The sequence below is a fragment of the Bombina bombina genome, chromosome 2 (genome assembly GCF_027579735.1).
Source record: "Bombina bombina isolate aBomBom1 chromosome 2, aBomBom1.pri, whole genome shotgun sequence".
Lineage (NCBI taxonomy): Eukaryota > Metazoa > Chordata > Amphibia > Anura > Bombinatoridae > Bombina > Bombina bombina.
In genome coordinates, this window is record NC_069500.1 from 85,661,468 (window position 1) to 85,733,556 (window position 72,089).

A 72,089-nucleotide genomic window follows, 5' to 3' on the forward strand; every position below is an offset into this window, starting at 1 on the left:
ATAAAAAAGTGGCATTATCCCTATCAGCCAATGAGGATAAACACAACACTGTGTGCACAAACATGCATTTCCTGTAAGCTTACATTTTATCATTAACATTTTTGTGTAAAAATATCTTAGCATGTTTTATTACTGCTCTCTCACATGCCTGGTAAAATATTTTAGAGTAAAAATGTCCTTTAAAAATGTGCCCTGTTTTGATTTTGCAGCTCTAACCTTAAGACATGCAGCAAACAAATGGAAATCAGTCATTTTTATATATGCATAGTGTACATCATCACCTATGTAGCGCATTGCAAAAGATCTGTGTACAAAATAAATGTTCTAAAATCAGAAAACTCTTGTGAGCACAATCTGTATTGTTCTGCAGTTGCATTGAGTAGTAGTAGTCTTTGTCAATAAAGAATGCAATTCCTAATTATAAACACGCACTGAACAAGCAGTCACTGGGCACAAGGTTGAAGGATCAGGGTCCTAAACTCTTCAGGAACCATTATACCACTTCTGGGGCAATGAGGGAAAAAGTACACATTTTAGAGCTAGAGACATAAAATACTTTTATTATTGCACTGTTGACTGCATATACAGTAACTGTGTGTACAACCCCTGCATGTGTTAAAGTAAGCCCCAGAGCAGCAATACAGTGCTGGTACCTAGCTAAACACATCTGAGACAACTATTGGAGGCATTTGTGTGTAGCCACTAATCACCAGCTAGCTCACAGTAGTAAATTGCTGCTGCTGACCTACCTAGATATGCTTTTCAACAAAAGATACCAAGATAAGAAAGAACATTTTATAATAGAATGAAACTAAAAAAGGTGTTTAAAATGGCATACCTTGTAAAACACATGAAAGTTTAATTTTGCCTTTCATGTCCCTTTAATTACAGAAAATAGAGCACAATAAAGAATGAAATTACATTGTTATGCATAATACAACTTTCTGGGGTGGATTTAAGTTTTGAGTCTAGTAAGACTTAAACTACAGAGCACTTTCTCTCATTACCCCCCACCCTTCCCTATCCGGTAGATTAGCCAAACACAGTACCAAATAATAAAAGGACAATATAAAGATGTTTTACTACATGCAGTCAAACTGTTTAAGTTCAATGCCTCTTTAAGGGGAAAACGTTGCACCGTTTTAGAACAAACCAGATGTATTTTGTAATGAGAGGAGACTTACATAGCCCTAATAATGCAACCGATACTTGTGTTTCGGTCACACAAGGCTCTAATTAACTTTCTTAGTGCCAATTTGAACAAATAACCAAATACAAATTCACTCTGTAAATGGCATCTGAAGAGGAGATTTGACCAAGCTTATAAATACATTGGACAAAGATTTCCAATCATCCATCTTCTATTAATATGGAAGCGGATTAAGTAATTAAGGCACCATTCTGTTTTTTTTAAAAAAAGGTAAAATATGTAGGAACACAAAAATAAATAGCTATAGTTGAAATGCAACACAGAAAAATTAGATGAGAAAAAAAACAAAACGTAAATTTCATATTAGTTGACCAATGCGGGATCTATATAAATTCATGAGCATTTTGCCTCATTCCCATTAGTTTATACATTTTGTTAATAACTAGATGATTTCCTGCTTATAGCTAGACAGGAAGCGTTATACAGAAGACAGTGCAATTCTCTATTTACGCTAAAATGATTACCACATCCTCAGAGCTCTGGTTAAACTTTTTGAAACAAAAAAGTGTTACAAAACACTTTACAAAGTACAGTTACACTCATAATAACATCATCTAATACATTTTTTAAAATAAAATATTGAACACCAAAGTTATAAAGGCTTAAAGGGACAGTCTAGTATAAATTAAACTTTCATTATTCAGATAGGACTTTTAATTTTAATCAACTTTCCAATTTACTTTTATCATCAAATTTGCTTTTTTCTCTTGGTATTCTTAGTTTAAACTAAACCTAGGTAGGCTCATATGCTAATTCTAAGCCTTCGAGGGCTGCCTCTTATGACAGGCTTTTTAAATCTCTTTTCAACACAGAGAGACAGAAAGTACACGTGGGCCATATAGATAACACTGTGTTCAGGCACAGAGGGTTATTTAAAATTTAGCACAACACAATGCTAAATTTAAGACAATAGATAATAAACAGTCACAGTCATGTGATCAGGGGGCTGGAAGAAGGTTCTTAGATACAAGGTAATCACAGAGGTAAAAAGTATATTAATATAACTAACTGTGTTGGTTATGCAAAACTGGGGAATGGGTAATAAAGGGATTATCTATCTTTTAAAACAATAACAATTCTATGGTAGACTGTCCCTTTAAAGTAATGAGATCTCAGGTGTTAGAAAAAAAAAATGCAGGCAAAGGGCTTTAACATAGAGATACATATCTAAAGATATGTGTATGTATGTACGTACGTACCTATATATGTGTACATATGTATTTAAATGTGTATTTATGAATTTACAGACCTATATAGACACATATAAACATGAATACATATGTACACTTATATATACATATATATAAATGCATTGGAGCCCTTTGCAGTTAAGTAGATAAAAACAAGTAAAAACATATTTATGCAATATTATTGTTTTAATAAAGTGTTATACTGTGTATTTACTGTAAATATTTAAAGGGACACTGAACCCAATTTTTTTCTTTTGTAATTCAGAAAGAGCCTGCAATTTTAAGCAACTTTCAAATTTACTCCTATTATCATTTTTTCTTTGTTCTCTTGCTATCATTATTTGAAAAAGAAGGCATCTAAGCTTTTTTTGTTTCAGTACTCTGGACAGCACTTTTTTATTGGTGGATGAATTTATCCACCAATCAGCAAGGACAACCCAGGTTGTTCACCAAAAATGGGCCGGCATCTAAACTTACATTCTTGCATTTCAAATAAAGATACCAAGAGAATGAAGAAAATTTGATAATAGGAGTAAATTAGAAAGTTGCTTAAAATTTCGTGCTCTATCTGAATCACGAAAGAAAAATATTGGGTACAGTGTCCCTTTAACATTCCTATGTTCTGCACATATAAAACATATTCCTGTATGTGAAGAACATTGGAATGTGACATTCAGATTTTCATGTAGGGGTAGCACACATTAGAATATGCAATCGTGTTTGCGAGTTGTTATTCTAAGTTCGGCTTTTTGCGCGAGAGCGAAAATAGTTTACTTTCCACAGATAAACAATGAGCCAAACTTCTATCGCAGTTAATGCTCGAGTGGGAGTGTTAATTAGCGCTCCACTTCTGGGCCTTTATGGGAAATAGGTTTTGAGTTTAATGTTCCATTAAGGAAATTTTGTTGGGGAACATAAAATAGGTCAAGAACATAAAATGACAAATGGTTTAACAATAAACCAGACATTTCTACTACAAAATTCTGATAACCATGTATCTCACTGTATTGGAAATGCCTCTTCAAATGACTTGTGTAATGACAAGCTGACCCTATTAATTGACAAATATACAAAACAAAAAAGCTATAACCAACAGCCCAAATGACAGATAAATCAGCCTAAAGCAGGCTTACAACATAACCATAAAGGAGAGTGTGACAAGGTTTAGAATTAACACATTGTTTACTGCTAATGTTTTTCAAGAGCAACATACCACTTGCTTTAATTTGGAAGAATCAAAATAATGGAAAACAGCACACCAATTTTCCTCTTTCAGTGGGGCACGGAGTAACAGACTTGCCAAGTCTCACCAAAGTCCATAAATTTCAAGAAACTCCAGCCACCAATTTCTTTTAAAAGACCTTTATTCTTTTGTCATGTGTCCCATTGATATACAACGTTTCAAGCCAGCATTAGGCTCTTAGTCATGTACATGACTAAGAGCCTAATGTTGGCTTGAAACGTTGTATATCAATGGGACACATGACAAAAGAATAAAGGTCTTTTAAAAGAAATTGGTGGCTGGAGTTTCTTGAAATTTAATTTGGAAGAGCCAGTCTGGACCCGTTACCAGAATAGGAAACATTTAAATTGATTTTACCTTTTATTTTTATTTTTTAAACTTCCTTTGCGCAGTGTTCATTACTTCCTGTCACAGCCCTACAAGGAGCCTGTGATCTCTACAGGAAGCTTATCTAGCATGATGTCATAAAACATCTACAGCTGGTCTTAGTATTAAGTGAATAGACTAGATAATCAGGAAGTCAGATTTGCTCATGCTCAAAACTGCCAGAATGAAACCTTATCACACTGATTTTAGCTACAGTGCTAATTTTACAAAGAAAACAAGTAAGTTGCTTGCGTTTTTGTTTTTTTTACACAATCTGTTTCTTTTTAAATTTACTTTGATTTAACATATTTGTTTTTATCAAAGGAGCGCTGTGTAATGTCCCTTTAAAGCCATTCATGGACTGATATGTAACCTGAATAGGCTTGTCAAGTCTGCAGGTGCACTTCCAACTCTCAGACCTGGAAAACCCACACTGTTCATATCTAAATAACAGGAAAAAGTAAATAATGAAAGTATACTGTAACGTTTTTACACTATACATAATTAAACATTGTATATTACAATCTCAGTCATTTGTTTTTGGTTGCATCTATGAAAGAGCATTTTAACAATGTGTAACTTTTTTTTTTTTTAACCACGTGCTATTTTCATGCTGGTGGAAGCCTGCCCCTGTCCCCCAATAGAGCTGGGGGAGTTGTCCATATCAGCCACGCACAATACCAGTCTAAATAGTTATCTTAATTCGTAAAAAAAAAAAAATACTAGGTTTCATTTCTGCTCTTTTATACGCACAATATACTTTTTTAGCTTTGAGGTCTTTATAAGGGACATACAAGTGCAAAAAGAAAATGTTAGTTCATTTTATTATTGCACTATTGCTTGATTATAACTATTTGGGGTTAACATAAAAAGTCAGCTTCAGAGCAGCAATTAACTACTGGGAGCTAGCTGAACACATCTAGTGAGTCAATGACATGAGGCATATGCGTGTAGCCATCAATCACTAGCTAGCTCTAAATAGTGCATTGCAGCCCCTGATCCTACCTAGTTTTGCTTTTCAACAAAGGCTACCAAGAGAACAAAGTACATTTGATAAAAGAAATAAATTGAAAAAATGTCTCTTCAAATGTCATGCTCTATCGGAATCATGAAAGTGTGTCCCTTTAAGATACTATTTTAATGTGTTTTTTTTTTTTTTTTAAAAGGTAAGAACTGCACCCAGTTACTCGTCCAGGAAGCATTGTTGGAGACGCAAGTGTCAGCCAGAACTACAGACTTTCTGTGTTGTCAATTGAGTTTTACAAATGAAAAACCATACAGTGAAGTAATAAGCAAGCAAGTTAGAATTAAATAAGGCAAGGATTACGGCTTTATAAGTCACAAGGCTTGTGCGTATTTATGTCTTTGCACTACAGAATGGAAGAACTTGCTCTTCTGTTGCACAATCACAACTCTAGGTTCTTGAAGAAGGATTTTGTTTCTCCGCACACGGGATTCACACACATCGGACATCGTAGAGTTAACTGTTTTGAGCAGATCTCATTGGACTTGAGATGGGAAAGAACTAAATCTGCAAGTGCCTATATAAGCAGGGATACAAAAAAAGAGGAAAATAAAGAAAAAGATAAAAACAAGCAGAGAAAAACCTATATTTCTAAACACTGTCCCAATCGAAATGATAATGACGAAGATCAAACATCAAGCAAATAAATGCAAATCTGTAACTTTTTCACATTGATTATTTGATGTTGTTTCTTCATTTATCTGCTTTAAACCACCCACCAGGCACTATTTTTTATTTTTATTTTTACAATGGGAACCTTGTGACTTTAAAACCACAGGCTGCCCCTTGTAATTCTTCAAGGTGTATATATTATCTGTGCAAGCTCGGCATTGTTTATCCTGAGCTACGCTTTTCCCCACTTAAAAAGTATAGATTTTCACATTGTTGCAGTGTTTAGAAGTAAGAACCAATAATCACTGTGATGCAGTCAATAGCATTAAAGCAAGTTTAACAATACTGATACCTTAGAGAACAATGGATTTCCATTAAGAGACTCAGATCTTCTGATATTTTCAACTCCACACTAGAATAGGAAGAAAAAAAATAATAAAAAAGTTTACTCTTCTAATCGTTCTCGCACAGTATGATACAAATACTTATGTGAATAGATTTCTAATAAATATGAATTTAAGTTAAGATTTTATTTTCAAGCATTTTATTTTTACAATGGGTTTGCCAACACCAATTTAACCTGTAATTTTAGAGATTGAAAGAATTAAAGGACACTAAAGTCAAAATTAGAGACTTTCATTACGATAGAGCATGCCTTTTTTGTGCCTTTCCAATTCACTTACATTACCACAACATGCGCAATCTTTTTATATGCACACTTTGAGGCACCAGCTATTACCGAGCATGTGCAAGAGCTCACAGTGTTGGTGATTGGCTGACAGCTGTCACATGATATAGGTGGTTGACATATTGAAGAACATTTTTAAAGTTGTCAAAAAAAAAAAAAAATCCACTACTTATTTAACCCCTTTATCCAATTAGACCTATATATACACACCCACACACACGTCTTGCAGTACTTTGCCTATCGTACTGCAAGATGTATATATACACGTCTTAGCTTCAGGAAGCTCCAGCAGTCTCAGCTGTTAAATTATATAATAATTTAATAGCCGAGAGCTGGAGTTCCTGAAGCTCCAGGCATCTGCCGCATATGAAATTAAAGAGTGATCGGTGCTCCAGTTCCATATGAGGGCAGATGCCTGATCCTTACAGACGGTGGCACAATGGGCTCGAACAAGCTACGGTGGACAGGGGCACATATGTGTAAATTAAGGGGTTAAAAGCCAGAGTAAGTGCTATTGGAGTGTATTATGTATCTGTCGATTATGAAATTCTACTGTATTCACTGGTCCTTTAGACTGGATTGACCAGATTGCTTATGTAGGCATATTGAGATTGTGATTCAATTTCTAAAACATACTTTACTATACAGTTGATTTTACAAATAAAATTAAAAAATCTTAAGACAATTTCCATTTCATTCCACCCAAGACAAGTTGCCTTTAAAGATTCAGAATTTTTTTTTTTATTATTCCCAAATAAAAACTTTTAGTTCTTTGCAGCAACAGTTTTGTAAAATAATCTAAGTCTAGGAATGTATAAATGTTCAAACAGACTGACAGTTACCTTTGTGTTCAAGTTGGTTTTTAATTATAACACAAGTTACATAAGTATTATTATGCAGCTCTTGAGAAAGTCTTGAGAAAGGCCTGTGAGAGGCCGAAACGCGTCGACATACCACTGGTAAGCCTATTTCCAATACCCTAATAAGGTGTTTAAAACTTTATTGCACTATTGCATTTTTTGTTTTTCACAGGTTTCAGGAAGACACCTTTGGAACTTTACTATTAGGATACACCAGAAGTTTAGTTTAATTTCCTCCCAAAGCACACACTCTTTTTTATTTTCATTGGGATACCCTCCAAACAGTTTGGGAAATAACATACACTTTTCCACTATCACATTTTTTTCCACCCTTTTTTCGATACTTTTTACACATTTTTTCAGCTTTATTTTCACTTTTTAAGCCACTCTAAGTTTTTACATATCACTATTTTTATTGAAACTTTCTATTGGAATCTTTTATTGGAACTTTGAAATTTCCAATTTTTCACATTTATTTGAACACTCTGATTTGTCACTCCAACACACGGATTCAACACTACCAAGAAAGACTCTTTATCACCTGTAACACTATCAGTCCTCCTTTATCATATAGTGAGGATTTTTCTTTGAAGGCACTTTATAGGAACACCATCATACAAATACAAACACTTTATACAGTGTGTGTCAGCATCCATTTGTAACACATCTGTACATTTCCACAGAGTGTTTTATCCTGTGACTACCTCATTGTGAATACTATATTGTATTTTACTGTTTATATCTGTATCATGGATCCATTAAGTTTTTAACATATTGCGACTGATGTTAAATTGATGTTATAAATACATTTTAGTCTTTTACCACACCCACCTTAGCCTTCTTTTGTTGGCGTTCTCTTCCAGCACCCACATATCTGTTACTCACCAAGTCCACTATGGGACTTTTGGAAGAGAGCTTAAGGTGTACCCATTAGCGCTTGGCCTACCAAACCTTTAAATTTATATACTACAAAACTATACTTTAATGGACATGTAGTATGTAATTTTTAAGCTAATAGAATACTATAGGGAGAGGTACATAGACTGGTTACATGTATATATCTGAAAATCTATCAACACCATTATATATAGTAGAAGGCTATAGGTACCACAGACATCATAGTCTTTAGTTAAATGAGGCAAGTAATTACCGGTTCCATTACTAGGAGAGAAGTGTGTCTAATATTGTTACTATTGATCCAATAATGGGACAATTAGTTAGTAAAGGTATATTTGTGCCACAGCCCACATCTCTATAGTATAAGCAACTGTCAACTTAGCTACTCGGCTCCGGCCGCAAGCTGAGGCGCATATTATCTTTTAGCAAAGCCTGGCACTGGCAGCCTGCCTTTACCTTACATCCGCTCCCACAGTTTCTCACCTCACCACGCGCTATTCTGCCTGTTGCCGTGCCGCTTTTGATTCTAGTTACTGGCTGCGCAATGCGCAGTCAAAACTGTAGTCCTTCAATGCACAGCACCTGGGTTGTGTGGGTGGAGCCTGGAGATTACGGTAATATGTGGACAGGAGTCAACCACATTCGGTCCACATATTGCAGGAGCTGCTCTGTGTGCTACCTGCCAGGCCAGGACTTACCTCCGGCTCCTTCCACTGACTTAACTGACTTGTTTGCAGCATTAGCCGACAGAGTGCTCACACCCCCAGCCCTCCACCACACAAACGTAAGCACTCAAATCCCACCCACCCAAGAAAGTTGCAGCCGGCGCAGCCAATCCTAAAAATCCTTTTGAGAAGGTGCCGGTACTGCGTGCAGAGGTGCCGGTATGGCGTACCGTTGCGTACTGGCAGAAAAAAAGATAGAGATATATATATATATATATATATATATATATATATATATAAATAAATAAATAAATAAATAAATAAATAAAATAAATAAATCTCATATATAAACCACACCAAAGACCCCAAAAAAGGTTTAAATATTCAACTAAAATGTTACATAACCCATCATATGTCTGCCTGCAGGTTACTGCTCACATCTATTTTTGTTTAATAATTGTTTGCAAATGAATAATCTTTATTTTCTGGATAAAAATAAATATTGTGTAGTATGGAGATTCTTTATCATCCCTGACAGACTTGATGAAAACAGTGAACTTTACCTCATTTGCTAAGACTTGTGCATATTCTATGTCCAACTCATAGAGCGTTTCAATGTGATCACTAGTAAAAGCTATGGGCACCAATAAGATGTTCTTCTTTCCTCTCTCAGCAAGTCCTTTAATAGCGTCACTTGTTTGTGGACCCAACCAAGCCATTGGCCCAACCTGCAAAATATAACATTTTATCATATGAGAGAACAGCATTAAAGTGTACAGATATTTTTCGGAAATAAAAAGTTTAAATTACATTTGTACAATTTATACAATTGACCCCAGGGGACAGGTTGATACCTGGCTCTTAAAAATACAACTGCCACAATCCTATTGGTGGATAGCAATACGCCACAAGCATAAACACAAAGGGCCGGATTACGAGTGAAGCGCTAACAGCAAGCGAAAAGGGGCTTATTGCATGCGTCCGGTTGACCACTCGTATTACAAGTTAAAAGTAAACACGAATGCTCAAGAACAATCACAAATTTACACTAGAATGATTACCATATGCTCTGGTTAACTGTTTACAATAAAAAACAAAAATCACAAAAACCATCAAAAATACATTCAAAATTACTGTTACACTCATAATATCTAATAAAAATTATTTAAAAAAAAGACAAAAAAAGTTATAAGGGCTCAAAGATATGAGGTCTCAGGTGCTAAAGGAACAGTTCACACTAAAATTGTTATTGTTTAAAAAGATAGATAACGCCTAAACTACCCATTCCCCAGCTTTGCACAACCAACATTGTTATATTAATATATTTAATAACATCTAAACCTCTAAATTTCTGCCTGTTTCTGAGCCACTACAGACAGCCTCTTAATCACATGGGCCAGATAGATAACATTGTGTATACACCCGAGGAGTTAAAGGGCCAGTATAGTTACCTGACAAATTTCGAGACAGATAGTTAAAGCATGAAATATGCAAATAAAACATATACCAATGTTTTTAAAAACGTAACTTTGTAAAAATGTACCTTTACATTTGACGCTCCAGTGTATTTTTACAACAGGTAATGGTTATTTTTCTTTAGTTAAATAAAACTATTTCAATTATTATTATTATTATGAGAATTTTTTTTCTCGTTCCAGTAAAATACAGCTGAACAGTTGATCAAATATAAATGATTAACCTATTAAACTGGAGTTAACCACCCGAAAATTGTATTAATTCATTTAAATTATCTATCTATGCCACTGGTTTTCAAACCTGTCCTTAGGCCTCCCCATCAGGCTACATTTTGTGGATATCTGAATTAGAACACAGGTGAAATAATTAGCTGATTAGTAAACGTGGTTATTTCACCTGCTCTGGCCTGTTGGGGAGTCCGGAGGACAGGTTTGATAACCAGTGATCTATGTATATCTAATGATATATAACCGAATCAGTATTGGTCATCTACAAATGAAAACCATGATTTAAATTGATTTAAAATCGGTCTTAATGACTAGTGGTTTAAATCAATGCCACCCTGATAAGTATAAAATAACTTAAAAGCACAATAATGGGCTTTATTATTTATAAATTATGTGGTTCAGGAGAGCAGCAGTATAATACTCAGTAATAATTTGTCCTGTTAATATTACTGAAATATCCGTATAGTGTATTTATGCCCCATATGACCATACATACTGTAGTGCTGTAATATTACATATAGTGTTCAGCACTCTATTATCTCTTGCCTCATATGACCAGAAATACTGTAGTTCTGTAATATTACATATAGTGTTCAGCACTCTATTATCTATTGCCTCATATGACCATACATACTGTAGTTCTGTAATATTACATATAGTGTTCAGCACTCTATGATCTATTGCCTCATATGACCATACATACTGTAGTTCTGTAATATTACAGATAGTGTTCAGCACTCTATTGTTCAGCACTCTATTATCTATTGCCTCATATGACCATACATACTGTAGTTCTGTAATATTACAGATAGTGTTCAGCACTCTATTGTTCAGCACTCTATTATCTATTGCCTCATATGACCATACATACTGTAGTTCTGTAATATTACATATAGTGTTCAGCACTCTATGATCTATTGCCTCATATGACCATACATACTGTAGTGCTGTAATATTACATATAGTGTCCAGCACTCTATTGTTCAGCACTCTATTATCTATTGCCTCATATGACCATACATACTGTAGTTCTGTAATATTACATATAGTGTTCAGCACTCTATTGTTCAGCACTCTATTATCTATTGCCTCATATGACCATACATACTGTAGTGCTGTAATATTACATATAGTGTTCAGAACTCTATTATCTCTTGCCTCATATGACCATACATACTGTAGTGCTGTAATATTACAGATAGTGTTCAGCACTCTATTGTTCAGCACTCTATTATCTATTGCCTCATATGACCATACATACTGTAGTGCTGTAATATTACATATAGTGTTCAGAACTCTATTATCTCTTGCCTCATATGACCAGAAATACTGTTGTGGCTGCACATATATGCCTGTTAATGGCTTACAGATGTGTTCAGCTAACTCCAAGTAGTGTATTGCTGCTCCTTCAATAAAGCAATCCAAAAAAATGAAGCAAAATGGATAAAAAAAAAGAAGTAAAAAAAGAAGTATCTGAATCTAGAAACAAAAATGTGGGATTTCATATCCCTTTAAGATAGTTCCATTGTATTTCATCTTAACGTAGCTCCCTTGTATTTTTCACACACACAGTTATTTTCTGAACTTCTGCATCCCACGAAGCTTGAATTGACATTATGGGGACAAAAGGAGGTACAAGGCCACCAAGGATATGTACACATAGATAGCACTCAAAATCCCTTGCTGAGAACTAGATTTGGAAAGCCATTAGAGGTGGACGTTCCAAGGAAACAAATTAATTTAAAATGTAACCTTTATTTGGACATAGTTAAAAAATGGAAAACAAGACAATTAATTAAAACCACAGGAATTACTTCTAATTTAAATTAAGTTGGGATGGCGGAAATAAGGATATCAAAATAGGTTACATTGGATTAAGGTGCCAAGTTTACTTATAAGAGATGTGTATAAAATAGTAACCAATCTTCTGTAGAAGACCTAGGATGTGGATGTTAATCCATAGTCTTCAAGGAGACAATTTAGGTAATATTCTCTACAAAGTTAGAGGGATATACGTAATTAGATTATATCAAATTCAATCTAAGAGTGTGGATAAGGCATATATAGATATAGTGATTATGGTGCACTGTGATGTACCATATACATGCAAGATAAACCATGTATTGTTTGGATAGAATCCAGAAAATTGGAGATGCTTATAAAATATTCTGGCTAATCTCTATTTGTAGTCCACAATACTATAGAAGGTTCAGTAGTATATATACATATTTGTACCCAACAACAAAAAAATAATAATAATACAAAACGGAAAGGAATGATTTTAATCATGGATCCTGATGAATGTAATAAACCTAATGCATGTTGGTTTTCACTCTTTGCAGGAGAGAACTGGTTTTGATAATAAGATATCTGATAATTCTGAACGTAATTTCATCAATGTAAATAGTTGAATTCACTTATATTCTAGTTAAAACGTTCCAGTTAGATGATAGTGACTATTTATGAACCTCTTATATATGTTTAAATATAACCTGATTAGACCTAATACTAGTAAATTTGTTTATAAGTACAAAATTTAATCAATCCATATCTGTGCACTTTATGTTGCTGTCCAATAATGTCTGCAAGTTGTGAGTAAATTATATTATGCTTATAGAGTCACATTTATTAACTCTAATGCTATACTTATTATTAGTTTCGTTCCGATCAGATTACCAGCTTAAAGGGACAGTATACACTCATTTTCATATAACTGCATGTAATAGACACTACTATAAAGAATAAGATGCACAGATACTGATATAAAAATCCAGTATAAAATGGTTTAAAAATGTACTTAGAAGCTTTCAGTTTATCTCTGTTGAAAAAGCAGTTGGAAAGCCCACTGCAAGTGGGAAATAAGACACTCCCCCCTCCCCCTTCTTTTGCATATGAAAAGACCCTTTACACAAACAGGAGCGAGCTGGAGAAGGTAGCTGACGGTATTCAAATAAAACTTTGGGGCTTGGTTAGGAGTCTGAAAATCAGAGCAATGTTATTTAAGAATAAGCAAAACTATACATTTTTTACAAAAAACAAACTTTATGGGCTTTATAAATAGATCATCTACAAAAAATTTATGCAAAGAAAAAATGAGTGTATAATGGCCCTTTAAGCTTAATCTTGGTGTGGACAGATAACCTTTATCTTTAAAACGAATCGTAGCTAAACTTATTAGCAGAAGAATGAATCTAATGGATCATATGTACTTTATCTGTAATTTGATCACAATTAACTATTACCTTGTTCTATTTGGATATAAATCTACTGGTTTCTAAATATGTATATGAGCGTACTGTGTGCGGCTGCTATTGTTTGTAAAGGGTGGAATTACTAAATCGAGATTCAAGAGTCAGCGTCTTGATAAGTTGACCGCTATTAACTATTCAAGCATATCCCTGTATCTAAATATACATATATATGTTGTAAACTATTGATCTATTATGTCTTTACGAGACTAACTATCCCTTATGCACCATCCTGACTGAAGCTTACTGCATTAAGCTGATTTTAGGTACTATCCGCCATTACCTATATACAATGAATATGTTTATGTAATATCAGTTTCTAAAGCCTAGATATATAGTCCTCTATTATGTTTCGCCAAATCGGCTTTTTAAAAAAAAAAAAAAAAAAAAAAAAAAAAAAGCTGGTTCTCTCGGCGAAACATGTCAGGGGAGGTTTGGAGCTAAATGGGCTCTTACTTTGCGTTTTTTAATTGAGCAGGAATTTAGAAATAACAGTTTAATATTAACTAGTCAGCTAAAGCCTCTTTGATGATAATAGAGGACTATATATCTAGGCTTTAGAAACGGCGTCTTCTATCTTCCTCCATCCGTTGGACGTCTTGAAGATGGACCCGCTCCCCGCCGGATGGATGAAGATAGAAGATGCCGTCTGGATGAAGACTTCTGCCCGTTTGGAGGACCACTTCTGCCGGATTCATTGAGGACTTTCGGCCCGGTTGGGTGAAGACTTCTCCCGTAAGGTGATCTTCAAGGGGTTAGTGTTAGGTTTTTTTTTAAGGGGGTATTGGGTGGGTTTTAGAGTAGGGTTGGTTGTGTGGGTGCTGGGTTTTAATGTTGGGGGGGGATTTCTAATTTTTTTTACAGGTAAAAGTGCTGATTACTTTGGGGCAATGCCCCGCAAAAGGCCCTTTTAAGGGCTATTTGTAATTTAGTGTAGGGTAGGGCTTTTTTTATTTTGGGGGGATTTTTTATTTTGTTAGGGGGATTAGATTAGGTGTAATTAGTTTAAAAATCTTGTAATTTGTTTATTATTTTCTGTAATTTAGTGTTTTGGTTTTTTTGTACTTTTATTTAATTGTATTTAATTGTATTTAGTTTAGGGAATTAATTTAATTATAGTGTAGTGTTAGGTGTTATTGTAACTTGGGTTAGGTTTTATTTTACAGGTACTTTTGTATTTATTTTAGCTAGGTAGTTTATTAAATAGTTAATAACTATTTAGTAACTATTCTACCTAGTTAAAATAAATACAAACTTGCCTGTAAAATAAAAATAAACCCTAAACTAGATACAATGTAATTATTAGTTATATTGTAGCTAGCTTGGGGTTTATTTTATAGCTAAGTTTTTAGTTTTAAATAGGAATAATTTAGTTAATTATACTAATTTTATTTATTTAAATTATATTTAAGTTAGGGGGTGTTAGGGTTAGACTTAGGTTTAGGGGTTAATACATTTAGAATAGTGGCAGCGACGTGGGGGGGGCAGATTAGGAGTTAATAAATGTAGGTAGGTGGCGGCGATGTTAGGGACGGCATATTAGGGGTTAATAATCTTTAACTAATGTTTGCAATGCGGGAGTGCGGCAGTTTAGGGGTTAATATGTTTATTATAGTGGTGGCGACGTTGGGGGCGGCAGATTAGGGGTTAAGAAGTGTAGGTAGGTTGCGGCGACATTGGGGAAGGCAGATTAAGGGTTAATAAATATAATGTAGGTGTCGGCGATGTTAGGGGCATCAGATTAGGGGTTCATAAGTATAATGTAGGTGGCAGCGGTGTCTGGAGTGGCAGATTAGGGGTTAATAATATAATGTAGGTGTCGGCGATGTCGGGGGCGGCAGATAAGGGGCTAATAAGTGTAAGATTAGAGGTGTTTAGACTCAAGGGTTCATGTTAGGGTGTGGTGTAGACATAAAATGTATTTCCCCATAGGAATCAATGGGGCTGCGTTAAGGAGCTTTACGCTGCTTTTTGGCAGGCGTTAGACTTTTTTTTCAGCCGGCTCTCCCCGTTGATTCCTATGGGGAAATCGTGCACAAGCACGTTACATCAGCTCACCGCTAACGTAAGCAGCGCTGGTATTGGAGTGCGGTAAGGAGCAGAATTTTTCTCAATGCTCACTTCTTGTCTGGGTTGTAAAAACTCGTAATACCAGCGCTGTATGTAAGTGAGCGGTGAGAATAAACTGCTCGTTAGCACCGCACAGCTCAAAACGAAAAAAACTTATAACCTGATTAGACCTAATACTAGTAAATGTGTTTATATTTAAACATATATAAGAGGTTCATAAATAGTCACTATCATCTAACTGGAACGTTTTAACTAGAATATAAGTGAATTCAACTATTTACATTGATGAAATTACGTTCAGAATTATCAGATATCTTATTATCAAAACCAATTCTCTCCTGCAAAGAGTGAAAACCAACATGCATTAGGTTTATTACATTCATCAGGATCCATGATTAAAATCATTCCTTTCTGTTTTTTATTATTATTTTTGTTGTTGTTGGGTACAAATATGTATATATACTACTGAACCTTCTATAGTATTGTGGACTACAAATAGAGATTAGCCAGAATATTTTATAAGCATCTCCAATTTTATGGATTCTATCCAAACAATACACGGTTTATCTTGCACGTATATGGTACATCACAGTGCACCATAACCACTATATCTATATATGCCTTATCCACACTCTTAGATTGAATTTGATATAATCTAATTACCTAGATCCCTCTAACTTTGTAGAGATTACCTAAAAATTGTCTCCTTGAAGACTATGGATTAACATCCACATCCTAGGTCTTCTACAGAAGATTTGTTACTATTTTATACACATCTCTTATAAGTAAACTTAGCACCTTAATCCAATGTAACCTATTTGGATATCCTTATTTCTGCCATCCCAACTTAATTTAAATCAAAAGTAATTCCTGTGGTTTTAATTAATTGTCTTGTTTTCCATTTTTTTTTTTAACTATGCCCAAATAAAAGTTACATTTTAAAATAATTTGTTTCCTTGGAACGTCCACCTCTAATGGCTTTCCAAATCTAGTTCTCAGCAAGGGATTTTGAGTGCTATCTATGTGTACATATCCTTGGTGGCCTTGTTCCTCCTTTTGTCTCAATTGTTATTAGTACACAGCACCCACTGCATATTATTATAATTTTACCATGAATGGCAGGTAAACATTATACCCCCGTTCATATTATGACTATATATTGAGTCCCTTTTATTACTCAGTAGTGCCATTGGGCCTTCTTCTTTTCTTGAATTGACATTATGTAGCCATTAAATTGTATCACTCAACCTTTCATTGTTTTTTAGGGAGCAACACTAAAATTATTTATTAAAATCTTTGCCCTCACCCCTTCGCCAGTCTACTAATAAAAGAAATAATCGAAATGTGACAGTTCACATTTACTTATTCATCTTAAAGTCTGCCACACTTCTATAAATGTATATCCTAAATTTCTTATCTTACATGAAAGTTATTTGTCTGAAAAATGTCTGTAGAATTGTGTGTAGAAAGGTGAAGAAGACTAAAGTTTTGATACAAATCACTTATAAATTATTTAAAGTCTTATATGGCCTACAATATAAGCTCAGCTACCATATGGACATGTATATAAAATCACATGGTCCTGGCCTTTAAGGACTGTGTTGACAAGCATACAACACATCCAGATAATCTAAAGATCAGTGCATCAATGTATGTGCAGTGATCCAATCAGCTTCCTGCCTCATTGTATACCAATAGCCTCCTAGAGCCAATCATAAAGGGTGTGTCATAATACAGCATGTCAATAATCAAAGTAAAACCTCACTCTTTCATGTGAAAAATAGTGCATACCTTGGATTGCCATACAAGCCTGTACGTATTTGAAAAGCCAAGTTTCTCCATAACTTTTTGCACAGTTGCTCCAACTTCCTGTGGATATGGATCCCCTCGATTAACAACCTGCAAAAAGAAGCATATACTATTATCATCCCCAGAATAATCTTTTAGTTTAACTTCAAGCAAGCAAGAGATACAGCTCTTAAAAGGGAAGCCGACACCTAAATAACAAAACACATGAAAGTATTAAACCATATTAAAATATTAAATAGTAAAACTCCTTATCAGACGTACATAATAAAACAGGAGTGCTTACATGACGGAACAGCCATGAGATTTTGTTTAGATGACCACAAGCAAATTTTAGAAAAACTGCACAGTTATATTGTTATCATTTGTTAAGCACTAGGCGTGAGCAAAAATTTGTATGCAACATTTATAGAAACAAAAAAGGAATATGGCAGCATTCACCTATTTCTGGTGCCAGATTTATTAGTGTAGGAGTGCAAGACACAAATATCTGAACACATCCATATATTTGAATGTTGCACTTTTACACTAATAGATTTGGCACTGAAAATAGCCAAATGCCGCTGCCTGCCACTATATTCAGCACTCATTTCTATAATGAATGCCGAATATGAATTTTTGCTCATGACTAATAACCACTTCCATGGGCCTGATGAGAATGGGTTGTCATGCAGATCTCTGCCTGTAAGCAAATGACAACCCATTGCCAATTCCTTGCACTGCAGGCCATGATTGGTGGTGGTATACTGAGTGTCACTCACAAATGTGCGTGGTGACATCACAAAGGGGGAGAAACCAGGAAGGGACAGGCAGCAAGGGGAGTTGGATAAGGGAGGAGGTTTTTCAAGCCCCTCAATCTTGGCTCCCTTACTAGCCACAGAGCCCTCAATTGAGAGAATTGTCTGCTCTTTCAAATGGCGCTGGTCGCTTGGAAATGTTTTTTAAAATGTATATGGGTTTTGCTGAAAAATGGCTCAATAAAAAAATAAATTGTAATGTCTAGAAAGGAGACAAGTCCCTCGTAAGAAATATATGAATTTTGTCTGTATAGTCAGGTGATCACCTTTTAAGAAAAAAGAAAAAAAGAGCTTTTATTACTGTACTAGCACAAAGGGGTAAATTTAGGTTTTACTGTAACCCCCAGAATCCCAATAATTTAGAAAGGTGCATTTTTTGTTGCAGAGTTCTCACATGTTATGAAATATAAATATAATAATGGGATAATCCTAATCTGCTGGGCCTACTGAAAAAGTATAATTTGTGCAGGTTACTCACTGAAATATGACTTACAATAGTGTTAAAATGTAAACAGAAACAAAAGAAAAACTAAAAATCAGCTAAGCACAAGGGTGTGAAAAAGGCTTAGCAGCAAAGGGGTTAAGAACTATGCAAAACCTCCAGGAAACTCCAGCCTTGCCAACAGTCATAGTAAATACAAAATAGATGGTTACATAAAATACCACTAGATGGCAGTGTGTTACAAAAAATATATATAATATAGCTCAATATAATTTGAAACATTAAAATTATTAGTTTTTTAACCCCTTAAAGGGACACTAAACGCAAAAAAAATTTCTTTCATGATTCAGATAAAGCATGCAATTTTAAGCAACTTTCTAATTTACTCCTATTATCAATTTTTCTTCATTCTCTTACAATCTTTATTTAAAAAGCAGGAATGTGATGCATAGGAGCCGGCCCATTTTTGGTTGAGAACCTGGGTTATGCTTGCTTATTGGTGGGTAAATGTAAGCCTCCAATAAGCGCTGTCCATGGTGTTGAACCTAAAATGGGCTGGCAGCTAAGATTTACATTCCTGCTTTTAAAATAAAGATAGCAAGAGAATGAAGAAAAAGTGATACTAGGAGAAAAATATAATGTTGCTTAAAATTTCGTGCTCTATCTGAATCATGAAAGGAAAAAATTGGGTTCAGTGTCCCTTTAATGACAGTCGACCTCCCTGTACTTTGGCTGTTTTCCCTATAAACCATTAAATAGCCCAGCTCTCACCAACAGCAGCAAGGCCGTACTATTGCCAAATGCTGGGAGGCATGTAGTAATAGCGCAAAAGCTGCAAGACCCGCACTATTACAGGGAAGAAAAACAGGGTACGTCCGTGTTGTGAACCATTTTCCAATTTACTTCTATTAGCAAATGTACATCATTCTCTTGGTATCCTTTGTTGAAAAAGCATTAATGCACTAGTGGGAGCTAGTTGAACACATCAAGTCAGCCAATGACAAGAGGCATATTTGTGCATCCACCAATCAGCAGTAAGTTCCCAGTAGTGCATTGCTACTCCTAAACCTACCTAGATATACATTTCAACAAAGAATACCAGAATGAAGCAAATTAGATAATAGAAGTACATTAGAAAGTTGTTTAAAATTGCATGTTCTAGCTGAATCATTAAAGAAAAATATTGGATTTCATGTCCAATTAAAGGGACACTCAGATCAAATAATATTTTCATGATTCAGATACAGCATGTCATTTTAAATAACTTTTCAATTTACTTCCATTAAATAAATGTGCACAGTCTTTTATATTTACACTTTTTGAGTCACCAGCTCCTCCTGAGTATGTGAAATAAATGTGATAACAAAAATCATAAAAGGAAAACCAAATAAAGTTCTGAATCAAGGATATGTCTGTGTCCTCTGGATGAGTTTTTCAGCTTGTTAGCATTCCTCAGTGAGATCCCATAAAAAAGGAAACAGAAAATTGCAACATAGTGTGAATCTGTAATGGCACTTTGAGGAAGTAGTTGTTTTGTAACAAATGACTACTCACATTTGTTGGAGCTTTCCACTAAGCTCAAGGATATGCGCACTCCCACTTTATACTGATGGGAAAACAGTACACTAGGCAAAACTTGGATACAAATTTATTTTAAAATAAAAAAAAAAAAAAGAGGAATTCCTTGACAAAGCATACCAGCGAAACGTACGTCGGAACTGAACTGTTCTATATTGAGTTTTATTGCGTCTCTACACTAGCCAGGACACCTGGGGGCTTAGCGCTATTGTCTTGCTACTAAAAAGGTTTTGGTTTCAGCGGTCACACTCCTGCTGATCCATTTACCTCTTTGCAAGTTTGGCGATTTAAAGCATTTGTTACAGCATATCTACTTTTGTACCCTTACATTGTGGTGTTATCAAGGCTTATGTGACGCTTTTATATATTTTAAAAACAGAATTTATGTTTACCTGATAAATTACTTTCTCCAACGGTGTGTCCGGTCCACGGCGTCATCCTTACTTGTGGGATATTCTCTTCCCCAACAGGAAATGGCAAAGAGCCCAGCAAAGCTGGTCACATGATCCCTCCCAGGCTCCGCCTACCCCAGTCATTCGACCGACGTTAAGGAGGAATATTTGCATAGGAGAAACCATATGGTACCGTGGTGACTGTAGTTAAAGAAAATAAATTATCAGACCTGATTAAAAAAACCAGGGCGGGCCGTGGACCGGACACACCGTTGGAGAAAGTAATTTATCAGTTAAACATAAATTCTGTTTTCTCCAACATAGGTGTGTCCGGTCCACGGCGTCATCCTTACTTGTGGGAACCAATACCAAAGCTTTAGGACACGGATGAAGGGAGGGAGCAAATCAGGTCACCTAAATGGAAGGCACCACGGCTTGCAAAACCTTTCTCCCAAAAATAGCCTCAGAAGAAGCAAAAGTATCAAACTTGTAAAATTTGGTAAAAGTGTGCAGTGAAGACCAAGTCGCTGCCCTACATATCTGATCAACAGAAGCCTCGTTCTTGAAGGCCCATGTGGAAGCCACAGCCCTAGTGGAATGAGCTGTGATTCTTTCGGGAGGCTGCCGTCCGGCAGTCTCGTAAGCCAATCTGATGATGCTTTTAATCCAAAAAGAGAGAGAGGTAGAAGTTGCTTTTTGACCTCTCCTTTTACCGGAATAAACAACAAACAAGGAAGATGTTTGTCTAAAATCCTTTGTAGCATCTAAATAGAATTTTAGAGCGCGAACAACATCCAAATTGTGCAACAAACGTTCCTTCTTTGAAACTGGTTTCGGACACAGAGAAGGTACGATAATCTCCTGGTTAATGTTTTTGTTAGAAACAACTTTTGGAAGAAAACCAGGTTTAGTACGTAAAACCACCTTATCTGCATGGAACACCAGATAAGGAGGAGAACACTGCAGAGCAGATAATTCTGAAACTCTTCTAGCAGAAGAAATTGCAACTAAAAACAAAACTTTCCAAGATAATAACTTAATATCAACGGAATGTAAGGGTTCAAACGGAACCCCCTGAAGAACTGAAAGAACCAAATTGAGACTCCAAGGAGGAGTCAAAGGTTTGTAAACAGGCTTAATTCTAACCAGAGCCTGAACAAAGGCTTGAACATCTGGCACAGCTGCCAGCTTTTTGTGAAGTAACACAGACAAGGCAGAAATCTGTCCCTTCAGGGAACTTGCAGATAATCCTTTTTCCAATCCTTCTTGAAGGAAGGATAGAATCCTAGGAATCTTAACCTTGTCCCAAGGGAATCCTTTAGATTCACACCAACAGATATATTTTTTCCAAATTTTGTGGTAAATCTTTCTAGTGACAGGCTTTCTGGCCTGAACAAGAGTATCGATAACAGAATCTGAGAACCCTCGCTTCGATAAGATCAAGCGTTCAATCTCCAAGCAGTCAGCTGGAGTGAAACCAGATTCGGATGTTCGAACGGACCCTGAACAAGAAGGTCTCGTCTCAAAGGTAGCTTCCAAGGTGGAGCCGATGACATATTCACCAGATCTGCATACCAAGTCCTGCGTGGCCACGCAGGAGCTATCAAGATCACCGACGCCCTCTCCTGATTGATCCTGGCTACCAGCCTGGGGATGAGAGGAAACGGCGGGAACACATAAGCTAGTTTGAAGGTCCAAGGTTCTACTAGTGCATCCACTAGAGCCGCCTTGGGATCCCTGGATCTGGACCCGTAGCAAGGAACTTTGAAGTTCTGACGAGAGGCCATCAGATCCATGTCTGGAATGCCCCACAGCTGAGTGACTTGGGCAAAGATTTCCGGATGGAGTTCCCACTCCCCCGGATGCAATGTCTGACGACTCAGAAAATCCGCTTCCCAATTTTCCACTCCTGGGATGTGGATAGCAGACAGGTGGCAGGAGTGAGACTCCGCCCATAGAATGATTTTGGTCACTTCTTCCATCGCTAGGGAACTCCTTGTTCCCCCCTGATGGTTGATGTACGCAACAGTTGTCATGTTGTCTGATTGAAACCGTATGAACTTGGCCCTCACTAGCTGAGGCCAAGCCTTGAGGGCATTGAATATTGCTCTCAGTTCCAGAATATTTATCGGTAGAAGAGATTCTTCCCGAGACCAAAGACCCTGAGCTTTCAGGGATCCCCAGACCGCGCCCCAGCCCATCAGACTGGCGTCGGTCGTGACAATGACCCACTCTGGTCTGCGGAATGTCATCCCTTGTGACAGGTTGTCCAGGGACAGCCACCAACGGAGTGAGTCTCTGGTCCTCTGATTTACTTGTATCTTCGGAGACAAGTCTGTATAGTCCCCATTCCACTGACTGAGCATGCACAGTTGTAATGGTCTTAGATGAATGCGCGCAAAAGGAACTATGTCCATTGCCGCTACCATCAACCCGATCACTTCCATGCACTGAGCTATGGAAGGAAGAGGAACGGAATGAAGTATCCGACAAGAGTCTAGAAGTTTTGTTTTTCTGGCCTCTGTCAGAAAAATCCTCATTTCTAGGGAGTCTATTATTGTTCCCAAGAAGGGAACCCTTGTTGACGGAGATAGAGAACTCTTTTCCACGTTCACTTTCCATCCGTGAGATCTGAGAAAGGCCAGGACAGTGTCCGTGTGAGCCTTTGCTTGAGGAAGGGACGACGCTTGAATCAGAATGTCGTCCAAGTAAGGTACTACAGCAATGTCCCTTGGTCTTAGCACAGCTAGAAGGGACCCTAGTACCTTTGTGAAAATCCTTGGAGCAGTGGCTAATCCGAAAGGAAGCGCCACGAACTGGTAATATTTGTCCAGGAATGCGAACCTTAGGAACCGATGATGTTCCTTGTGGATAGGAATATGTAGATACGCATCCTTTAAATCCACCGTGGTCATGAATTGACCTTCCTGGATGGAAGGAAGGATAGTTCGAATGGTTTCCATCTTGAACGATGGAACCTTGAGAAACTTGTTTAAGATCTTGAGATCTAAGATTCGTCTGAACGTTCCCTCTTTTTTGGGAACTATGAACAGATTGGAGTAGAACCCCATCCCTTGTTCTCTTAATGGAACAGGATGAATCACTCCCATTTTTAACAGGTCTTCTACACAATGTAAGAATGCCTGTCTTTTTATGTGGTCTGAAGACAACTGAGACCTGTGGAACCTCCCCCTTGGGGGAAGTCCCTTGAATTCCAGAAGATAACCTTGGGAGACTATTTCTAGCGCCCAAGGATCCAGAACATCTCTTGCCCAGGCCTGAGCGAAGAGAGAGAGTCTGCCCCCCACCAGATCCGGTCCCGGATCGGGGGCCAACATTTCATGCTGTCTTGGTAGCAGTGGCAGGTTTCTTGGCCTGCTTTCCCTTGTTCCAGCCTTGCATTGGTCTCCAAGCTGGCTTGGCTTGAGAAGTATTACCCTCTTGCTTAGAGGACGTAGCACTTTGGGCTGGTCCGTTTCTACGAAAGGGACGAAAATTAGGTTTATTTTTTGCCTTGAAAGGCCGATCCTGAGGAAGGGCGTGGCCCTTACCCCCAGTGATATCAGAGATAATCTCTTTCAAGTCAGGGCCAAACAGCGTTTTCCCCTTGAAAGGAATGTTAAGTAGCTTGTTCTTGGAAGACGCATCAGCCGACCAAGATTTCAACCAAAGCGCTCTGCGCGCCACAATAGCAAACCCAGAATTCTTAGCCGCTAACCTAGCCAATTGCAAAGTGGCGTCTAGGGTGAAAGAATTAGCCAATTTGAGAGCATTGATTCTGTCCATAATCTCCTCATAAGGAGGAGAATCACTATCGACCGCCTTTATCAGCTCATCGAACCAGAAACATGCGGCTGTAGCGACAGGGACAATGCATGAAATTGGTTGTAGAAGGTAACCCTGCTGAACAAACATCTTTTTAAGCAAACCTTCTAATTTTTTATCCATAGGATCTTTGAAAGCACAACTATCCTCTATGGGTATAGTGGTGCGTTTGTTTAAAGTGGAAACCGCTCCCTCGACCTTGGGGACTGTCTGCCATAAGTCCTTTCTGGGGTCGACCATAGGAAACAATTTTTTAAATATGGGGGGAGGGACGAAAGGAATACCGGGCCTTTCCCATTCTTTATTAACAATGTCCGCCACCCGCTTGGGTATAGGAAAAGCTTCTGGGAGCCCCGGCACCTCTAGGAACTTGTCCATTTTACATAGTTTCTCTGGGATGACCAACTTGTCACAATCATCCAGAGTGGATAATACCTCCTTAAGCAGAATGCGGAGATGTTCCAACTTAAATTTAAATGCAATCACATCAGGTTCAGCTTGTTGAGAAATGTTCCCTGAATCAGTAATTTCTCCCTCAGACAAAACCTCCCTGGCCCCATCAGACTGGGTTAGGGGCCCTTCAGAAAAATTATTATCAGCGTCGTCATGCTCTTCAGTATCTAAAACAGAGCAGTCGCGCTTACGCTGATAAGTGTTCATTTTGGCTAAAATGTTTTTGACAGAATTATCCATTACAGCCGTTAATTGTTGCATAGTAAGGAGTATTGGCGCGCTAGATGTACTAGGGGCCTCCTGAGTGGGCAAGACTTGTGTAGACGAAGGAGGGAATGATGCAGTACCATGCTTACTCCCCTCACTTGAGGAATCATCTTGGGCATCATTGTCATTATCACATAAATCACATTTATTTAAATGAATAGGAATTCTGGCTTCCCCACATTCAGAACACAGTCTATCTGGTAGTTCAGACATGTTAAACAGGCATAAACTTGATAACAAAGTACAAAAAACGTTACTGTCACTTTAAATTTTAAACTGAACACACTTTATTACTGCAATTGCGAAAAAACATGAAGGAATTGTTCAAAATTCACCAAATTTTCACCACAGTGTCTTAAAGCCTTAAAAGTATTGCACACCAAATTTGGAAGCTTTAACCCTTAAAATAAAATGATTCCTCAAGGCTAAATATGTGTTAATAATGAATCGATTTAGCCCAGAAAAAGTCTACAGTCTTAATAAGCCCTTGTGAAGCCCTTATTTACGATCGTAATAAACATGGCTTACCGGATCCCATAGGGAAAATGACAGCTTCCAGCATTACATCGTCTTGTTAGAATGTGTCATACCTCAAGCAGCAAGAGACTGCTCACTGTTCCCCCAACTGAAGTTAATTGCTCTCAACAGTCCTGTGTGGAACAGCCATGGATTTTAGTGACGGTTGCTAAAATCATTTTCCTCATACAAACAGAAATCTTCATCTCTTTTCTGTTTTTGAGTAAATAGTACATGCCAGCACTATTTCAAAATAACAAACTCTTGATTGAATAATAAAAACTACAGTTAAACACTAAAAAACTCTAAGCCATCTCCGTGGAGATGTTGCCTGTACAACGGCAAAGAGAATGACTGGGGTAGGCGGAGCCTGGGAGGGATCATGTGACCAGCTTTGCTGGGCTCTTTGCCATTTCCTGTTGGGGAAGAGAATATCCCACAAGTAAGGATGACGCCGTGGACCGGACACACCTATGTTGGAGAAATAAATTTGTATCCAAGTTTTGCCTAGTGTACTGTTTTCCCATCAGTATAAAGTGGGAGTGTGCATATCCTTGAGCTTAGTGGAAAGCTCCAACAAATGTGAGTAGTCATTTGTTACAAAACAACTACTTCCTCAAAGTGCCATTACAGATTCACACTATGTTGCAATTTTCTGTTTCCTTTTTTATGGGATCTCACTGAGGAATGCTAACAAGCTGAAAAACTCATCCAGAGGACACAGACATATCCTTTATTCAGAACTTTATTTGGTTTTCCTTTTATGATTTTTGTTATCACATTTATTTCACATTTTTTTCTTTGTGATATTCGGTATATTTATTGTAATTTCCTCCTGAGTATGTGCAAGAATTCATAGAGTATACGTATATGCATTTGTGATTGGCGGATTGCTGTCACATGGTACAGGGGGAGTGGAAATAGACATAACTTTGAAATTTGTTAGCAAAAAAATCTACTACTTATTTGAAATTCAGAGTAAATGCTATTGCATTGTCTTGTTATCTTGCATTTGTTGATTATGCAAATCTACTGTGTTTACTAATTCTTTAAGTATGAACACACAAATCTTTCAACACTATGGATTTTTCTGCACTATACAAATAAATGGTAATAATAATAATAATAATAATAATAATAATAATAATAATAATAATAATAATAATAATATTATTATCTTGATCTACCAGGAGGGTGCCCATCCAGGCTTATTTATACGTTATGTACCTATCACAGAGCAGCACTCTCCTGAAGTATGTAAGCTTGGTTCCATACAAAAGTAGATAATAATAATAATAATAATAATAATAATAATAATAATAATGTCTACTCTTAATATCTTCACTCTTTTTCCCCTCTATTCTTCACTCTCTCTCTTAAAGGGACAGACTACTACAGAATTTTATTGTTTAAAAAGATAGATAATCCCTTTATTACCCATTCCCCAGTTTTGCATAACCAACACTGCTATATTAATATACTTTTTACCTACAGTATGTGGATTGCCTAGTATCTAAGTCTCTTCAAACTGCCCCTTTATCTCAATTCTTTTGACAAACTAGCATTTTAGGTAAATTCACAGGAGTGAGCACAATGTTATTTATATGGCACACATTAACTGGTGCTGTCTAGCTGTGAAAAACTGTAAAAATGCACTGAGATAAGAGGCGACCTTCAAGGGCTTAGGAATTAACATATGAGCCTACCTATATTTAGCTTTCAACAAAGAATACCAAGAGAACAAAGCAAATTTGATTATACAAGTACAATGGAAAGTTGCTTAAAATTAAATACCGTATCTGAATCATGAAAGTTTTATTTTGACTAGACAGTCCCTTTAATAACAACAGCAGCAGGCACAGGCTGGAATTGTGTAGGATTTGATGTCAAACAAGATTACATATTAGCTCAGTTCCATTCTTAGCATATAGTTTACACATTTATATCTATGTCTTTAGAAAACCTCTTTTCACATAAAAAGACCAACATGGCCAACTGAGCAGACAGTTATTAATGCTTTCTGCTGCAACATTAAAGGGACATTTTATTTAATATTTATTTCTTCTGAAAGAGGACAAGTAAAACATATATTTTTTGTTTGTTGTTTTTAGAAAATTTGTGTTCCTGTCTTAACCCCCATTTCCATCCCTGTGCTGCTCAAATATATATATGGCTTTATTTTAAAGAGGGGCTTTTGGGCTTTAAAACAAGGGGTCTCTATGCCTTTTTGGTGGCCTGTTATAGGTGCCTAGAGACCCACTTATAATATATATATAAAAAGTATATAAATAAATATAATTTAAAAAGTCTAATAAACTAGGTTGCAAACAATGGTGGGTGTGTTTGATGTTTTTGTGTAATAAACTCTGGGAGTAGCTTTTTGCCCAATTGCGCTTTTCACAGAGGAAAACTTTCCTGAAGTATATCAGTCTGACCCCCCCTAACAAGCTCAGTCCAGCCCCAAAATACCAGGCAATTCTACTCTGAACAAGGGAAATGGCAACCCAGGACCATCGTTTGGCCTCCTTTGTGCCATGTCAGTGAGGAGCAGCCATATCCCTCTAAGCACATTGGGCAAGGGGTCCACATCTGGTTTCCTCTATCAGCCTTAGGAAGACTTTCCCCAGGGTCATATTACAAACACAAACAGAAAGAGAAGCAATCTGACAGGAACAAACAACAGCTCAGTGGATTCTTCTATGGCCCAAAAACCACTTAGTTGTAGCTTATTTTAGCCCAATTGTGCTTTTCACAGAGGAAAAAAAAAAACTTTCCTGAAATATATCAGTCTGATCACGTACACTTAATAGGCATGAAAGTCAAAATTAAACTTTCATGATTCAGATAAACCATTCAGTTTAAAGAGATTTTTCAGGTTACTTCTGTTATCAACTTGACATTGTACCCTTGGTATCCTCTGTTGAAAGGCATACCTAGGTAGGTTCAGAAGCAGCAACGCACTACTGGGAGCTAGCTGGTGATTTGCTGGCTGTGAATATATTAGTTGTTACTGGTTATCTAGATGTGTTATTTAAGGGCGCATTAATGCATTCTTCTCTGGAGCAGACTATATTTTAACCTATTTTACAGTTATTTGCAAGCAACAGTGCCAGAATGAAATGATCTAACACAGAGCATTTTTTGTTACACTTTTATGTCACTTTAAGGATAGTTTATAAATTTCCATTTCTTTTACAAGATACGATGAGTCCACGGATTTGATCCTTACTTGTGGGATATCACCTCCTGGTCAGCAGGAGGAGGCAAAGAGCACCACAGCAGAGCTGTATAAATAGCTCCTCCCTTCCCTCCCACTCCAGTCATTCTCTTTGCCTGTGTTAGTGATAGGAAGAGGTAAAGTGAGGTGTTTAGATTCTTCAATCAAGAGTTTGTAGTTTTTAAAATGGTACCAAAGTGTGCTATTTTACTATAGGGTTATACAATATCTACTGTCATGGGAGGTATCATTGTAACAAGGAGACCTTCCTATTTTCTTCAAGGGCTATTGTGTGTGTATTCATAGTTAGCAGTTAGGGGACACAGGTTTAGTGGCAACTTTCTTTATCATTTCTAGCTGACGATATAATATTATGAGGGTCTTACGGGGGGGGGGGGGGATTCTGCAAGGGCTGCTGAAAACAAACAAACAATAATATGTCTGGGCTTATGTGCAATCCAAGGGAAACATATTGTCCCCCTCTTGCCCACCCTTGTTTAAAAGGGACAAGAAACCCCAAATTGTTTATTCATAATTCAGATAGAGAATACAATTTAAAAAAAAAAAAAAGTTCCAATTTACTTCTATTATTAAATTTGCTTTGTTCCTAGGTTATGCTTTGTTAAATATCTAGATAGTTAGTGTGCACATGCCTGAAGCACTACATGACAGGAAATAGTCCTGCCATCTAGTGCTCTTGCTAATGAATAACATTATTGCAAAACTGCTGCACACACGAGCAAGCTCCTGAACTTACCTTCCTGTTTTTCAACAAAGGATAATAAGAAAACAAAGAAAATTTGATAATAGAAGTGCAATGGAAAGTTGTTTAAAATGGAATGTTCACTCAGAACCATGAAAGTAAAATGTGTGGTTTTATGTTCCTTTTAATGATTCTAATTGCACATGTGCATATCGTTATTTAAACGTAAAAAAGCACATACAAAAATAAAGGTTTCCGATTAAAACGACTTACAGCCATGGGTAGCGAGTGAGCAGAGAAAAGAATGACAACTTCCTCTCTCTTGTCTGCTGGAAACATATTCAGTTCTTTTTTTATGTGATCTGCAAAACACTGATACAAGAATAGAATGAGCACATTATAGAACGGTCAGATGCTATTGCAAATGTAAATAAGGAATTTAGGTATTAAACCTTATAATAATGTGAAATGTTCTGCTACAATAAAAACATAATTTATGTAAGAACTTACCTGATAAATTCATTTCTTTCATATTAGCAAGAGTCCATGAGCTAGTGACGTATGGGATATACATTCCTACCAGGAGGGGCAAAGTTTCCCAAACCTCAAAATGCCTATAAATACACCCCTCACCACACCCACAATTCAGTTTAACGAATAGCCAAGAAGTGGGGTGATAAAAAAAGTGCGAAAGCATATAAAATAAGGAATTGGAATAATTGTGCTTTATACAAAATCATAACCACCACAAAAAAAGGGCGGGCCTCATGGACTCTTGCTAATATGAAAGAAATGAATTTATCAGGTAAGTTCTTACATAAATTATGTTTTCTTTCATGTAATTAGCAAGAGTCCATGAGCTAGTGACGTATGGGATAATGACTACCCAAGAAGTGGATCTTTCCACACAAGAGTCACTAGAGAGGGAGGGATAAAATAAAGACAGCCAATTCCTGCTGAAAATAATCCACACCCAAAATAAAGTTTAACGAAAAACATAAGCAGAAGATTCAAACTGAAACCGCTGCCTGAAGTACTTTTCTACCAAAAACTGCTTCAGAAGAAGAAAATACATCAAAATGGTAGAATTTAGAAAAAGTATGCAAAGAGGACCAAGTTGCTGCTTTGCAGATCTGGTCAACCGAAGCTTCATTCCTAAACGCCCAGGAAGTAGAAACTGACCTAGTAGAATGAGCTGTAATTCTCTGAGGCGGAGTTTTACCCGACTCAACATAGGCAAGATGAATTAAAGATTTCAACCAAGATGCCAAAGAAATGGCAGAAGCTTTCTGGCCTTTTCTAGAACCGGAAAAGATAACAAATAGACTAGAAGTCTTACGAAAAGATTTCGTAGCTTCAACATAATATTTCAAAGCTCTAACAACATCCAAAGAATGCAACGATTTCTCCTTAGAATTCTTAGGATTAGGACATAATGAAGGAACCACAATTTCTCTACTAATGTTGTTGGAATTCACAACTTTAGGTAAAAATTCAAAAGAAGTTCGCAACACCGCCTTATCCTGATGAAAAATCAGAAAAGGAGACTCACAAGAAAGAGCAGATAATTCAGAAACTCTTCTGGCAGAAGAGATGGCCAAAAGGAACAAAACTTTCCAAGAAAGTAATTTAATGTCCAATGAATGCATAGGTTCAAACGGATGAGCTTGAAGAGCTCCCAGAACCAAATTCAAACTCCAAGGAGGAGAAATTGACTTAATGACAGGTTTTATACGAACCAAAGCTTGTACAAAACAATGAATATCAGGAAGAATAGCAATCTTTCTGTGAAAAAGAACAGAAAGAGCAGAGATTTGTCCTTTCAAAGAACTTGCGGACAAACTCTTATCTAAACCATCCTGAAGGAACTGTAAAATTCTCGGTATTCTAAAAGAATGCCAGGAAAAATGATGAGAAAGACACCAAGAAATATAAGTCTTCCAGACTCTATAATATATCTCTCGAGATACAGATTTACGAGCCTGTAACATAGTATTAATCACAGAGTCAGAGAAACCTCTTTGACCAAGAATCAAGCGTTCAATCTCCATACCTTTAAATTTAAGGATTTCAGATCCTGATGGAAAAAAGGACCTTGTGACAGAAGGTCTGGTCTTAACGGAAGAGTCCACGGTTGGCAAGAGGCCATCCGGACAAGATCCGCATACCAAAACCTGTGAGGCCATGCCGGAGCTACCAGCAGAACAAACGAGCATTCCTTCAGAATCTTGGAGATTACTCTTGGAAGAAGAACTAGAGCCGGAAAGATATAGGCAGGATGATACTTCCAAGGAAGTGATAATGCATCCACTGCCTCCGCCTGAGGATCCCGGGATCTGGACAGATACCTGGGAAGTTTCTTGTTTAGATGGGACGCCATCAGATCTATTTCTGGAAGTTCCCACATTTGAACAATCTGAAGAAATACATCTGGGTGAAGAGACCATTCGCCCGGATGCAACGTTTGGCGACTGAGATAATCCGCTTCCCAATTGTCTACACCTGGGATATGAACCGCAGAGATTAGACAGGAGCTGGATTCCGCCCAAACCAAAATTCGAGATACTTCTTTCATAGCCAGAGGACTGTGAGTCCCTCCTTGATGATTGATGTATGCCACAGTTGTGACATTGTCTGTCTGAAAACAAATGAACGATTCTCTCTTCAGAAGAGGCCAAAACTGAAGAGCTCTGAAAATTGCACGGAGTTCCAAAATATTGATCGGTAATCTCACCTCCTGAGATTCCCAAACTCCTTGTGCCGTCAGAGATCCCCACACAGCTCCCCAACCTGTGAGACTTGCATCTGTTGAAATTACAGTCCAGGTCGGAAGCACAAAAGAAGCCCCCTGAATTAAACGATGGTGATCTGTCCACCATGTTAGAGAGTGTCGAACAATCGGTTTTAAAGATATTAATTGAGATATCTTCGTGTAATCCTTGCACCATTGCTTCAGCATACAGAGCTGAAGAGGTCGCATGTGAAAACGAGCAAAGGAGATCGCGTCCGATGCAGCAGTCATAAGACCTAGAATTTCCATGCATAAGGCTACCGAAGGGAATGATTGTGACTGAAGGTTTCGACAAGCTGTAATCAACTTTAGACGTCTCTTGTCTGTTAAAGACAGAGTCATGGACACTGAATCCATCTGGAAACCCAGAAAGGTTACCCTTGTCTGAGGAATCAAAGAACTTTTTGGTAAATTGATCCTCCAACCATGATCTTGAAGAAACAACACAAGTCGATTCGTATGAGATTCTGCTAAATGTAAAGACTGAGCAAGTACCAAGATATCGTCCAAATAAGGAAATACCACAATACCCTGTTCTCTGATTACAGACAGCAGGGCACCGAGAACCTTTGTAAAAATTCTTGGAGCTGTAGCTAGGCCAAACGGCAGAGCCACAAACTGGTAATGCTTGTCCAGAAACGAGAATCTCAGGAACTGATAATGATCTGGATGAATCGGAATATGCAGATATGCATCCTGTAAATCTATTGTGGACATATAATTCCCTTGCTGAACAAAAGGTAAGATAGTCCTTACAGTTACCATCTTGAACGTTGGTATCCTTACATAACGATTCAATATTTTTAGATCCAGAACTGGTCTGAAAGAATTCTCCTTCTTTGGTACAATGAAGAGATTTGAATAAAACCCCATCCCCTGTTCCGGAACTGGAACTGGCATAATTACTCCAGTCAACTCTAGATCTGAAACACATTTCAGAAATGCTTGAGCTTTTACTGGATTTACTGGGACACGGGAAAGAAAAAATCTCTTTGCAGGAGGTCTCAACTTGAAACAAATTCTGTACCCTTCTGAAACAATGCTCTGAATCCAAAGATTGTGAACAGAATTGATCCAAATTTCCTTGAAAAAACGTAACCTGCCCCCTACCAGCTGAGCTGGAATGAGGGCCGCACCTTCATGTGGACTTAGAAGCAGGCTTTGCCTTTCTAGCTGGCTTGGATTTATTCCAGACTGGAGATGGTCTCCAAACTGAAACTGCTCCTGAGGATGAAGGATCAGGCTTTTGTTCTTTGTTGAAACGAAAGGAACGAAAACGATTATTAGCCCTGTTTTTACCTTTAGATCTTTTATCCTGTGGTAAAAAAGTTCCTTTCCCACCAGTAACAGTTGAAATAATGGAATCCAACTGAGAACCAAATAATTTGTTACCCTGGAAAGAAATGGAAAGTAAAGTTGATTTAGAAGCCATATCAGCATTCCAAGTTTTAAGCCATAAAGCTCTTCTAGCTAAAATAGCTAGAGACATAAACCTGACATCAACTCTGATAATATCAAAAATGGCATCACAGATAAAATTATTAGCATGTTGAAGAAGAATAATAATATCATGAGAATCACGATGTGTTACTTGTTGCGCTAAAGTTTCCAACCAAAAAGTTGAAGCTGCAGCAACATCAGCCAAAGATATAGCAGGTCTAAGAAGATTACCTGAACACAGATAAGCTTTTCTTAGAAAGGACTCAATTTTCCTATCTAGAGGATCCTTAAACGAAGTACCATCTGATGTAGGAATAGTAGTACGTTTAGCAAGGGTAGAAATAGCCCCATCAACTTTAGGGATCTTGTCCCAAAATTCTAATCTGTCAGACGGCACAGGATATAATTGCTTAAAACGTTTAGAAGGAGTAAATGAATTACCCAAATTATCCCATTCTTTGGAAATTACTGCAGAAATAGCATCAGGGACAGGAAAAACTTCTGGAATAACTACAGGAGTTTTAAAAACCTTATTTAAATGTTTAGATTTAGTATCAAGAGGACCAGAATCCTCTATTTCTAAAGCAATTAGGACTTCTTTAAGTAAAGAACTAATAAATTCCATTTTAAATAAATATGAAGATTTATCAGCATCAACCTCTGAGACAGAATCCTCTGAACCAGAGGAATCATCAGAATCAGAATGATGATGTTCAGTTAAAAATTCATCTGTAGGGAGAGAAGTTTTAAAAGATTTTTTACGTTTACTAGAAGGAGAAATAACAGACATAGCCTTCTTTATGGATTCAGAAACAAAATCTCTTATATTATCAGGAACATTCTGCACCTTAGATGTTGAAGGAACTGCAACAGGCAATGGTACTTTACTAAAGGAAATATTATCTGCTTTAACAAGTTTGTCATGACAATCAATACAAACAACAGCTGGAGGAATAGCTACCAAAAGTTTACAGCAGATACACTTAGCTTTGGTAGATTCAGCACTTGACAGCGATTTTCCTGTAGTATCTTCTGACTCAGATGCAACGTGAGACATCTTGCAATATGTAAGAGAAAAAACAACATATATATAAAGCAAAATTGATCAAATTCCTTAAAGGACAGTTTCAGGAATGGGAAAAAATGCCAAAGAACAAGCTTCTAGCAACCAGAAGCAATAAAAAATGAGACTTAAATAATGTGGAGACAAAAGTGACGCCCATATTTTTTCGCGCCAAATAAGACGCCCACATTATTTGGCGCCTAAATGCTTTTTGGCGCCAAAAATGACGCCACATCCGGAACGCCGACATTTTTGGCGCAAAATAACGTCAAAAAATGACGCAACTTCCGGCGACACGTATGACGCCGGAAACGGAAATAGAATTTTTGCGCCAAAAAAGTCCGCGCCAAGAATGACGCAATAAAATGAAGCATTTTCAGCCCCCGCGAGCCTAACAGCCCACAGGGAAAAAGTCAAATTTTAAGGTAAGAAAAAATGTTAAATTAAAATGCATTATCCCAAATATGAAACTGACTGTCTGAAAATAAGGAAAGTTGAACATTCTGAGTCAAGGCAAATAAATGTTTGAATACATATATTTAGAACTTTATAAACAAAGTGCCCAACCATAGCTAGGAGTGTCACAGAAAATAAGACTTGCTTACCCCAGGACACTCATCTACATATAGTAGATAGCCAAACCAGTACTGAAACGAGAATCAGTAGAGGTAATGGTATATATAAGAGTATATCGTCGATCTGAAAAGGGAGGTAAGAGATGAATCTCTACGACCGATAACAGAGAACCTATGAAATAGACCCCTTAGAAGGAGATCACTGCATTCAAATAGGCAATACTCTCCTCACATCCCTCTGACATTCACTGCACGCTGAGAGGAAAACCGGGCTCCAACTTGCTGCGGAGCGCATATCAACGTAGAATCTAGCACAAACTTACTTCACCACCTCCATCGGAGGCAAAGTTTGTAAAACTGAATTGTGGGTGTGGTGAGGGGTGTATTTATAGGCATTTTGAGGTTTGGGAAACTTTGCCCCTCCTGGTAGGAATGTATATCCCATACGTCACTAGCTCATGGACTCTTGCTAATTACATGAAAGAAAGTATTTTTTTGGGTGTGGAGTCGGAATTCAAATAAATGACTTATTCAAGTAAAAACCTGACTGTTCCATAAGTGATTCACTTCTCACAGCTATAACATCTAATTGCCTGGTCCAGACAGGTGTCCACAAAAAACATGATGATTCTAAACCATCTTGTTGAACAGGTGGAACTGTGTGTATCAGTCGTGTGCTTTCATATGGCTATACTAAACTTTTACATAGCTAAAAAATACATTAGAATTACAGAAACAACCATTTTTATTTTATTTATTTTTTTAAAAGGGGGAATAGTGGCTAACATAAATAAGGGTATTGTTAAAAAGGTTCTTTTCTTTGGACCAACTCCATTTATCTATTAATCTCTCCTTTAACAACTCTCCCACAGAAATGATGGTTTACGTATTGAAAGACAAGGACAACCAGAATATGTGTGGTCTTTGTCATGTTACCTGGATGAGCAGAGGGTGTGTTGGCCATCGGTCAATAATGCTCCACTTCATCTTTGGTTTGGCTTCTTTTGAACGATAATATCGGTAAATCGCATTCAAGCTGCTTCCTAGGGTGAAAAAAAACACAACACAAATATCTTAGTTTTCAAGCAGATTAAATGGTCCTGCTTATATATTCTATTAAATATCCTGAAGGACAGTCCTGGAATGGGATTTTTGTCATGCAATCCTGAACTACCCAAAATCCAGCTTGTGTGGTCCATTCGGCAACCCATAGTTGACCACATACTATGTTATTATCGCTTATGTGTATAGAGCCAACAAATTCTGTAGTACTGGACCACTTGTGCCACCTAACCTCCACCCCTGGGCTAGTAAACATGCCACAAATCACAAAGGCCCATGATTTAGCTCACAGTTGCAATCTCAAAGAAGATAATTTTCTTTTAATTCTGACTCCTTGCTAAAACAAGAAAAGAGAGCTCACCAGTAAATTTGTCAGATAGCTTCTATAATAAAGAAACATAAAAGTGCCAAAAGAAATGTGTTTAACACCTGCCATTTTGCGGAATTTGCCAGTTCTTATGGCCCAATTTTTAAAAACAATTAAAAAAATCACATACTGTAAATAAAAATTGGAATTTGTCCATTAAAAATGTGTTTAATAATTCATATGAAACATTGGAAGATTTATATAAAAATATGGAGAGAACCTCAAATTGCTAATAGAAATCAGAAACTATCTATGACCATTTGTACCATCACCAGAATGGGATTAGCCCAGTTCTGGAAATCCACGCCCCCAGGCTTTTCCGTTATCAAAACCAAGATCACCCATAACTACACTATGGCAAGCTTGGTGGCCAAAACACTTCACTCTAAGGATAGTTTCATCAAACAATGGGAACCATTCATAATGTACCATGAAGCTAGGAGAGGAAGAGAAATCCAGACCTCTTAGAGTTAACATACATCTGTGGTGGATCATTATTAGAGAGCCGGAGCCTACACCTCATTATTTAGCAATTACCACTCACTAGACCTTGTGATTTACTAAATCCTTATTTAATATTGGTTAATGGAATATGTAACATTTATCGTTTTATTTAGGTAAAAGTTGTGTTTCAACTTTTATGTTCCATGTTACAAAAAAAAACACGACAGAGCTAAATGAAGACTCATTTTATTAGCTTAATAGACAATTTTTTCTTTATTGAAATATATACCTTTCCGACAATGATATAGCAATATATTTAGAGGTATGATGGCGAACACGACATGATTATGTATTGTGTACTATGTGCATTATTATTTCGAAAAACCTTAATAAAAACGATTTCAACATAAAAAATATGGAGAGAAATGTAAAAAGTTAGAAGCAAGAAAATGTCCCTCCCTAGTTACCAGAATGTATCAAGATCGGCATTACAATATTTTTTATTACTGAAAATCCTCCCTTTTTATACTAAAGACTAACAACAAAATCCTTTGTCTTACCCCTCAGATTAAAAAGGGACATTAGACATTAAATACATTGCATGCACCTACCTTTAATTATGGGTGCTGCAGGTATCTGAAGGAGAGTTGCTGAATATTTGCAAACGCGTTATCACTGGAATCAAGTCAAAGCTAGATTTCAAAATAGCCTTAATAATATGCTAATTACATTTATTTAGTGCTTAAAGGGCCAGTCTAGTCAAAATTAAACTTTCATTATTCAGATAGGACATGTCATTTTAATCAACTTTAACCCCTTAATGACAACTGACGTACCAGGTACGTCCTGCAAAAACTTGCAGTTAGTGACAATGGACGTACCTGGTACGTCAGTTGTCTTAGAGAGTGCTGGAAGCGATCGCAATCGCTTCCAGCAGCTCTCAGGGTATTGCAGTGATGCCTCGATATTGAGGCATCCTGCAATACCCTTTAGAAAGCATCCGATGCAGAGAGAGCCACTCTGTGGCCCTCTCTGCACCGGTAGCGATGCGGCCGTTCTTTTGTGGGTGGGAGCTTACAGGGAGGAGGGTGGGCGGCCCATCGCTACCCGGCATCCGGTTCCTTTAAGTGCATTGTGCACGCCGGATGCCGGGAGCGTGCGGGGGGCTGCGTGCAGCAATCACTGGCACTGCCACCAATGAATTTTGGTAAGAGGGAGTGGGGCAGAATTTTTTAAATAAAGGATCAGGATCAGGATCTGGTGGGGGGGGGGTGGGGGGGTTTGTTGGGGCAGCTACACTACAGAAAAAATAAAAATAAAACATGCAAAAACACTTTATTTTTTTGGGGAAAACTGGGTACTGGCAGACAGCTGCCAGTACCCAAGATGGTGGCAATTAGGTAGGTGGGGAGGGTTAGAGAGGTGTTTGGGGGGGATCAGGGAGGTTGGGGGTTAAGGCAGGGGTCCATCACAGCTGAATAATTAAAAAAACAAAAAAACAAAAAAAAAACAACTTTTATTTTAGTACTGGCAGACTTTCTGCCAGTACTTAAGATGGCGGGGACAATTGTGGGGTGGGGGAGGGAAGAGAGCTGTCTGGGAGGGATCAGGGGTGGGATGTGTCAGGTGGGAGGCTAATCTCTACACTAAAGCTAAAATTAACCCTGCAAGCTCTCTACAAGCTACCTAATTAACCCCTTCACTGCTGGGCTTAATACAAGTGTGGTGCGCAGCAGCATTTAGCGGCCTCCTAATTGCCAAAAAGCAACGCCAAAGCCATATATGTCTGCTATTTATGAACAAAGGAGATCCCAGAGAAGCATTTACAACCATTTGTGCCATAATTGCACAAGCTGTTTGTAAATAATTTAAGTGAGAAACCTAAAATTGTGAAAAATGTCACTTTTTTTTTTATTTGCTCGCATTTGGGGGTGAAATGGTGGCATGAAATATACCAAAATGGGCCTAGATCAATACTTTGGGTTGTCTACTACACTACAGCTAAAATTAACACTACAAGCTCCCTACAAGCTCCCTAATTAACCCCTTCACTGCTGGGCATAATACACGTGTGGTGCGCAGCTGCATTTAGCGGCCTTCTAATTACCAAAAAGCAACGCCAAAGCCATATATGTCTGCTATTTCTGAACAAAGGGGATCCCAGAGAAGCATTTACAACCATTTGTGCCATAATTGCACAAACTGTTTGTAAATAATTTCAGTGAGAAACCTAAAGTTTGTGACAACATTTGTGAAAAAGTGAACTATTTTTTTTATTTGCTCGCATTTGGCAGTGAAATGGTGGCATGAAATATACCAAAATGGGCATAAATCAATACTTTGGGTTGTCTTCTAAAAAAAAATATATACATGTCAAGGGATATTCAGGGATTCCGGACAGATATCAGTGTTCCAATGTAACTAGCGCTAATTTTGAAAAAAAGTGGTTTGGAAATAGCAAAGTTCTACTTGTACTTATTGCCCTATAACTTGCAAAAAAAGCAAACAACATGTAACCATTGGGTATTTCTAAACTCAGGACAAAATTTAGAAACTATTTAGCATGGGTGTTTTTTGGTTGTTGTAGATGTGTAACAGATTTTGGAGGTCAAAGTTAGAAAAAGTGTGTTTTTTTCCATTTTTTCCTCATATTTTATATATTTTTTATATTAAATTATAAGATGTGATGAAAAAAATGGTATCTTTAGAAAGTCCATTTAATGGCGAGAAAAACGGTATATAATATGTGTGGGTACAGTAAATGAGTAAGAGGAAAATTACAGCTAAACACAAACACTGCAGAAATGTAAAAATAGCCATTGTCATTAAGGGTAAGAAAACTGAAAAATGGTCCGGTCATTAAGGGGTTAAAATTTACTTTTATCATCAAATTTGCTTTTTTATCTTAGTATTCTTAGTTTAAACTAAACCTAGGCAGACTCATATGCTAATTTCTAAACCCTTGAGGGCTGTTTCTTATCACATGCTTTTTAAATTACTTTTCAACACAAAGAGACAAAAGTACACGTGGGCCATATAGATAACACTGAGTACAGGCACAGGGAATTATTTAAAGGACCAGTAAACACAGCAGATTTGCTTAATCATCAAATGCAAGATAACAAGACTGAGTGAATTAAGCAAAATACAGACAGTCCAAGAAATAAATTACAGTGTGTAAACATTGCAGATATGCAATGAATTACTGATGATAAAAATCCTGATAAGGTTTAACATTCAAATAGAGTCAGAGACAAAACCGTAATAATAAGCACCATCATAAGTATATCAAAATGCAATGTTATTAGCTTATGGGTAAGGCTAACAGTAGAAAAAAAAATTAGTGCTATACCTTAAGTGAGAATAACAAAGCACATGATCCTTAATTTATCTAAAGGGACATTATACACTCATTTTTTCTTTGCATAAATGTTTTGTAGATGATCTATTTATATAGCCCATAAAGTTTTTTTTTTAAATAAATGTATAGTTTTTCTTATTTTTAAATAACATTGCTCTGATTTTCAGACTCCTAACCAAGCCCCAAAGTTTTATGTGAATACCGTCAGCTACCTTCTCCAGCTTGCTCCTGTTTGTGTAAAGGGTCTTTTCATATGCAAAAGAAGGGGGAGGGGGGAGTGTCTTATTTCCCACTTGCAGTGGGCTTTCCAGCTACCTTTTCAACAGAGCCAAACTGACAGCTTCTAAGTAAGTTTTTAAACTGGATTTTTATATCAGTATCTGTGCATCTTATTCTTTATAGTAGTGTCTATTACATGCAGTTATATGAAAATGAGTGTATACTGTCCCTTTAAGTGTTAGCAAAGCATGGTATTTTGAGAATGTATTAGCAAGCAGATATTTTTAAATTGATGGTAAATCCTAGCGTTTGTGAAACGCTAGGATTTACCATTGGAACAAATAAAGGGAACTTTCATTCATGAATATTTGTTTGCAGCGTTCGCCGAGCTGAGCTGCTAAGGCAGCCCACTGCAGAACGCTAAGAGGTGGAAACGTCACCTCTCAGCCAAATAGCGTTCTGTAGTGGGCTCCCTTAGCAGCTCAGCGAACGCTGCAAACAAATAAAGGAGTTTTCAGCATGAAGTATTTGATACTTCATGAATGAAAGCCCCCTTTATTTGTTCCAATGGTAAATCCTTGCGTTTCACAAGCGCTAGGATTTACCATCACTTTAAGGAAGGGTATATATTGAACTTGGGCAATCCAGTCATTTTAGGTTGGTGAGCGTCATCTTTCTAAAAAAAGGTATGAGATGTTTTGCACTATTTATACATATATGCAAAACATTTGTTAAATTTGCATTTTAAAAAGTTTAAGACGAAATATGGCAGTCAAAATTAAACTTTCATGACTTAAAAAAAACAAACAAAAAAGAAAAACACACAACACATTTATTCCTATATGCTCTCTGCTAAAACAGGAACATTGGATATTAATAAGGCATCAGTTTCTGCTTCTGTATTCTAAATTATTAAACATAATGAAATTATTAAAATATAGCAGAACATTTAGAAACCAGAATTTTTGGCTTGCATACCATCAGCCATGCACTCGCTACTCTCCACTCATAGTGCCCAGGTGCCCTTTAGTTTATATAAGCGAAAAATCTAAGCTATTGGAAAGGCACTCACAAAAAAAATATATTATATATTTATTTATTTATTAATAGCCATAAGAAAGAAATGTTGACGTTTTTACAAATCCCAATTACGTTTTTCTTCTTCTTCTAGGGCAATAATATATATCTATCATATCATATAATCATAATCTCTCATATATATATATATATATATATATATATATATATATATATATATATTAGTAGTAAACGATTTCCAGTTCAGCCCACCAATGGTCAACACGCCTGGGTGCAATGATATATTGTAAAATAGAAGACAAGAGAATGCACTCTCAGGACTTTTTGCAAAAGAAACCAATTTAATGGAACGTTTTCGGGGTTCACAACCCCTTCATCAGCATGCAAAACAAACAAAATTCAACTCATTTATAGTGTTACACATCAATTACATCACATCAACCTGTGTGTCTCCAAAGGAAAAGTGCGCCAATTTTTTGAATTTGGAACGCATCTTGCGTTCCACAGTGTTACCCGAAACCGGAAGTTGTATTGCCTCACTTCCGGTTTACGGATCAGATCAACAAACACAAAACTAACATAGAATTATACACTCCACAATTTTAAACATATGAGGGCAACGTACAAATGTAGAGACTTGTCACAACAACATTGTGCCACATTATCTTAAGTGCCTATAAAATTCTGTGATGAATGTGCGGTGTCAAATGTTACTGCGTCCAGTCGGCATGGAGACAGTCACCATGGGGATCATATACATTCCGGTTTACCCGAAAGTGTGACAACTTATGTGGAATTTATAATTACGTGCCAACTGTATGGAACCACAATTTTCTTAGTGTCAGAAATAGCGTATTATCAAACTGTATACGATCATATCGCATATTGAAAATAATCGTTAAAAAGAATTTTAAAAAATTTTAAAAATTGGACCATATGACAGTACAGGGGATTAGAGTTGCAAATTGTAAATGAGAAGCAAATACAATGTTGCAGATATGGGTGCTGTGTCTTACAATGTATCACCTGTATATTGAAGCAGGATGACATTAAGCATGTGTGTTACTGCATTGTATTTGCAAACAAATAGATATATCGAATGGGAACAGTATACAGAAAAAGGAATATATACAGTATATGTAATATTGTGGGGCTGTGCTGTTATATCGCTGGGGCACCAATTTTTATGTATTCAATTTGGCCATTAAAGGATTGTAGTTTACATCGGCCACATGTAAATGTAAATGGCTATGCACAAAATCGTGTAAGAAAAAAAACCTTATTTTCAAATTCTATCCTCAAACATATTTGTAAAACAAATGAGGATCTGCAAAAAGAAGTAGTTATGGTAATGGTCAAAAGGACATATAGCTCATGTGGATACTGTCCACCTTTGGGATTTGTCCAAGTGGGTGAAATAATTTTTTATGTCCATTTTTAAGACTGGTGGTGCATATTGAAGCAATGGGTAATGGCTTCCAGCGGACTGGTGGTGCATATTGGTGGTGCATATCCTTCTCCGTGGAAGCCTGGTCCGCTGGAAGCCATTACCCATTGCTTCAATATGCACCACCAGTCTTAAAAATGGACATAAAAAATTATTTCACCCACTTGGACAAATCCCAAAGGTGGACAGTATCCACATGAGCTATATGTCCTTTTGACCATTACCATAACTACTTCTTTTTGCAGATCCTCATTTGTTTTACAAATATGTTTGAGGATAGAATTTGAAAATAAGGTTTTTTTTCTTACACGATTTTGTGCATAGCCATTTACATTTACATGTGGCCGATGTAAACTACAATCCTTTAATGGCCAAATTGAATACATAAAAATTGGTGCCCCAGCGATATAACAGCACAGCCCCACAATATTACATATATTATACTGTATATATTCCTTTTTCTGTATACTGTTCCCATTCGATATATCTATTTGTTTGCAAATACAATGCAGTAACACACATGCTTAATGTCATCCTGCTTCAATATACAGGTGATACATTGTAAGACACAGCACCCATATCTGCAACATTGTATTTGCTTCTCATTTACAATTTGCAACTCTAATCCCCTGTACTGTCATATGGTCCAATTTTTTAAATTCTTTTTAACGATTATTTTCAATATGTGATATGATAGTATACAGTTTGATAATACGCTATTTCTGACACTAAGAAAATTGTGGTTCCATACAGTTGGCACGTAATTATAAATTCCACATAAGTTGTCACACTTTCGGGTAAACCGGAATGTATATGATCCCCATGGTGACTGTCTCCATGCCGACTGGACGCAGTAACATTTGACACCGCACATTCATCACAGAATTTTATAGGCACTTAAGATAATGTGGCACAATGTTGTTGTGACAAGTCTCTACATTTGTACGTTGCCCTCATGTGTTTAAAATTGTGGAGTGTATAATTCTATGTTAGTTTTGTGTTTGTTGATCTGATCCGTAAACCGGAAGTGAGGCAATACAACTTCCGGTTTCGGGTAACACTGTGGAACGCAAGATGCGTTCCAAATTCAAAAAATTGGCGCACCTTTCCTTTGGAGACACACAGGTTGATGTGATGTAATTGATGTGTAACACTATAAATGAGTTGAATTTTGTTTGTTTTGCATGCTGATGAAGGGGTTGTGAACCCCGAAAACGTTCCATTAAATTGGTTTCTTTTGCAAAAAGTCCTGAGAGTGCATTCTCTTGTCTTATATATATATATATAAAATGAAGCTTTAATTGTGAATGTATATCAAAATTTAAAATAAAAGATAATGCTTATTTAATGTACTTTTAAATAAAAATAAATTAATTAAAAAATAAAAAAAAATAAAAAAGGATACCATCAGCACTCAGCATATTTTTTTTAGAAGATTAGAGCAAATCTAGGCACACAATTTAAATAAGGTTAGCCACCCATGTTGTAGTGTAACATACAACCAGGTGTTGTGGTTAATACAAATCTAGACTTTAATTATCTGTAAATGTAGTTTACACCAATATTTACAATCGTCCATAGTACACACATCAAATAAGCTCAATGCATAAGATGTTTTCCAGTGAACTGGCATTTAAAAAGGGACAGTAAAGTCATAATTAGACATTCATGATTCAGACAGAACATACAAATTTAAACAACTTTCCAATTTACTTCTTTTATTTAAGTTGCTTCCTTCTCTTGTTATCCTTTGCTGAAAGGTTTATCTAGGTAAGCTCAGGAGCAGCAAAGAACCTAGGGCCTAGGTGCTGATTGGTGACTGCATTTATATACCGATTGTCATTGGCTCACCCATCCGTTCAGTTAGAAACTAGTAGAAAATTGCTGCTTCAACAAATGATACCAAAAGAATGAAGCAAATTTGATAAAAGAAGTAAACTGGAAAGTTGATTTGTATGTTCTACCTAAATCAAAAAAGAAAGATGTTGCGTTTCATGTCTTATTAAGGAAAGCAACTTCCACTGGTATTCACGAAGCCTTAGGCATAAACTCTTTAATGCTCCTTAAAGGGACACTAAACCGTGATAAAAACTAATCTCCAATTGCAAGATGAATATATTTTAACAATATTTGGCTTTGCATTTACAATTTCTCGCGTTTGTTATATATATCTTACTTTGAAAATAAATTGTTTTCCGAACCCACTGCTGGCTAGTCTTTATCATTCGCCAATCGTGACCAATAACCTAGGTTATGAAGATGGCGGACAGATGTTGCTTTGCGCATGCGCGATATTCCTTACTCTTCATTGCATACGTCACACAGCATCAAGCATTATTCCAACACCATTCTAAGGCTAAGTGTGGCAACATATGCGCATGCGCAAGACAGCGGGTCGCAATGCGCGAGACAGCGGATCGCAATGCGCATGCGTCGAGTGACTAAATGTGGTAACATAAGCGCACGCGCGAGACAGCGGATCGCAATGCGCATGCGTCGAGTGACTAAATGTGGTAACATATGCGCACGCGCGAGACAGCGGGTCGCAATGCGCATGCGTTGAGTGACGAAATTAACATTTAATGATATGCAATAGATCGCATTACGATTGGCGATGGAGTTTGCTATGGAACGGCCCATAAAAGAGGGTTGGATTAAATGACGTCACCATGAAAATATAACATATCATTTTATAGTAATATGAACTATCGTTTTGCTGTAAGAGTCGGTAATTTTGCCAATATAAACGTTTGTGATTGGAAAAGGATGGTAAGGTTGGGCCTACAATATTATTTTTTATTTATAAAATATTTTACCAGGAAGGATACATTGAGATTTCTCTCGTTTTCAAGTATGTCCTGGGATCACAAAACATTGCATTGATAAAGTAGGGTACAATAAAATACAAAAGCAATAATAATACACAATATATGCAAACATTTAACATAGAGCAGGTATGAAATATGTAATCAACCATGACAGGAGCATTCTGTTTTGAGATATGTATAGAGGGATCTCTTAAAGGATTTTAGGCTTGGGGAAGTTTTTAAAGTGTGAGGGAGGTCATTCCATAGTTGTGGTGCTCTGTAGAAAAAGAAGGATCGAGCTGCTTTCTTTTTGTACTGAGGCAAGCTAAATAATGTGCTGTTATTGGATCGGAGGTTATAGGAGGTGGGAATAGCAGGGGAGAGCATTCTGCTCAGGTAGGGTGGGAGCTTCCCAGAAAGGCTCTTAAAGACAAGGCAGGAAAGATGGAGGGTGCGTCTGGATTCCAGCGACAGCCAGTTTAGTTCTTTTAGCATGTCACAATGGTGGGTCCTGTAGTTACATTGTAGCACAAAGCGGCAGAGCGAGTTATATAACGTATTTAGTTTATTAAGGTGAGTTTGCGGAGCAGGTGCATATACTATGTCCCCATAATCCAAGATAGGCATCAGCATTTGCTGTACAATCTTTTCCTTTACTGTAGGGCTGAGGCAAGATTTGTTTCTGTACAGGGCACCTAGTTTTGGATAAAGTTTAGGGGCAATTTTTTCTATGTGGAGTCCAAAAGATAGATTGGGGTCTAACAACATACCTAAGTATTTAAAAGAGTGGACTGCGGTCAGCGTGCAATTGGATTTTGTTTTGATGCGAAGATGGGAATTTTGTAATTTATGTATTTTAGGTCCCGTTCCAAAGATCATTGTGACCGTTTTGTCAGTGTTTAGGAAGAGTTTGTTTTTCGAGATCCACTTTTCTACCTCTGTGAACTGGTCTTGGAGCACTGTTTCAAGCTGCAGCAGATCAGATTTGTTTGCATAGATTACCGTGTCGTCTGCGTACATATGTACAGTTGAGGATTTGCAGACATTAGGCAAATCATTTATAAATAATGTGAATAGTAGGGGGCCGAGAATGGAACCTTGGGGAACACCACATGTGACTGGGAGAGGGAGGGAGTCACTGTTAGAGACAGAGACATATTGTGATCGATCCGATACATAGGATTTAAACCAGGTTAACGGGTGATCAGCAATACCAGAGTTTTTTAGTTTGAGAAGTAGTAGGTCATGGTCCACTGTGTCAAAAGCCTTTGCAAAATCAAGGAAAATAGCTCCAGTTAGGTCTCCTTGTTCCATGGCAGTTTGGATGTCGTTGCAAACTTTTAGGAGGGCAGTTGTAGTGGAGTGATTCGGTCTGAAACCTGATTGATCAGGGGTCAGATAGTTAGAAAGTTGGTAATACTCGCATAATTGCGTATGGACGCATTTTTCTAGGATTTTTGACAATACAGGGAGCAGTGATATAGGACGATAGTTAGAAACCAAGGTTAACTCCCCACTTTTATGAATAGGCACTACTCTTGCAGTTTTCCAGAGTTTGGGTATGTATCCAGACACCAAGGATTCGTTAATTAGGGTTATATTAAAGTTTTGGAATCCTTTAAGTAATCCACCTTTTGCACATGTGGTTCACCAACAGAAAAATACTCCATAGAAAATCTGTATTCCCAGCTGTGAACCTCTTTAGCGGAGTACAGACTTGAGGAACTGGAGTCAAGCACATCACACACTGTCAGCATCAGCTCCCAGCTGCATTGCACGGAAACTGTAGCTGCATGGGACAGTATTGTGGTGTCTGTTTATAAAGATGTTGCAGCTGCTACGATTACCATTTGAATTGCACACAACATGAGAATTTATACAGCTGCCATCATGGTATACACAATTGTATCTGTATTTTATGGGGTGCAAAAAGCTCACAAACCCTTGTGCAAGTTCATTTTTTAAGGCACCATGGGAGTGCGAGTTTACTGAACCCTGAGAGTATAACGAATACAGACAAATGTTTGTATATAGATAAAGAATTTCTAAATGAAAAGTAAATGGCAATTACAATGTGTACTTTTTTTAGTCATTGTAGACAATTAAAGTCCAGTACTAAATGTCAATAATGTTAAAAAAAATAAATAAAGTTTTTACAAATTCTAAATTCCGGCCTTCAGGTGACACATTTATTTGAAATCCAAGATCCAACAGATAATTAAAGTGCCAGACTCTTTAAGAGCTAGCAAAGGCTGTTTCTAAAATAAAGGTTAAAAGCCAAATGTAATTTTTTTTTAGAGCCCTGGCTCCCAGTATTTGTCAAGTTAATCAATTAACAATATAGTCAACATGAATTGGTAAATTCTACCAAGTAACACAAGTCTGTTCTCCTATACATTAAGAAAATAATTGTATACAAGAACTGCAAAAGTGTGAACTCTTTATTAGTGTCATAGGCTCTCATTTCCATTATAAATTAAACTGAATAACTTTCCCTCATTTTTACACACAATTGACAGATTGAATAAATCATTTAGACAAAATATTAAATCTACAGATTACTTTTGGGGACTGTCAAATGGGATAAAGAATGATGAATCACCATGATACTAACAAGATTGCATAGAAAGCAACATTTCAAATTAAGAAATAACAGTTTTACCTTTATCTAGAGGAGCAACTAAAAAAGGCCCATTGATCTCACAAATGTGACACTTGAGGGACCATCAACTTTGCACTATAGTAACCGTGGGTTTGAATGAATGGCTCTCGAGAAACCAAAAGGATTGGACAATAGCAAGTAAAGTTTACATAATTATTGGCTGACACAGGAATCAATCGACTGACAAGGACATTTCTAATCTGTTATTGAATAGCATATATTTAAACAATTACTCAAATGGCGGGAAAGGCTTTTCTGCATACAGTAAAGGCTTTAAACCATATGATTATTTTTTTTGTCACTTGCATTCGTTCCTTGTTAAAGGAACTGAGCATTAATTTTTTTTTTACATTTGTCTAAATCCACGTGTCTAATATCCTATATAATAAAAAAACAAGTGTGTTTGTCCGAAGCTGTCATGCGCAGTAGAGACAGTACGAGGACAAACACACCTGAGGAGAGAGAGGGGGGGGGGAGAGATAGCGCAAAAGAGAGGGGGGGAGAGATAGCGCAAAAGAGAGGGGGGAGAGGGGGAGAGAGCGCAAAAGAGATGGGGGAGAGAGAGAGAGCGCAAAAGAGAGGGAGAGAGAGAGAGAGAGCGCAAAAGAGAGGGAGAGAGAGAGAGAGAGCGCAAAAGAGAGGGAGAGAGAGAGAGAGAGAGAGCGCAAAAGAGAGGGAGAGAGAGAGAGAGAGAGAGCGCAAAAGAGAGGGAGAGAGAGAGAGAGCGCAAAAGAGAGGGAGAGAGAGAGAGAGCGCAAAAGAGAGGGAGAGAGAGAGAGAGCGCAAAAGAGAGGGGGAGAGAGAGAGCGCAAAAGAGAGGGGGAGAGAGAGAGCGCAAAAGAGAGGGGGAGAGAGAGAGCGCAAAAGAGAGGGGGAGAGAGAGAGCGCAAAAGAGAGGGGGAGAGAGAGAGCGCAAAAGAGAGGGGGAGAGAGAGAGAGCGCAAAAGAGAGAGAGAGAGAGAGAGCACAAAAGAGAGGGAGAGAGAGAGCGCAAAAGAGAGGGGGAGAGAGAGCGCAAAAGAGAGGGGGAGAGAGAGAGCGCAAAAGAGAGGGGGAGAGAGAGAGCGCAAAAGAGAGGGGGAGAGAGAGAGCGCAAAAGAGAGGGGGAGAGAGAGAGCGCAAAAGAGAGGGGGAGAGAGAGCGCAAAAGAGAGGGGGAGAGAGAGCGAGCAAAAGAGAGGGGGAGAGAGAGAGAGAGAGAGAGAGAGAGAGAGCAAAAGAGAGGGGGAGAGAGAGAGAGAGAGAGAGCAAAAGAGAGGGGGAGAGAGAGAGCAAAAGAGAGGGGGAGGGAGAGAGAGCGCAAGGAGTGGGACCGCTGTACTGCAAAAAATGGCCCGTGTCAATGGGCTTTAGGACTAGTATATACATAAATACTTACATAGACATGTATAAACAAAATACCTACAATGGATTTCTACTGTCTCTAACTTGAGCTTGACGAAAAGAGAGGTCAGATGAATATATAGAAATAATTGTAAAATACTTACACCTGACCATGACAAAGTATTGTAATAAGTATTACTAAATTTACTTACCTGTAGTTGAACAGCTATATTGAGGATATTGGGTAAAGGCGATCGCCCTTTCTATATGGTCATTCTCCATCTCCTCAATTGCTGCTTCAGTTAGCGGATGCACATACCGGAAACCAATATAATACTTATGGGGTGCTGTTTAAAGGAGAAATTAAAATAGAAACTGAAAGGCTGAAAAGCAAACACCAGCAAAATAAGGTGTTTATTACAATGCTTAATCTACTATAACCAATTGAGAACAGATAAATAGGGGTTTGATAAAAAAAAAATGTTGCGGACCAAAAGACATAATTTATTTACAATACTGTGCAAAAGTTATAGGCAGGTGTGAAAAAATGTAATGCAAGAATGCTTTCAAAAAAAGAAAAATTTAGTTTATTTTTATTTTAACAAAATGCAAAGTGATTGAAAAAAAAATTATATCAATAATAGGCATCATCATTTTCATTTAAAAGAGCATCAACTCTTCTAGGTACACTTGCTCAAAGTCAGGGATTTTGTAGTCATAGTTAGGTGCTTGATTAAGCAGTTATTCCAAACTGAAGAAGCACAAACGAACGGACAACGATGAGGACCGAAGATTCAGTGGTCGGCAAATAAAACTTAGTGCAGCAGATGAAAGACATCTTTGCAGTCGGAAGATCTCCAGCAGTGCCATCAGCTCAGAATTGACAGAGACCAACGGGACCCTGGTATACCCATCTTCTATCCAGAGAAGTCTGGTCAAAAATGGTCTCCCTAGAGGATTTCCTGTTACAAAGCTATACCTTTGACACAGAAATGATTAAACTATACACAAAATATATATAAAAATAGCAGGTGTCCCAGCACTCCAACCTTGGTTGTATAGCAAACACCTGGGTGCAGTCCTTAAAGTTCATATTCAGTGATACTTTTCAAGTGAAGGGCACTCTCAGGATAGATAGATAGATAGATAGATAGATAGATAGATAGATAGATAAACTCAGGTGCTCAAAATTCAAAAAAATTTGGCTGTAGCAGATGGCTGCAGATTTTTCATCTGTTCACTTATTATGCATTTTGTGAATTGCTAGAAATAAAGTATAACTTTTCTGTTTTTGAAAACATTCTTAAAATTACAGCATTTTTATTTGTTTTATTACACCTGCCTAAAACTTGAATAAATCAGAATTCAGATGGTGTGTTGTAAGTTGCAAAGTTAGCACACTGTGTTTGCAAAATGTACACTCCTAATGCAGCACTAACAAACACACATTTGGGATTGGGACTGGGATATATATAAAAATATAAATCACATCTTTTTGACCACAAAATATATACCTTTTTTGTTACTATAAAATGATTTTTATTTAATTTACCTTTAAACTAAAAACAAATCAGGTATGTACAACAATATTATATATAGAGAGTAATATTCACAGCAAAACAAAAATAAAGAAAAAATATGCAAAGGAGTCTATTATAAATGTAACACATTATTACACCTCTTTTCTTTAAACTCTGAAATATGTGTCTATTACTAACAGAGTTAAAAACCTTCTATCTAATCTTCACAGAATTTCTTTTAAAAGTATCCCACCCATCTGCAACAAAAATCCACCAAGATTTAGCTTCCCTTGCAGTTTTAAAGATCAAAAGATAAAATTACACAACTGCTTATTTTACTTGTATAAAACTACCCTTCTGCATAAGAAAGTAGTAAGTAAAGGAGACGATGTTTAGTTACACAATGTAGTTGTGTAAAATATAGAAATTATTTTCTGTCCAAAAGTGGCACATTACACTCGGAATAACCTAAAAAATAAACTAAAATGCACAAATATAAACACACACACAAACACTTGCTCAGTAAATACTATTATTGAATTAGATTTAAAAAGTTTATAAGTAAAATTAAACAATTTTATTTTTTATTTTTTTTAAAAAAGGAATAAAGATGTGTATAAAGATGTATCCAATTCTAAAACTAAAGGACGCCTCTACCAATTAAAATATTGGGGCAATAACTATGCTTGCTAATAATAGGAGATAGGTGCAATATTAAAGTATGCTATCAAAAATAGGTTTTACACACTTTATAATTTTTAGTAATATTTGTCATATATTTGTGGTTGAGACAAATTTCTGCAAAGGATAATGGCCAAAAAAAATATCTTATTTTCTTACAGCATAAACTCTACTTTAAACAGACAGGCATAAATTACCGTAAACATGTCACACAAATATACCTGTTGCAGGGGAAAGTTCATCCAACAATTTGACCATTCCTTCTCCTTGCATAGCAGTCCATTTTTTAATTGGTGAACCACCACCAATTTTGCTGTACTGTTCTTGAATTTTTGGTGTGCGCCGCTTGGCAATGAAAGGACCTAATTTACTGAAAACGGGCATATTTTACAGTCTCATTAAATTTATTTTAACAAATATTTTGAAACAATCAAAGATGGTAATTATAACTAAAGTTTAAAAGATGAGTTTCTTAATTTATTATCATATGTGCTAAAAAGCTATAAATACTAATTTCCCTGACAGATATACAGTATATAGAACTTAGAAGCCAGCTAAACATTTAAATGACTTAGACAAAGCATTATTTTTATAGTCATGTGCAGAATAATCGAGAAAGCTAGGAAATAGGGTAAAAATCTAGAAGTTTGAAAGGCCGAATAAATTTAATTTAAAGTGAACGTAAAGTTTAACGAATAAGTGCACAGTTTTTAAAAATACTCTTAAAAACAGGGGCACTTTCATTCATTAAACATTCCAACGATGCTTATTTTTTAATACTACTACTATAGTTAGCACAGAGATGACTAATCCGGCTTCCTCCAATCTTTGCGTTGCCCCATGAGCTGGACGCCAAAGGGGACATGCAGCAATTGGAGGAAGCTGGATTCGTCATCACTATGCTAACTACAAGCAGAAGATGCAGGTGGAGGATTGCCAATATGCTTTCCATAAAGAAAGTATTTTAAAAAAGAAGCATTGTTGTAAAGTTTAATGAATGAAAGTGCCCCTGTTTTTTTAAAAAACAGGCACTTATTCATTAAACTTTACAGTCACTTTAACATCTTACCCCAGGATTGGCAGCAAGTGCAAAAAATGAAAATTTAAATAAATAAAATTAAAAAAAGCTGTTGGGGTATAGTGTTCCGAAATAACATCCAAAAACAAATTGGAGGAAATAAAATTAGAGTGAGGTTTCAATAATGTTGCACGAGTATGTGCAACAGAAAATAACAGGCAAAATTCCTTGATCTGTGTAATTACAGACAGGCGATTCACTGCCAGATAACAAATCAAATTTGATTAGATAGCTTGGATTTCAATTTTACCCTTACATTTTATCTACATAATAAATTTGTTCATAAGGAAAATGCAAACAGACAAATAGAGACAGAAAAAGATTCTGAAGATTTGGTTGTTAAACTAAGATGGCTTTGGTAAGGAGATACAAGGGGGAAGGAGAAAGTACTGAAATTAAATGTCCTTTTCTGGCTATAACTTTTTCGATATAGACAGAAGCACAGATAAAAATAATAATACAAAGAGAATAGAGGATTATTAGACAGAAAAAAGGACCAAGCTATATTAAACAAATCCTCCAATGTTTATTGCTTGTACCCAACAAAATGAAATCTACCTTTGGGCGGGAAGACTCATGAGGTCTTTATCCAGAAATAACCTCAGTAGAAAGTCGTGCACATCTTCTAGTGTCTCAGGCCCTCCCATGTTCAGCATAAGGATCCCGGTTTTAGGTTTCCTGTGTAATACACAAAAGTCTGAACTAAAATAACTGTGCTTAGAATGTCCTATCAGCTAAACAGTTATTGATTTGTAGTAGAGTATTACAATTTTTAGCACTTTTTTGTTTTTAAAATAAAGATCTATAAATCAATGACTGAAAATTTGGGACATTAATTAATGCATTACTTCTTCATGAGGAGGTTTCATGTACACCAATTCCTTTAAAGGGATATTAAAGTGAAGGTAAAGTTACCTTGACACTGATACAGAATCCAATTTTTTTTTTGAAAATGAATGCGACTTTCATTCATGATTTTTTACAATATTACTTCCAAATCCTTTAATTTCTATTTCAATTCCGTTTTTGACGATTTTCACAATCATCCCGTTTTTTACTTTGTTTGTTTTATTTTTGGTCACGTTTTTAGAGCAACCAGTTGAATTTCTGGCCATTAGGCGGCCGTGACCCTACGTCATCCACCTACTCGATATACTGCGCATGCGCTAGATTCTATTTCATCCTTCAAAGACTACACGGGGCGTTCTAGTTTCGCGCATGTGTACTTGTTCTGCTTAAGGCCGCTTTATGTAGATGAAGGGAGATGGGTGTGCTTAGAATCGCGCATGCGCAGTTACATTGGTCATCGTGAACGCCCTTCTGCTGTTACGTATAGAGCCGGGTGGGATCACTCTATACGTAACAGCATTTCAAAACCGGATATAGAGGTTGGGAGGAGTTATCGACAGAACGGTAGGGAAAAATATAGTTTAAAAAAAAAAAAAAGACAAATATTTTTTTTATAAAATAAAGTTAGCGATTATCATATTCTATGTTCAAGGAATACATAGATATATCCCAATTACATAAACTTTACCTTCACTTTAAATACAATATTGGGAGCACAGTAAGTACATTTATTTTTTAAATTAGTAATTGTTTGTATATTATTAATATGTGTAAAGTTTTAGTGTCCATAAAATACTGAGTGCCACCTTGATGTAATTTAGGTTTCCTTCTCTGCTGGTGGCAATTATGGACACTTTTAAATGGGTCTCCAGAGTGTGCAGACTGTGGAATATAGCAGTGCTAAATCTAAATTGAAAAAGAGGACAAAATAAATAATGAAAGTATAAAGTAATAATTTTTTTAAAACATAGGATTTAACATTTTACATTACAATCTCAAATTATTTAGTGTCCTTTTAAGAAAAACAGGATATTACTTATGGGCCTTGAACCCTCTCTAATCAGTACATGTCGTCTTGTTGATTAAACAGGTTTTTGTCTCATCCCAGTCTATAGCTATGAACTACTTTTTACATATGCATCAGCAATTAAGCACTGCAATAAAAACACAATGAAATGTTTTAAATTGTTTAAAACCAATTTTGGTTACTTTTTTATTTATTTTTTAAATGAAGGTTTTTCTGTCTGAGGAAAGTTCAGGGATACACCATATGCAAATCTTATGTATGTGTATCTTAGTCAAGTCACAAATTGTGTAAAGGAACCAAAAATCATAACAAAATGTGGATAGTTCAATAAAATATAGCAGAACCAAAAATTCCGCATTTTTGTTAATCCAACATGGTTTTCTTGAAAGTCATGTATGCTTCCAGGAAAGCTTCTGCTGGTTTAGAAATTGAAAATAAAACAACTACTGGTGGTGCTTATCAGTCTCTACATGGTCTTCTATAGGGAGAGTTTAACAGCCATGAAAGCATGTGCAGCATATCATAAGTATATCATTAGCAATGATGGTGTCTACGGCTAAAGAATGATGGTGGTTTATTAGAGTTTCAGCATTTCTGGATGCAGCTAAAGATTAGATCAGATGCAATGCCGACTCTTGTCAAAAGTGCTTTGATACTCCAAAATACAAAACAAGACATCCCAGATCTCATTACTGAAATCAAGACTGACTATATATATATAATAATAATTGTAGGGGGCAGCTTTATCTACAGGACTTTAGCGCTTCCCACGCTGACCACCTACAGTGTTTTGGCCACTGTTCCCTGTATCCCCTGAAACCAGTACACATCACAACTTCCCCCTGCACAGTGTCTAAACTGACCTACACCTGCTGGTTCCCAGAGAATACTTTGTAACTCTGACTGGTCTGATAGTACCCAGTATCACATTACTGCAGGGGCAGAACTACCATTGGTGCAGTAGGTGCGCTGGCACCAGGGCAAAGGGAATTGCACCAGGGCCCTCTCTTGAGTAGGTCCGCTACTGCATTACTGAGATTACTAGGAGCAGAACCTGCAACAAGGAGGGCCAGCAGAAAATTGGAGATAAAGTTCCATGTTTGTAGGAGCAAAACACTTTTCCATATTTTAAATATTATTGTTTATAAAGAAGCACTGTATTGTGAAAATATATGATCAATGGGATATACAACATAGTAAAATTAACTTTAACAATGTTATCGATACAAAATAATGAGGGATCTACTCCCAAGAAAGTTAACAATCTAAAGGAATATATCACAATATAATCTCTAAAAATCTATTGACAGATCTATGGCCGGGCTACAGTAGTAGTAGAAAAAAATTAAGCATGCAGACAAATAGAATCACATTTAAAGTGAAAGTCAACCATATCGTTTTTTAAACGCTAGGGTTGACTGTTGAAACAAAGGGCACTCTTTTTTCACCTCTTAGCCAATAGCCGTGCGGTAAATCCGGTTTGGCTCCCATGGGATTTACCGCACGGCTATAAAATTGTTTGCCGTGGGCTGCTGTAGCAGCAAAGAACGGCGAATGGTTGAAACGAATAAAGGCACTTTCTGCATGAAATATCTTATACATGAATGAAAGTGCCCTTTATTTGTTTCAACAGTCAACCCTTGCATTTCAAAAACGCTGTGGTTGACTTTCACTTTCAGACAATTACCTTTTATCAGGTTCAGAATGCGGTTTTGTTGCACTAGTTTGCATTGCAGTTGCTGCAGCACTCGAGTTCCTCGTCCACTGCTGTTTTATCAAAGAATTCTTCTCATTTTTCAATGCTAAAGAAAAAAAAAAAAAAAAAAAGTTCAGTACAAGTAGACGTTGCCAAAATGTTCTTTTGCAATAGGGTGATATGACTAGGATCATTATCTATGTTCCCTCCTGTTACAAACTCAGCGGAAAAAAACCCAAAAAGGGATTGGTCTCCATACGACATTGTATAGATTGTCTCAGTAGAGCCTTCAAAACTTCTATTGATGCTAGTGGCAATTATATCACTAAATTCAGAAAATCAAATGAACCTATTTTAAAACATCAGGAAGGAGCGATCCATCTATTGATTTCTCCTTAACGTTGGTGATTCATAAAAGCAGGAAAAATAAGAAATAGATCACAGGAGTGGCTTTCTCTCTTAAGCATGGAGTGATATTAAAGGGACACTGAACCCAATTTTTTTCTTTCATGATTCAGATAGAGCAGGCAATTTTAAGCAACTTTCGAAGGTACTCCTATTATCAATTTTTTTTCGTTCTCTTGCCATCTTTATTTGAAAAAGAAGGCATCTAAGCTTTTTTTTTGTTGTTTAGAACTCTGGACAGCACTTTTTTATTGGTGGATGAATTTATCCACCAATCAGCAAGAACAACCCAGGTTGTTCACCAAAAATGGGCCGGCATCTAAACTTACATTCTTGCATTTCAAATAAACATACCAAGAGAATGAAGAAAATTTTATAATACGAATACATTAGAAATTTGCTTAAAATGTCATGCTCTATCTGAATCACAAAAGAAAAAAATTTGGGTTCAGTGTCCCTTTAATAAACAAAAAGATTCCCCTTTATCTGTAAATGTGGTAATAACTCACTGCAACTGTTACAAGTGTATATAGTTTCCTGTTAAAGAAAAGAGGTTCGGTGCCAGATCTCTATTTCAGTTTCTTAAACATGCAAGGATGGCAACAAAAAAAAAAGCTAGAATTTTAGAAGCCAGTTTAGAAATTCTTACATAGTGATATCTAAGAATAAATAAATTAAAAAACATTTTAGCTGTTTTTAAAGAGGATCATATTAAACTTTAGACATAGTAAATGGACTGGAAACCTCACATTTTTATTACATAATTAAGTTAGAACATACAATTTTTAACAACTTTCAAATTTACTTTTATTATCAAATTTGCTTCATTTTCTTGTTGTCCTTTGCTGAAGAAACAGCATTGCACTACTGGCAGCAAGAGACAAATGTGTACAGGCACCAATCAGCAGCTAGCTCCCACTAGTATAGGGTATGTGTGTATTCTTTTTCAACAATGGATACCAAGAAAACAAAGCACATTTGAAAATAGAAGTGATTATTAAAAAGTGTATTACAAATGACATGCTCTGATTGTTGCAAGTTTAATTTGGACTTTCCTATCCCTTTAAGGTGAATCAAGGTCTGCTAAAGACAATTGCTATCATTTTAAAAGATCAGACTATATAATAATAATAATAATAAGTACTGTTTTATATTAGTTTTTTGATAAAGATTGAATTTAAGTGTTGTCTGATGAACAAGAAATAACTATATATTTTATTTTTCAGACAATTTATTGTATCTATATTTCCTTCACATGGTGACAGAGATATCTGAATAAAGAATATATAATGTACATCTCTTCACAACTAAATGCAATTCTGTGGCAGGGCAGCAGAACTAAAAGAGAGTTTATGTTATGCAACTTCCCATTGTATAAGTGCTCATGCACTGCTATACCATGCTGCTAATCCTGCAGACTATGCCAGACACCTTATCTATATCTGGATGACATCGGTCAGCCTGACAAAAATAAGTGTGTGGGGGGCACATCCCTTACAAAAGAAATAAAATACTGCTACACTGACAGTGCAATTAGAGTGACATCTACACCAAATACACTCACAACAGAAGCGGCTGATGCACTTCTAATCCACACTGCACTGAGACTATAGTGTATATATCACACAAATGCATATAGAGCTATATACTACTGGTCAGTGTTATCAGCTGTAAAGCAAATGCTGCCCGGTGGGTATATAATGCGGGCACAGAGCAGGGTGAAAGCTGTATACTATGGCAAATAGAAAAGCTTGGGACTTACTGTGATACAGCAACCGGTGTGCGCCTCTGAGGGCCGTCATGTTTATGTAAAGTGGAAGCATTCCTTTAGTGTGCTGCTGTCAGATGAGCAGGGCTCCTTCCCCTGCTGCTTGTTTCAAAGGAGTCTGGCTGCAGACTGGAGCTCCACGCTAGACAGGAAACATGTGACCTCCACTCAAAGCTTTTTTTTTCTTTTTTTTTAATCAACTTTAATGTAACAAACAACATATAGACAATCATCTGTCTGCAGACTGAAGCTCCACTCTAGACAGGAAACATGTGACCTCCACTCAAAGCTTTTTTTTTTTTTTTTTATCAACTTTAATGTAACAAAGTCAAACAACCAATAGACAATCATTCTGATTTCTGAAAACTTAACATTTTGCAGCTTTCTTGTTCTTAAAGGGACAGTAAACCTTAAAAATAATGTTATATAATTCTGCACATAGTGCAGAATTATATAACATTATATTAGCCAAATATTATTTAAACGTAATTTCCCCTATTCATTTTTAAAAGAAAGCGCTGTTTCACAGACCCGCTCTCTGCTGAGCGGGTCTGTTATATTTCCTCAGCGCATCGGGCCTGTGACAGGAGCGAGCTGCACTTAGTCTTATGGCGCGGTCGGGCCAGGCTGTGACTATACAGCTGGCCCGATGCGCTGAGGAAATATAACAGACCCGCTCAGCAGAGAGCAGAGAGCGGGTCTGTGAAACAGCGCTTTCTTTTAAAAATGAATAGGGGAAATTACGTTTAAATAATATTTGGCTAATATGTGCAGAATTATATAACATTATTTTTAAGGTTTACTGTCCCTTTAATGTTCACTCACAGTGGTTTATGCTGATTGTCATTTATAAGGTAGCCACTGTGAGTGTCATTTATAAGGTAAGCACTATGACTGTCATTTATAAGGTAGCCACTTCTGTGAGTGTAATTTATAAGGTAACCACTATGACTGTCATTTATAAGGTAGCCACTGTGACTGTCATTTATAAGGTAACCACTATGACTGTCATTTATAAGGTAACCACTATGACTGTCATTTATAAGGTAGCCACTTGTGAGTGTAATTTATAAGGTAGCCACTTTGAGTGTCATTTATAAGGTAACCACTATGACTGTCATTTATAAGGTAACCACTATGACTGTCATTTATAAGGTAGCCACTGTGAGTGTCATTTATAAGGTAACTACTATGACTGTCATTTATAAGGTAACCACTATGACTGTCATTTATAAGGTAGCCACTTTGAGTGTCATTTATAAGGTAGCCACTGTGACTATCATTTATAAGGTAGCCACTTGTGGGTATCATTTATAAGGTAACCACTGTGACTGTCATTTATAAGGTAGCCACTGTGACTCATTTATAAGGTAACCACTATGACTGTCATTTATAAGGTAGCCACTGTGATTGTCATTTATAAGGTAGCCACTGTGAGTGTCATTTATAAGTAGGCTTACCATAATTTTTATTTGAGAAATTCACCAAGCGCCTGCTGAGAGTGACCATTAGCTCAGATAAATTGACCCCTAGTGGTCAAAAAAGAAAAGTCGTGGAAAATCAAAGATATATCAGAGCGCCAACAGGTGGAGGCAGGGTCCTAATAAACCAAATGTTATCTCTTCAAGGTATTTTGCGAGAAAATGTATTGCGATTTGTATTTAAAATATGAACAGCTGGTTAATTAAAACCTGATATTGTACAATAGCAATATAGGACCATAAAAATAACAAAATATACAATGTAAAAAATACAATGTACAAAATATGTAAAAAATACAATGTAAAATAGGTTAGTCCCTCATGGATCCATGTTAACAATACTAGTACATGCATACACAGTGTCCCCTAAGACAGGTAAATCTTGCTGATACAAAGACAAATACTTCAACTAGTGCCCGCCTATGAGCTGAAACTCAGCTCTCATGACCGATACAAAAAAACTTCAAATAAGATATGTTCTAATACCAAACTTGATAGGCTGGAAAAAGTAACCCTGAATGTTGAGTTGGAAAATCTATATCTTACTTAGGTCAGACCTCGACTTGTTCCCGATAGCGAACGTGACCAATAAGATACATTCTCTTTAATAAGGTGCTACTGGGGATAATGTCCCTACTGTGTTAAAAATCAAAATATCAAAAATATCAAAAATGTGCAATGGTAGGCAGAGGTGTTAATGTGGATAATGTGCAATAATATCCAATGTGAAAAATAAAAAGCGTTTGCTAATATAAAATATAAAAAATAATAAATAATAAAATATGAAATATAAAATATATAAAAAATAAATAATAAAAATATAATCCAATGATGAGGTGAAAGGGAATTCAAGTGTTCAAACAAATAGTGTCTTGCTAATATAGTGACTCAGCTGTCATAGAATTGTATTTTTTACATATTTTGTACATTGTATTTTTTACATTGTATATTTTATTTGTTATTTTTATGGTCATATATTGTTAATGTACAATATCAGGTTTTAATTAACCAGCTGTTCATATTTTAAATACAAATCGCAATAATTTTTTTCGCAAAATACCTTGAAGAGATAACATTTGTTTTATTAGGACCCTGCCTCCACCTGTTGGCGCTCTGATATATCTTTGATTTACCATAATTTTTAGAGGTGAAACTGGAACCACCTGGTGCAGTGCCAGTTGGGGTGTGGTCAGTGTCGTATACCTCTAGTCTAAGGGCTGTCACTAAATGAGTGTTTAGCAACAGATGTATATGTATGATTCTCGCAAAAGAAGATAAAAATGAGATGCTTATAAGAATTATTCTTTATTTTAATATGACTTTATATGCCTTCGTTCAAAACCCTAACTATAGACAAATATTTAATCTGGGTTATCTAACAGATTAAATTAATAATCATATTTATCAAATATTAGTTGACATAAACTATTTATTAATCACAGAAAGATGAATACATACCCCGAGATCTGGAGGCTGAAGATAACAATAGCTTCATACAAAGGTCAAGGGGGCGTGGCAATTACCGGTCCTTTTAAAGTAGTAGCTTTTATGTGTGTAATGTTTTGTGGATACTCTACCCTTCCTCAGTCAAACAAGTGACTCACACAGTTTAAATAGACCATAACACCACCCCCTAGTGAAAAAGGCACCATTACGTTGTCATGGCAAATAAATCATTAATCTAAATCTCAGATTCTAAATAATGCCAAACATCAAGCATTATAATATAGTACCTGCTAAAGCTGTTTAAGAGTAGGGTTACCAGCTTTCCTCCACAAAAGTACTGAACTAGCTGTTAATGAGGGTAAGAGGTAATAGATGGGTTTATTATCAGATTTATTATATCAGTGCCTCTCAACTGCCTACTCACATCAGATCAGACTCCTGTGTGCTGCAGCCCCTTATCAGAGATCGCCCAGCCATATGGCCACATCAGACCCATGGGCCTTCAGCTCCTCTCAGCCACATTAAACCTTGAATAAGATCTCAAAGCTCCTACAGCTTCAACATTTTATGACAAGAGAGGAGGCTTCATATTTTGCATCAAATCTTTACTTATTCCAAACAGCAGCAGAGAGAAAAAAATAACATAGTAACAAGACTGCACCAATCAGCACAGAGCAGCCCCATAAATTGTAATAAACAAGTCCAGCACTTCCTCTTTTCTTTGCTGCTTCCAGACAGCAGGTCATGTATTAACCCCTTAGTGCAGTGGTCTCAAAGTACAGGTCCCAGGGCCAAATGCGGCTCTCAAGATAGTTTCATCTGGCCCTCCCTTGTTTAATGGGTAAACCATTAATTTTGGCTGTCAATTTTTTTTAAGGTTCTAAGAGTTGTAACTAGTTGATATTCTCTATAGGCACTCACAAGACAAATATAAAGACAAAGCATCCAGTGTAGACTCCCACCACGCACTGCGTTTGGGTAAATATCACTTTTTACATTGCTATACAGTTCCAAGATGATCACTTCACTTGGTACTCACAAGATAAATATACAACTGTGTATATATCTATTGTGGGCTACAACTCCCACTATTCACTACTACTTGGATAAATGTCACTTCCATCTCCTAGTACATCCAGTTTCAGAGCACTCACTCAGTTCAAGCGGCCCCCCCATGGGATAAGAACACTTGACCAGTGGCCCCCAGATACTTTGAGTTTGATACCCCTGCCTTAGTGACTACAGCACTTTTCAATTTTCGGACTGTTTGGGACCAGGGCTATTTTTACATTTCTGTGGTGTTTGTGTTTAGCTGTAATTTTCATCTTACTCATTTATTGTACCCACACATATTATACACCATTTTTCTCGCCATTAAATGGTCTGTTACACATCTACACCAAAAAACAACCATGCTAAATAGTTTCTAAATTTGATCCTGAGTTTAGAAATGCCCAATGTTTAGATGTTCTTTGCTTTTTTGTTGCCAGTTTTAATAATAAATACAAGAAGCACTTACTTTGCTATTTCCAAACCATTTTTTTTTCTCAAAATTAGCGATAGTTACATTGGAACATTCATATCTGTCAGGAATCCCTGAATATCCCTTGACATGTATATATTTCTTTTTGTACACAACCCAAAGTATTGATCTAGGCCCATTTTGGTATATTTCATGCCACCATTTTACCGCCAAATGGGATAAAATAAAAAAAATCGTTCACTTTTTCACAAATTTTTTCACAAACTTTAGGTTTCTCACTGAAATTATTTGCAAACAGCTTCTGCAATTATGGCACAAATGGTTGTAAATGCTTCTCTGGGATCCCCTTTGTTCATAAATAGCAGACATATATAGCTTTTGGTAATTAGATTGCCGCTGCGCACCACACGTGTATCATGCCCAGCAGTGAAGGGGTTAATTAGGGAGCTTGTAGGGAGCCTTGTAGGGTAAATTTTAGCTTTAGTGTAGTAGACAACCCAAAGTATTGATCTAGGCCCATTTTGGTATATTTCATGCCACCATTTCACTGCCAAATGCGATCAAATAAAAAAAATTGTTCACTTTTTCACAAACTTTAGGTTTCACACTGAAATTATTTACAAACTGCTTGTGCAATTATGGCACAAATGGTTGTAAATGCTTCTCTGGGATCCCCTTTGTTCAGAAATAGCTGATATATATGGCTTTGGCATTGCTTTTGGTAATTAGAAGGCCGCTAAATGCTGCTGCGCACCACACATGTATTATGCCCAGCAGTAAAGGGGTTAATTAGGTAGCTTGTAGGGTTAATTTTAGCTTTAGTGTAGAGAACAGCCTCCCACCTGACACATCCCAGGCCCTGATCCCTCCCAAACAGCTCTCTTCCCTCCTCCACCCCACAATTGTCCCCGACATCTTATGTACTGGCAGAAAGTCTGCCAGTATTAAAATAAAATAATTTTTTTTTTTAATATATATTCTGCTGTGTAGAATCCCCCTTTGCTCCCAACCTCCCTGATCCCCCCCCCCCCCCAAACAGCTCTCTAACCTTCCCCTCGCTACCTTATTGTCCGCCATCTTGGGTACCCAGTTTGCCATACAATTTTTTTTTAAATATAAAAAACTATTTTTCTGTAGTGTAGCTGCCCCCCCTCAATAACCTACCCCCACCCCCTCCCAGATCCCTTAGATACAATTTCCCCCCCTCCTCTCTCCCTCCTTCCCTTAAAGGGACACTGAACCCACATTTTTTCTTTTGTGATTCAGATAGAGCATGAAATTTTAAGCAACTTTCTAATTTACTCCTATTATCAAATGTTCATTATTCTCTTGGTATCTTTATTTGAAATGCAAGAATGTAAGTTTAGATGCCAGCCCATTTTTGGTGAACAACCTAGGTTGTCCTTGCTGATTGGTGGATACATTTATCCACCAATCAAAAACTGCTGTCCAGAGTTCTGAACCAAGAAAAAAAGCTTAGATGCCTTCTTTTTCATATAAAGATAGCAAGAGAACGAAGAAAATTGATAATAGGAGTAAATAAGAAAGTTGCTTAAAATTGCATGCTCTATCTGAATCACAAAATAATTTTTTTGGGCTCAGTGTCCCTTTAACACTTCGTTTCATAGTGTAGCGTTCCCACCTGCCCTCGCCACTGCCCCTGTGCGCGTGCCTGTGCACACTCCCTGCACGTGATCCCGCCCTCCTCTGCCGGATATCCTCCAGTGATGGCCACCCACCCGCCTCCCTGCAGTGACTCCCACCCACTGATTGGTACCATTGCTGGCCGATGCAGAGAGGGCGACAGAGGGGCTCGTTCTGCATCGGATGCCTACATTTTTTTATTGCAGGATGTCTCAATATCGAGGCATCACTGCAATAACATGAAAGCAGCTGGAAGCGATCAGGATCGTTAACGGCCGATTTTTGTAGGACGTACCCTATACGTCGTCGGTCGTTAAAGGGATACTGAACCCAAATTTTTTCTTTCATGATTCAGACAGAGCATGCAATTTTAAGCAACTTTCTAATTTACTCCTGTTATCAATTTTTATTCATTCTCTTGGTATCTTTATTTGAAAAAGCAGGAATGTAAACTTACGAGCCGGTCCATCCTTGGTTCAGCACATGGGTAGCGCTTGCTGATATCCATGGTGCTGAACCAAAAATGGGCTGGCTCGTAAGCTTACATTCCTGCTTTTTCAAATAAAGATACCAAAAGAACAAAGAAAAATAAATAATAGGAGTAAATTAGAAAGTTCATTAAAATTGCATGCTCTATCTGAATCATAAAAAAAAAATTGGGATCAATATCCCTTTAATTTCTTCCACAACTTATTTTCTTTATTTTTTGTTTGTTATACAAATTCTTTGTAGATATGTTAACCTTTTTGTGTCGGGTTAAATTTGTCTACATCGGAACAACGTTCCGAAGGTAAACAAATTGAAATCTTGCGATCATGCATGCGATCACGAGATTTCAATGGTGGGATTGGGTCAGGGGGCGAGCCTACAACGCTAGGCAGACCCTCAATGACCCGATCCCATTCAGGAAGCGTTGGCTTCAGTACAGCCAAACGGCTAGGACGTTCCATGCCGTCCTAACGGCGCTAAAGCCCAGCATAGTTAGGACAGCATGGAACATCCCAACGTCTTTAAAAGGTTAAACTAGAATTGTGTGGTATTTAGTTTTTAGACTGAAAGTTCACATTCCTTTCATACTTATTTTTTTTATTAATTTCTGACATAGAAGTCTCTGTATTTATTTTATTTTTTTGCTTTTTTGTTATTGGTTGCAGTGTTGTTTTGCACCTGGGACCGAGCGCTTGTTTGCACTTCAGTCCCTTCTCTCCCTGTGGCGGAGCGGATCGTTACTGCCACGTGACCACCTCACGGCCTCTTCTTTTTATTCTGGTACCATTCTGAGTGCAAATCGCGGATACGCCTGTCCAGTGATTCATATTCCGGTCAGTCGCGTGAGCCGCTGCTCAGAACGGTATTGAATAGCAGTGTGGTGGTAGTTTCTATTTGTATTACCTTGTTCAGGCAGTTACGGAGTGTGTGTGGCCCATAGCCAGGCCTTTAGTGCGTGTGGCCAGTAGTCAGGCCTTAATGCTTGCGCAGTGCGGAGTGTGTGTTGCCGGTAGCCAGGCCTTTTTATCCTGCTAAGGAACGGTTTTATTTTCAACTCCCAAAAGTCGGCCTTAGTCCCCTCTCAACCAGTAGAGTTTCTGGGTTTACTCCTGGACTCAGCTGCAGGTCTCCTCCTTCTTCCTCAAGAAAAGATAGACAGGATCAAATTGGAGAACAAAGAGGTTCTTTCAGCTCCCATAATCTCTATCCATCGCCTTTCCAGAATGATAGGCCTCATTTCCTCCTCCATTCAGGCCATTTTCCCAGCTCCCCTTCATTACCGGGCGATGCAACTTCTGAAGATCCGATCCTTTTGAGAATGCAGGTCTTACCATCAGATGATTTTCTTGACTGACGAAATCTGTGCAGAAATGTCCTGGTGGCTTCTTCACATGGAGTCTTGGAATGGCAAGGCTATTTTCGGCTCTTCTCCAGACTTTGTACTTTCCTCAGATGCCAGCCTTTTGGGATGGGGTGTTGCCTGCGGATCCTCTGCGACTGGGGGCTCTTGAACCCCTCAGGAGAGCTCCCTGCACATCAACTGCCTGGAGCTTCTTGCAGGTTATTTTGCTATCCGCTCCTTCTCCAAGCAATCTACAGATTGCTGTATCCTTCTTCGGATGGACAACATATCTGCCGTCCAATACATTAACTGTCTGGGGGGTACTAAACCCAAGATTTTATCAGATCTTACCTCCAACCTTTTCAGGCTCTGCATCTCTCGCACAATTTCCCCCAGGACCCAGTATATTCCTGGAATATCTAACACTGTTGGCAACTGGTTCTTTCACTTTTGGAGGGACTCCAGTGACTGGCGTATTTTTCACCCAGTTTTTCTGGAAATACAGAGGTCCTTCAGTCAGTTTTCAGTGGACCTTTTTGCCTCCCGTACCAACCACTAGCTACCTTAGTATTTCAGTCGGCTTCCGGACCCAGGGAGTGAGGCCACGGACGCTTTCCTTTAAGTCTGGCCTCAGACTGTGGCCTATGCATTCCCTCCCTTTGCGCTCATCACAAGAACTTTCTGGCTGGTCAGGAGGTTCAGATGCTCTCTGACAGTGATTACTCCCTTTTAGCCGATGCAACCTTGATTTCCTCTCCTGTTAGAGATGTTTTTTTCCCATCCTCTCTTGTTCCCTCAGCGGCCGGAGCGCCTCTCAGATTCGAGGGGCCTACCTCACCCCCTGATTCTCCAGGATCACCTTCCTCTGCTGGCTTGGCAGATTTCCAGGAATCCTGGTTGGCCGAGGTTCTTTCAAGAGACACTCAATTACTCCTTAGAGACTCTTGGGCCCCTGGTACCAGAAAATTTTACTTTTCAGCCTGGTCATCATGGGTTTGTTGGTGTGATAGTAGGGAGGCTGATCCCTTTTCAGCCCCTCCTGTTTTGATTGTGAATTTTCTTTCTGAAATTTTTACTCAGGGGAAAGCTTTTCGTTCCATTAATGTGGTTCGTTCAGCTATCTCAGTGGGTCATTTCCTGGTTGATGTTATCCCTATGGGTCAACACCCTCTTGTGTGCCACATTTTGAAGGCTAGTCGTCTGAAGGTTCACCCACTTCCTCCTTATTTTCAACTATTTCTATCACCCTTTCCTTTTTGCAGAATTAGCCCTTTAACGCCGATCTCTCCCTCAAACAATTGTGTGCTAAGTTGGCTATGCTGCTTTACCTAGTCTTGTTTCGTAAAGTTTCTGACATTTGCGCTTTGGATGTCGATGGTCTCTCCTTTTCTCCGGAGAGCGTCTCTTTTTCCATTTCTCGTTGGACTAAATATTTGTCCTCCTCTGTCTTTTATCCTTATTTTTCGGAAGATCCTCAACTCTGTGTGGTTCTTTGGCTAGGGCCTTTATGGCTGGCTGCAGGATATTATGAAGGCTGCAGATTGGTCTTCCTCTGTTACCTTTTCTCACTTTTATTTTAAACCGATTCACCATGCTGCTGAAGTTCTTCTGGCGTTAAAAAAGCAAAATATGAAGCCTCCTGTCTTGTCATAAAATTCGGATTATTATAGCCTAGGGTGACTAAAAATAAATAAATAAAACATTATTATATATGAAAATGTTGTTTCTATAGTGAACTTTCCATTTCTTCGGTCAGTTGTTATTTTTTTTCTTTCAGTGTGACTTTTATGGATTTGGTTTTGTCATCTATCTCCTGACCAGTTATTCTGCTGCTTTCTGTTCCTTGGCTTGTCTGTTCTGGATTCATTCTCTCCTATGATGACTGCTCGTGGGAGTTTGTTCTCTTCCTGATTTGTTCCGCTGTCTAATTTCCAAAGAAAAGAGGAAGTGCTGGACTTGTTTATTACAGTTTATGGGGCTGCTCTGTGCAGATTGGTGCAGTCTTTTCACTTTTTTTTTCTCTGTTCAGTTTTTATCTTTGCTGCTGTTTGGAATCAGTAAAGATTTGATGCAAAATATTCGCCTCCTGTCTTTAATAAAATTAAGATTATTTAGTCACCATAGGCTATAAAAAGCCGAATTTCTTCTGGCTGTTCCATCTGGCTACTTTTTTGTGAAGTGAAGTGTGCTTCCTGGAGATTGTATGCAGAAATGCTACAAAGAACAGCACACAAAGCTTTTGATCTTTTGGCTCACAATATTATAGCACCCCCTAGGATTGGGGGGGAGGGTCTGGGATCGCTGTTTTAATAGAATCCTGGAGGCTCCTGCTGCTGGGACACATGATAATGTCTAAGAATAATGGTAGTGAGAGCATCCAGTTTAAAGAGGCTGCTGAGGGGCTCTATAACTCCTGACCAAACCCACCCACCTTGATATTAATCGCATGATCATCATGGTTGGTTATTTACTTGTTTAGGTAAGGTTTGTCAAAGTAGGCAGTGGTCTTCTACACAAAAAATACCAGCACCGAGCGGCCACACAGATCAAGGAATCTGGACGGGTCATGACTCACAGGTGGTTGACACAGGTTGCCGCTACTTAGCAGTGTCATGCAGGCGCGCCCACAACAGCACGAAATGTGGCGCTGTGTGCATCAAGGAGGAGTCAGGACCAGCATTAATCTGTCCTACTCCTCCCTCTGCGCTGCAAAACAGGCTTCGGACACTGCAAGGGCCAGTCACAGACACCAGTGTAAGGACATCTTGTCTATCCCTAGTCTGATTAATCAGCAAACTCTTTGGGGGAAAAATATTTTTCCAACCATGATGCTGAAGAAAACAACAGTTTGACGGAATTTGGCGGCGCTATACAAATAAATAAATAAATAAATAATAATAGTGAGATAATCTGCTAAATAAAAAGACAAAGTTTGAACCAAAATATTGTCCAGAAAAGGAAACACTGCAATACCCTGAGTTCTGATTTCAGACAAAAAGGTACCCAAGACCTAGGAACATATTCTGGGAGCTGAAACTAGACCGAACGGTAGAGCAACTAATTAAAAATGCTAGACCAGAAAGGCAACCTAGGAAACTGATGATGATCCTAGAGAATAGGAACATGAAGATAAACATCCTCTAAAACTACTATGGACATAAACTGACCTTGCAAAATAAAAGGCAAGGTCTAGTCCTGAGCTCCATTACCTTCCATCACATTAGAGATAATTGAATCCAAACCAGAGCCAAATAACATCTTTCCCTGAAAAGAAAGAAATACAAGTCTGGATTTAAAAACCATATCAGCAAAACAATTCCTAGAAGGTACTACAAAAGACATGCTTTAACATAACACTTAATAAAAGCATCAACACATTTGCCAAAAAGGTTTAAAAACATTTTACTAGCGGAATCGAAAAAAACTGCCCAAAAAGATTATTAAACCAAAAGAATGGAGCAGCAGCAATATCAGTAATACACACTACTGATCTAAAAAGATAGCTTGCTTAAAAAAAAAATCAAACTCCCAAAGGAAATAGAGGTATGTAGAGTAGAAATAGTCCCATACAGTTCCCATAGTTTCCCAAAATTTCAAATACATGGCTAAACCCAATCTTTAGAATAATCTCAGAGACCTCATCAGGGATTTAAACAGTAAACCGTCTTATCCTCATCTTTAGGACCTTAGCCGCTAAAGTAAATAACGTTTCTTTAAAAAGAGAACAAATGTGCTCAATTTCAATGAATAAGTATATATATCAGATTCATGATCAGAGATCCCTGACCAACAGAACCAAACCTCTTCCTCTGAGGACATAGCAGCTTCATGGGTAGAAACATTAACATTTTTTTAGATTAGGGATTTAATGGGCTATAAAAGAGCTGATTGCCCTCTTAAGGGCAGTAAAAGAGCTGAATGCCATTTTAAGGACAATGCCCATACAAATGCCCCTTTAGGGGCAATGGGTAGTTAAGGTTTTTTTAATGTTAGGTTTTTTTTATTTTGGGTGATGGTTGGGTGGGGGATTTTACTGTTAATTGGTATTTTTTTTATTCCAAGTTCTTTTTTATTAGGGAAATTGAAAAAATAAAACATACATAACAAAATCAGCCAAGATAAAATTGGTACAAACAGTCTGGATCATGTACTATATCAGAATACAAATAACCAATATACATGTAATGCTGGCAAAAAAAGGAGGGGGGGTTAGGTGGATAAAAACGAAAATAGGGGGGGGGGGGGGAAAGGGGGAGGGGGGAAAAGTATACACAAGATTAAGTAAAATAAGGTATAGATGTTATTAGTTCACATCTGTATCAGCAAAGGTCATACAAAGTTGTTGGGGTCGAGGTAAAGATTGTGTCCGAATCAAAAAAGTGTAAAAATCAAGATTGGGTCTCAATATATAGATTGTTGGGGGGTGGTAAAGCGGTGTCACTGTGAGCAACTGTTGTGTCAAGAAGGAGCTTAAGGTACTGCTCCCACATGTTTTGAGCGATTATAAAATGGTCTCTGTTGTCTAGTAAGTATGCCCTGTATTCCTCTAGTTCTAGAAGGTCTGAAACTTTGGCTCTCCATTGTATAGGAGTGGGTGGGTCTGGGGACTTCCAATTTTTAGCAATAAGGGATTTGGCACTGTTCGTAAAGATGCGAAAAAGGATAATGTGTGATTTGGAGGGAAGCTTGATGTTTTTATTTAAAAGGAATAGTAATGGGTCGCAGGGTAGTACTTTCTGGAGAACTGTCTCTATTTCCCCAATGATAGATCTCCAAAAGGAGTTGATAGTGTTGCACCACCACCACATGT

General features: G+C 37.3%; 1 protein-coding gene across 1 annotated transcript; it reads right to left on the reverse strand.

The window, feature by feature from the left end:
• Positions 1-5,339: 5,339 nt before the first annotated feature.
• FECH (ferrochelatase) lies at positions 5,340-59,536 on the reverse strand. The gene is made up of 11 exons (XM_053701144.1): positions 59,389-59,536; positions 57,213-57,327; positions 54,208-54,327; positions 52,793-52,941; positions 50,583-50,717; positions 36,578-36,684; positions 30,046-30,144; positions 17,568-17,675; positions 9,319-9,483; positions 5,998-6,057; positions 5,340-5,550 (listed from the first exon to the last, which is right to left on the reverse strand). The coding sequence occupies exons 1-11, from the start codon at positions 59,447-59,449 to the stop codon at positions 5,416-5,418; spliced, it is 1,254 nt and encodes a 417-aa protein (XP_053557119.1). The 5' UTR covers positions 59,450-59,536; the 3' UTR covers positions 5,340-5,415.
• Between the last annotated feature and the right edge of the window lie 12,553 nt (positions 59,537-72,089).

What these genes read in the sequence shown, in the direction of transcription:
- FECH (XM_053701144.1), bottom strand. Translation starts at nt 59,449, where the DNA reads ATGCTTCCACTTTACATAAACATGACGGCCCTCAGAGGCGCACACCGG. An exon ending in CTCACTCGCTACCCATGGCT is followed by an intron (nt 17,676 to 30,045) that starts GTAAGTCGTTTT and finishes TTCTTTTTGCAG; the next exon opens with GTTGTTAATCGAGGGGATCC. An exon ending in GAAATCCATTGTTCTCTAAG is followed by an intron (nt 5,551 to 5,997) that starts GTATCAGTATTG and finishes CTGCTTATATAG; the next exon opens with GCACTTGCAGATTTAGTTCT.